This window comes from Hemiscyllium ocellatum, chromosome 35 (genome assembly GCF_020745735.1).
Source record: "Hemiscyllium ocellatum isolate sHemOce1 chromosome 35, sHemOce1.pat.X.cur, whole genome shotgun sequence".
NCBI lineage: Eukaryota > Metazoa > Chordata > Chondrichthyes > Orectolobiformes > Hemiscylliidae > Hemiscyllium > Hemiscyllium ocellatum.
This window is the reverse complement of record NC_083435.1, coordinates 25,382,188-25,454,276: the sequence shown is the minus strand read 5'-3', so window position 1 is coordinate 25,454,276 and position 72,089 is coordinate 25,382,188. Positions and strand designations below refer to the sequence as shown.

Sequence of the window (72,089 nt, the reverse complement as noted above, 5' to 3'; positions counted from 1 at the left end):
TTAACTATTTTCTAAAAAATCTTTTACATGGATTCACAAAGCTGGGGACGCAACAATGGGTTGAGAAAAGATTTACACAGAGCATCCTGAGTACTGTGACACATGAGGGCAATAGAACTATATGGTAATCCCCTCTGATACCCCCAGGTGCGGGAAAATCAAGAGAAATGACAAACGCTCTGCCAATCCAACATTCGGCTTTCTACTGTAACACATGACTCTATAATGTTCTCCTTTTGGGTCAATTCCTTTCTATTTCCAACCACCTTGAAAATTAAAACAAAACCTTCATCATCTTGCTTCCACTCTCGCGTCTTTGTGAATTATCTTGGGGATTTAAATGAAAGAATTACACTTTCCACATTGTGACATTTTCTCATATATCAAAGAAACTCCCTGTTCCCCCTACAAAGGGGAGAGTTGGAGTGCGTTACTTACCGTACTTGGATTGTGACTGAAAAGGAGGCTTTAGTCACCAAATAGTGCCAATGATCTGGGATTATCCTCACATCAAATTTGGGTAACTCTGCAAAAACAAATCAAAATTAAAATTAAGGCAACTGGCTGCCTGGTGAATTACAAAGGTCAGGAAAAGAACGTGAGAACTGGCAATTTGCGAAACTGCTCAATGTCTAATATCATCACAGGAGCAAGATTTATGAACAACTCCAGCAGTTCGAAACCGGGTGCCCTGAGGCCATGGGCATCAGACTGGTATTCAACCCAGACCCTGTAACCTCCACCTGGGCACTGGACCAACCCAGATTCAATGGGGACAGCATACCAGATGGTGGGTATATAAGCGGGTTTCCCACATGGTGAAGTTAGAGCATGTTAAATGGTGGAAATGGCACGTGATTGTCAAAACAAAGTGATCCCACAACCAAAAGTTCAGATCAAACATCGACTGACCTGTCACGTGCGCTCCTGAATGGGAATGGACAATGAATGGACTAACGGAAGGGAAAGGCTCGTTCAGTATCTTTTCCCACAATACAGCTCCGTAAGGGTGGGTTGAGAAGTGGCAGCTCATTCGTCCGAGTGTAGCTCATTCAGAATCCGAATGAAATTCATTCAGAATCCTGGTAACACTCATTCAAAATCCTACTAAAACTTATTCAGATTCCTGCTGCAGTTCATTCAGAATCCCAGTGTAATTCATTCAGAATCCTTGTATAATACATTCCGAATCCTAGTGCAGATCATTGAGAATCTGAGCACAGTTTATTCAGAACCTGGGTGCAGCTCATTTAGAGTCCTACCACAGCTCATTCAGAGTCCTAATGCAGCTCACTGAGACTTCACGTGTAATTCATTCAGAATACTAGTTCAGTTCATTCAGAATCCTAGTGTAACTCGTCCAACAACCGAGTGCAGTTCGTTCAGATTTGATAGGGTTTCCCAAAGTAGGCTCACTCATAAAGTCAGAAAGTGGGGAAACAGGGAGATTTGGCAACCTGGATTCAGAATTGGCTGGCTGACAGAAGGCAGAGAGTGGTTGCAGATGGAAAGTATTCTGCCTGGAGGACAGTGTTGAGTGGGGTGCCGCAGGGATCGGTTCTTGGACCTCTGCACTTCGTAGTTTTTATAAATGACAGGATCCAAGTGTGACCCATACAGAATCCGAATGTGACTTATATGGAATCCGAGTGTGACTCGCACAGAATCCGAGTGTGACCCGTACAGAATCCGAATGTGACTTATACAGAATCCGAATGTGACTTATACAGAATCCGAGTGTGACTCATACAGAATCCGAGTGTGACCCATACAGAATCCGAGTGTGACCCGTACAGAATCTGAGCGTGACTCATACAGAATCCGAATGTGACTCGTACAGAATCCGAGCGTGACCCATACAGAATCCGAGTGTGACCCGTACAGAATCTGAGCGTGACTCATACAGAATCCGAGTGCGACCCATACAGAATCCGAGCGTGACACATACAGATTCCGAGTGTGACCCGTACAGAATCCGAGTGTGACTCATACAGAAGCCGAGTGTGACCAGTACAGAATCCAAGTGTGACTCATACAGAATCCGAGCGTGACCCGTACAGAATCTGAGCGTGACGCATACAGAGTTCAAGTGTGACCCATACAGAATCCGAGTGTGACTCATACAGAATTCAAGTGTGACCCATACAGAACCCGAACGTGATCCATACGGAATCTGAGTGTGACTCATACAGAATCCGAGTGTGACCTGTACAGAATGCGAGTGTGACCCATACAGAGTTCGAGTGTGAATCAAACAGAATCTGAGTGTGACCCATACAAAATCCGAGTGTGACCCACACAGGATCCGAGTGTGACCCATTCAGAATCCGAGTGTGACCCGTACAGAATCCGAGTGTGAGTCATATAGAAGCCGAGTGTGACCCATACAGAATCCGAGTGTGAGTCATACAGAATCCAAGTGTGGCCCACACAGAATCCAAGCGTGACTCATACAGAATCGAGTGTGACCCATACAGAATCCGAGTGTGAGTCATAGAGAATCCGAGTGTGACCCATACAGAATCCAAGCGTGACCCGTACAAAATCTGAGTGTGACTCATACAGAAACCAAGTGTGACCCATACAGAATCCGAGTGTGACTCATACAGACTCCGAGTGTGACTCGTACAGAATCCGAGCGTGACCCGTACAGAATCCGAGCGTGACCCGTACAGAATCTGAGCGTGACCCGTACAGAATCCGAGTGTGACGCATACAGAATCCGAGAGTGACCCATACAGAATCCGAGTGTGACTCATACAGAATCCGAGTGTGACCCACACAGAATCCGAGTGTGACGCATACAGAATCCGAGCGTGACCCATACAGAATCCGAGTGTGACTCAAACAGAATCTGAGTGTGACTCATACAGAATCCGAGTGTGACCCATACAGAATCCGAGTGTGACGCACACAGAATCCGAGTGTGACCCATACAGAATCCGAGTGTGACACACACAGAATCTGAGTGTGACTCATACAGAATCCGAGTGTGACCAATACAGAATCTGAGTGTGATTCCTACAGAATCCGAGTGTGACTCATACAGAATCCGACTGTGACCCGTACCGAATCCGAGCGTGACACATATAGAATCCGAGTGTGACCCATACAGAATCCGAGCGTGACTCATACAGAATCCGAGTGTGACTCATACAGAATCCGAGCATGACCCATATAGAATCCGAGTGTGACCCATACAGAATCCGAGTGTGGCCCGTACAGAACCCGAGTGTGACTCATACAGAATCCGAGTGTGACACGTACAGAATCCGAGCATGACCCATATAGAATCCGAGTGTGACCCATACAGAATCCGAGTGTGACCCGTACAGAATCTGAGTGTGACTTATACAGAGTTCGAGTGTGACCCATACAGAATTTGAGTGTGACACACACAGAATCCGAGTGTGACCCATACAGAATCCGAGTGTGAATCAAACAGAATCCGAGTGTGACTCATACAGAATCCGAGTGTGACCCAACCGAATCCGAGCGTGACTCCTACAGAATCCGAGTGTGACCCGTACAGAATCCGATGGGACTTGTACGGAATCCGAGTGTGACCCATACAGAATCTGAGCGTGACCCATACACAATCCGAGTGTGACCCATACAGAATCCCAGTGTGACTCATACAGAATCCGAGAGTGACTCCTACAGAATCCGAGTGTGACTCATACAGAATCCGAGCGTGACCCGTACAGAATCCGAGCGTGACTCGTACAGAATCCGAGTGTGACTCATACAGAATCCGAGTGTGACCCATACAGAATTCGAGTGTGAATCAAACAGAATCCGAGTGTGACTAATACAGAATCCGAGTGTGACTCATACAGAATCCGAGTGTGACCCGTACAGAATCCGAGCGTGACCCGTACAGAATCCGAATGTGACGCATACAGAATCCGAGTGTGACTCATACAGAATCCGAGAGTGACCCAGACAGTATCCGATTGTGACTCATACAGAATCCGAGAGTGACCCATACAGAATCCGAGTGTGACTCATACAGAATCCGAGTGTGACCCGTACAGAATCCGAGTGTGACTCATACAGAATCCGAGTGTGACCCATACAGAATCCGAGTGTGACGCATACAGAATCCGAGTGTGACCCATACAGAATCCGAGTGTGACACACACAGAATCTGAGTGTGACTCATACAGAATCCGAGTGTGACTCCTACAGAATCCGAGTGTGACTCATACAGAATCCGAGTGTGACCCATACAGAATTCGAGTGTGAATCAACCAGAATCCGAGTGTGACTAATACAGAATCCGAGTGTTGACTCATACAGAATCCGAGTGTGACCCGTACAGAATCCGAGCGTGACCCGTACAGAGTCCGAATGTGACGCATACAGAATCCGAGTGTGACTCATACAGAATCCGAGTGTGACTCATACAGAATCCGAGTGTGACCCATACAGAATCCGAGTGTGACACGTACAGAATCCGAGCATGACACATATAGAATCCGAGTGTGACCCGTACAGAATCCGAGTGTGACTCATACAGAATCCGAGTGTGACTCGTACAGAATCCGAGTGTGACCCATACAGAATCCGAGTGTGACTCATACAGAATCCGAGTGTGACCCATACAGAATCCGTGTGTGACCCGTACAGAATCTGAGCGTGACCCATACAGAATCCGAGTGTGACCCATACAGAGTTCGAGTGTGACCCATACAGAATTCGAGTGTGAATCAAACAGAATCCGAGTGTGACTCATACAGAATCCGAGTGTGACCCATACAGAATTCGAGTGTGAATCAAACAGAATCCGAGTGTGACTCGTACAGAATCCGAGTGTGACCCGTACAGAATCCGAGTGTGACTCATGTAGAATCCGAGTGTGACACGTACAGAATCCGAGTGTGACCCATATAGAATCCGAGTGTGACCCGTACAGAATCCGAGTGTGACCCGTACAGAATATGAGCGTGACCCGTACAGAATCCGAGTGTGACCCATACAGATTCCGAGTGTGACCCATACAGAGTTCGAGTGTGAATCAAACATAATCCGAGCGTGACACATACAAAATCCAAATGTGACCCATACAGAATCCGAGTGTGACCCGTACAGAATCCGAGCGTGACCCGTACAGAGTCCGAATGTGACGCATACAGAATCCGAGTGTGACTCATACAGAATCCGAGTGTGACCCGTACCGAATCCGAGCATGACACATATAGAATCCGAGTGTGACCCGTACAGAATCCGAGTGTGACTCATACAGAATCCGAGTGTGACTCGTACAGAATCCGAGTGTGACCCATACAGAATCCGTGTGTGACCCGTACAGAATCTGAGCGTGACCCATACAGAATCCGAGTGTGACTCATACAGAATCCAAGTGTGACCCATACAGAGTTCGAGTGTGACCCATACAGAATTCGAGTGTGAATCAAACAGAATCCGAGTGTGACTCATACAGAATCCGAGAGTGACCTATACAGAATCCGAGTGTGACTCATACAGAATCCGAGTGTGACCCACACAGAATCCGAGTGTGACGCATACAGAATCCGAGCGTGACCCATACAGAATCCGAGTGTGACTCAAACAGAATCCGAGTGTGACACACACAGAATCCGAGTGTGACCCATACAGAATCCGAGTGTGACACACACAGAATCTGAGTGTGACTCATACAGAATCCGAGTGTGACCAATACAGAATCCGAGTGTGACTCCTACAGAATCCGAGTGTGACTCATACAGAATCCGAGTGTGACCCGTACCGAATCCGAGCGTGACACATATAGAATCCGAGTGTGACCCGTACAGAATCCGAGTGTGACTCATACAGAATCCGAGTGTGACTCGTACAGAATCCGAGTGTGACACATACAGAATCCGAGTGTGACTCATACAGAATCCGAGTGTGACACGTACAGAATCCGAGCGTGACCCATATAGAATCCGAGTGTGACACGTACAGAATCCGAGTGTGACCCATACAGAGTTCGAGTGTGACCCATACAGAATCCGAGCGTGACCCGTACAGAATCCGAGTGTGAATCAAACTGAATCCGAGTGTGACTCATACAGAATCCGAGTGTGACCCGTACAGAATCCGATGGGACTCGTATGGAATCCGAGTGTGACCCATACAGAATCTGAGCGTGACCCGTACACAATCCGAGTGTGACCCATACAGAATCCCAGTGTGACTCATACAGAATCCGAGAGTGACCCATACAGAATCCGAGTGTGACTCATACAGAATCCGAGCGTGACCCGTACAGAATCCGAGCGTGACTCGTACAGAATCCGAGTGTGACTCATACAGAATCCGAGTGTGACCCATACAGAATCCGAGTGTGAATCAAACAGAATCCGAGTGTGACTAATACAGAATCCGAGTGTGACTCCTACAGAATCCGAGTGTGACTCATACAGAATCCGAGCGTGACCCGTACAGAATCCGAGCGTGACTCATACAGAATCCGAGTGTGACTCATACAGAATCCGAGTGTGACCCATACAGAATTCGAGTGTGAATCAAACAGAATCCGAGTGTGACCCATGCAGAATCCGAGCGTGACTCCTACAGAATCCGAGTGTGACCCATACAGAATCCGAGCGTGACTCGTACAGAATCCGAGTGTGACCCGTACAGAATCCGAGTGTGACTCATGTAGAATCCGAGTGTGACACGTACAGAATCCGAGCGTGACTCGTACAGAATCCGAGTGTGACTCATACAGAATCCGAGTGTGACCCATACAGAATTCGAGTGTGAATCAAACAGAATCCGAGTGTGACTAATACAGAATCCGAGTGTGACTCGTACAGAATCCGAGTGTGACCCGTACAGAATCCGAGTGTGACTCATGTAGAATCCGAGTGTGACACGTACAGAATCCGAGTGTGACCCATATAGAATCCGAGTGTGACCCGTACAGAATCCGAGTGTGACCCGTACAGAATATGAGCGTGACCCGTACAGAATCCGAGTGTGACCCATACAGAATCCTAGTGTGACCCATTCAGAATCCGAGTGTGACCTGTACAGTATCCGAGTGTGACTCATACAGAATCCGAGTGTGACCAATACAGAATCCGAGTGTGACTCCTACAGAATCCGAGTGTGACTCATACAGAATCCGAGTGTGACCCGTACCGAATCCGAGCGTGACACATATAGAAACCGAGTGTGACCCATACAGAATCCGAGTGTGACCCGTACAGAATCTGAGCGTGAACCATACAGAATCCGAGTGTGACTCATACAGAATCCGAGTGTGACCCATACAGAGTTCGAGTGTGACCCGTACAGAATCCGAGTGTGACTCATACAGAATCCGAGTGTGACCCATACAGAATTCGAGTGTGAATCAAACATAATCCGAGCGTGACACATACAAAATCCAAATGTGACCCATACAGAATCCGAGTGTGACCCACACAGGATCCTAGTGTGACCCATTCAGAATCCGAGTGTGACCTGTACAGTATCCGAGTGTGACTCATACAGAATCCGAGTGTGACCAATACAGAATCCGAGTGTGACTCCTACAGAATCCGAGTGTGACTCATACAGAATCCGAGTGTGACCCGTACCGAATCCGAGCGTGACACATATAGAAACCGAGTGTGACCCATACAGAATCCGAGTGTGACCCGTACAGAATCTGAGCGTGAACCATACAGAATCCGAGTGTGACTCATACAGAATCCGAGTGTGACCCATACAGAGTTCGAGTGTGACCCGTACAGAATCCGAGTGTGACTCATACAGAATCTGAGTGTGACCCATACAGAATTCGAGTGTGAATCAAACAGAATCCGAGTGTGACTCATACAGAATCCAAGTGTGACCCGTACAGAATCCGATGGGACTCGTACGGAATCCGAGTGTGACCCATACAGAATCCGAGTGTGACTCATACAGAATCCGAGTGTGACCCATACAGAATCCGAGTGTGACCCGTACAGAATCCGAGTGTGACTCATACAGAATCCGAGTGTGACCCACACAGAATCCGAGTGTGACGCATACAGAATCCGAGCGTGACCCATACAGAATCCGTGTGCTACGCATTCAGAAGCCTTGAGAATTTCATTCAGAATCCTCATGATGTTTATTCAAAATTCTAGTGAAACTCATTCAGAATCTTAGTTCAGACATTTCAGAATCCTAGTACAACTCTTTTAGAATCCTAAGGTAGTTCATTCCGAGTTCCAGTACAACCCATTAAGAATCTGAGCAAAACTCACTCAGAATCCTAGTGCAGTTCGTTCAGAATCTCATTACAGCTCATTCAGAATCTCATTACAGCTCATTCAGAATCTCATTACAGCTCATTCAGAATCCCATTACAGCTCATTCAGAATCTCATTACAGCTCATTCAGAATCTCATTACAGCTCATTCAGAATCCCATTGCAGCTCATTCAGAATCCCATTGCAGCTCATTCAGAATCTCATTGCAGCTCATTCAGAATCCCATTACAGCTCATTCAGAATCTCATTACAGCTCATTCAGAATCCTATTACAGCTCATTCAGAATCCTATTACAGCTCATTCAGAATCCCATTACAGCTCATTCAGAATCTCATTACAGCTCATTCAGAATCCTATTACAGCTCATTCAGAATCTCATTGCAGCTCATTCAGAATCCCATTGCAGCTCATTCAGAATCCCATTACAGCTCATTCAGAATCTCATTACAGCTCATTCAGAATCCCATTGCAGCTCATTCAGAATCTCATTACAGCTCATTCAGAATCCCATTACAGCTCATGCAGAATCCCATTGCAGCTCATTCAGAATCTCATTACAGCTCATTCAGAATCTCATTACAGCTCATTCAAAATCCCATTACAGCTCATTCAGAATCCCATTGCAGCTCATTCAGAATCTCATTACAGCTCATTCAGAATCTCATTACAGCTCATTCAAAATCCCATTACAGCTCATTCAGAATCCCATTGCAGCTCATTCAGAATCTCATTACAGCTCATTCAGAATCCCATTACAGCTCATTCAGAATCCCATTACAGCTCATTCAGAATCCCATTGCAGCTCATTCAGAATCCTAATACAGTTCATTCCGAATCCTCATATAACTCATTCACAATCCCTGCATTTCATTCGGAGTCCCTATGCATTTCATTTGGAATCTGCATGCAGCTCAGTCAGAATCCAAGTGCAGGGGATGCAGAATCCCAGTGCTGCCCATACAGAATCCCAGTGCTGCCCATACAGAATCCTAGTTCAGCTCACTCAGAATCCCAGTGCTGCCCATACAGAATCCTCGTGCACCTCAGTCAGAATCCTAGTGCACCTCAGTCAGAATCCTAGTGCAGTTCATTCAGAATCCTAGTGCAACTCATTTATAGCCCCCGTGCAGTTTATTCAGAAATCTCTGAGCAACACATTTCCAAATCCTCGTGTAACTCATTCCGAATCCAAGTGCAGTTCAGTCAGAATCCCAGTACAGCTCAATCAGTGTGCCACATTACTGAACCCAGGTAAGAAATTAACTGCAAACTCACCGTAATTCTGAACTTGAAATGATATCACACCTTCATTTTTAGAGTTCCCGCGAACTGTCGCCTGGATCTGATATCTTCCAGTCCTGTGATAAAGTAAACACATTGCATGATGTTGAAAGTTGGTGAAAATAAGAGTGCACACTGATGAGTTGGGCCACATTCTGGAGATAGTCCTTTTTAAATGTGATATTGCTTGATGTCAAACCATCTCCCGTGAGGCATCTCAAACGTTTTAACAGTTAAAGGCAACTTGTTTCTGTCCTATCTACATGTGGGCCCCTGACTATGTTCCATGCATGTGTTTGGATATCAATGTCAAGGCTGGCCTTTATTGCCCCTAATTGCCCTTCAGAAGGTGACATTCTTGAGATGACCATTCCTCTGAAGAAGGGTCACTTGACGTGCACTGCTTTCTCTCCCCCTAGATCCGCCTGACCTGCTGAGTTTCTCCAGCAATTTCTGTTCTTGTTTCAGATAGAGCCGATGAAGTGGCTTGGAGTGCCAGGTGTAAAAGTCGGCAAGTCATAGTGCAACTCTATAAGACTTTGGTCAGGCCCTGTTTGGAGTATTGTCTGCATGCTAGTTACCGTACTACAGGAAGGAATGATATGGAGACTTTGGAGAGAGTGCAGGACAGGTTTACCAGGGTGTGACCTGGATGGGAGTGTATTAACTATAAGGTAAGGATGGACAAACCTGGATTGTTTTTCCTACAGCTTTGGAGGCTGAGGTATGACCTGGTAGAAGTATATAAAAAGTGGATAGGATGAATAGTTGGAGTTTTTTCCCAGGGCAATAATGTTAAATATTACCGGGGGGAGTGTGGGGAGCCATAGATTTAAAGTAAGAGAGGAAAAGTTTAAAGGAGATGTGTGAGGTATTCAGAAAATAGTAAGGATATGCTGGCAGGGGAGGAGATAGAAGCAGATACGATAGTAAAGATGAAGAGGCATTTAGACAGACACATGAGGGATATGGCTCATGTGCAGGCAGTTGAGATTAATTCAGATGAGTATCATGGAGGACATAGACTTGGTAGGCCGAAGGGCCTGACCCCGTTCTGTGCTCTATATTTCCATTCTGTACATTGGCCTGCACAGATGTCACATTGAGCTCATGGCATTCTCTGACAGGGGCTCACTTTCAAGACATGGACAGAATTGGGCACTGTCTGATGGTAACCTTCCCTCAAAGCAAGCATCCACCCAAGTCCGTGATATCCCCACTTGATCCATTAGGTGATATTTACCTTCGAAATTCCCACTGTGTACCAACTCAAGGCCGTGGGTCTGCTAACTCTTACTCAACTGCGACCACTTACAGGATTTTTTCATGTGGAACCCAGGACTATTCAAATTCAACTTTCTAATTGATCTCATCCTCTCTGCTTGTGCACTGAAGGAGGCCATTTGGCCCATCATGCATCTACTGACTGTGCATATATTGAGTTCTCGATGCACTGAGTGACAAAATATATCCTGAAATCCTCTCTAAACCTCTGGTTCTTACCTGAAAACCATACCCACATCCCCAATCAATCATACCTATGTCTCTCTTGAGCTTGTATACCTTAACCAGGTCTACACTCAGCCTTCTCTGCTCTAGGGAAAACAATTCCATCCTCTTCATAGATGAACCATTCCAACCCAGGCAACATCTTTGTGAATCTCCTCTGTCCCCTCTCCAGTGTAATTACATCCTCCCTATAGTATGGTGACCAGAACTGAACACAATATCCCAGCTGTGGCCCTAAATAACATCTTGTATAGCTCCAACAATTCCATTCCTTACCCCCAGTGCCTTGCTGAGTTTCATCTTCAGACTATGCCCCAAGTCTCCTTTGAATCCCCCATTAATCCTGCCTCCACCCCATTCTTAGGCAGTGCATTCCTGTTCCCTAACCATTCATTGCGTGAGGAATGTATTCCACACACTGCCTTCGCTTTTTTCACCAATCGCTTTCAATTGGACCCTGCTGGTTCCGATTCTTCTGCCAATGCAGAAGATTTTCCCAATTGACTCTGTCTATAGCCCTCATGATTTAAAAACATTTCACAAACAAAAAATTCTCTTCTCAGCCGTTTCTTTTTGGACAGTTTCTGTTTCTCCGATCTACGTCACTGAATTTTCTGATCGCAGGATCTTAACTCATATCTATAAGAAGGGCTTATGCCCGAAACATCGAATCTCCTGTTCCTTGGATGCTGCCTGACCTGCTGCGCTTTTTTAGCAACACATTTTTTGCTCATATCTATACCCTCCCTAATACCTTCTCATTCTTCTTGAGATGTGGTGCCTAAATTTGGGCAAAACATTCTATTTAACTCCCATGCTGTAAGCCTGTGGCAGGTCTCTGACCATTCCATTTTGCTCTTTCCTCAGAAATACTCCGAGCTGAACAGACTGCAGGAGTTTGGTGGCTTACATTGCCTTACATTGAATCCTTCAATAATTCTGGGAGGCAAGATAGGTGAATGCAGCTGTCAAGCAATACCGAAATATACAATGCCTTATAGAGTCATAAAGTCACATAGCGCAGAAACAGACTGGTGGGCAACTAGTCCATTTCGACTATAATCCCAAACTAAACTAGTCCCACCTGCTGCACTTAGTACATAACCTTCTAAACCTTTCCTATTCATGTACTTATCCAAATGCCTTTTAAACATTGTAACTGTACTCACATCTGCCACTTCTTCTGGAAGTCCATTAGGCACATGAACCACTTTCTCTGTAAAACGGTTGGCACTCTTTTTAAATTCTCCGCTCAACAAATGCCCTCTATCTTTGAGATCTCCCATCCTAGGGAAAAGACGCCTACCATTTTCCTATAGCCTTCATTATTTCATAAATTTCTATTAGGTTGTCTCTCAGCCTCCTAGTCTCCAGAGGTCACAGCCTATCCAGCCTGTCTTTATAACGCAAACCTTCCAAACGCACCAACATCCAGGTAAATCTCCTTTGAACCCTCTCCAGCTTCACAAAATCCTTCCCATACGTGGGTGAAAAGATCAGGACACAGTACTCCAGGAGAGGTCTCTCCAAGGTCCTGTATAACCTCAACATGACGTCCCAACATCCTATGCTCAAACGACTGAGCAATGAAGGCTAGAAGCACAATTTAGGCTTACATTTCAGACTGGATGCTGATTTCGCCACTATGCACTGAATCCAAGCCGCCTTGTTCATCCACACTTGCTAAAACATTACCCTGGGAGTCCTGAAGAAAAGACACACGTCAGCCATTCATTGCAGTTAAAACACAATTAAGCAAACATCAAGTATTTTTGAGGGCAAATTCAGCTGCAAAGCTCCATGGTAAAATGATATTAATCATTACTATTAGCTTCATCTGTTTCAATAAATGAAGCTAATTCTAATTCTAAACTGCTCCTCAAATGACAATTCAAGTGCTTATGTCCAATCTCTAGTGTCCAAATTATTCTACTCCCATTCCTAATTTGTATATGCATATCTCGCCATGCTATTTGTCATGGACTTTAATAGAGTGTGGAGGATCTTTACTGGAATAGCACTTGGAAATGAACAGATTCATATGAGAGACCGATGAAGCAAAGAGTAAGATGATCATGTAAATTCCTCCATAGAACCAGCCAGAGTCTCTTTAACATGTCTAAGTGTATGTCACAGTGAGTGCAGGATTACCCCCCGATCTCACAGGGTCCATGGGAACAGCATTCATCATGACCAGGTATTGATACGTTTTAGTCATTTGGACCTGAAATATTGAATCCCTACAGCATGGAAGCAGACCATTCGGTCCATTGAGTTTGCACTGACCCTCTCAAGAGCATCCCACCCAAACCCACCTCTATTCCCTGTCCCTGAAACCCTGAATTTCTCTTAGCTGACCCACCTAGATAGCCTATCCCTGGACACTGGGGTAGTTTAGCAAGGCCAATCCACCCACTGCACATCTTTGGACTGTGGGAGAAAACTGGAGCACCTGAAGGGAACCCACCCAGCCATGGGGAGAATCCACACAGACAGTTGCCTGAGAGTAGAATCAAACCTGGGTCCCTGGTGCTGTGAGGCAGCAGTGCTAAAGACTGAGCCACCGCTATGATAGGGAGGAAGAGCATTTCTTGGCAGATAGGCCATGCTTAGATAAACTTACCCAAATATCTGCAGAGATTAGATTCCCTACAGTGTGGAAACAGGCTCCTTCGACCCAACCAGTCCACACCAACCCTCCGAAGAGTAACCCAGCCTGACCCATTTCCCTCTGACTAATGCATCTAGCATTATGGGTAATTTAATATGGTCAATTCACCTAACCTGCATATCTTTGGACTGTGGGAGGAAACCAGAGCACCCGGAGGAAACCCACGCAGACACGGGGAGAATGTGCAAACTCCACACAGACTGTCACCCGAGGCTGAAATTGAACCTGGGACCCTGGTGCTGTGAGGCAGCAGTGCTGACCACTGAGCCACCATGCCGCATGCAGTAAATTTTGGTGGAATATCGAACTATATCAAGAAAGAAAGTACAAAACCATCACTTACAGATACTTCTATTACAACCGTGGTACTTATGGGATTCAGCTCTTCATCAAGTGTAAAGACTTGGTATCGTACTGAAAAAAAAAGCATGGTTTTCCAAGGTTACTAACTTCAAGTGGAATGGTTACAATCAATGGTGGAACCTTGAAGTCTAATCCAAGAAAGTCCACACAGAAACAGCACAGCTCCCAAAGATGATCTAACACTTATTTCTTATCCTTCTGAAAACGTTGCTGTCATAAAGGTACCAGTCTTACCTCTCTTGGATTACCCAAGAGGCAACTGAAACTGCACTTAGCCCCAGGGATGAAAGAAATGGGAACCAAAATGCATCAGCCCCATCGAAACAATAAGCCCTCCATTATTTCCTCTTGCAAACTGTTGAGACCCCAAGGTCAGGCTGTGGTTGCCTGTTGCCATCAAGTGAAACTAATGTCTCGACTCTATAGAATGACACAGTCCTGATGACGGGCTTTTGCCCGAAACGACGACTTTACTGCTCCTCGGATGCTGCCTGAACTGCTGTGCTTTTCCAGCACCACTCTAATCTAGACACAGTACAGAAGGAGACCACTTGGTCGATCATGCCTGTGCTGGCTCTTTGATAGGGCTATCCAATGGGTCTCATTTGCCTAAATCTTTTCCTATCAAGTATTAGATATAAAAGAAAGTTACTCTTGAATCTGCTTTCATTGGGATTTCCAGCATTTCACCATCAAGGAAACTGCAAAATAAGTGTCCATGGTGTCGGGGCCAAGGTACTTGCATTGACAAAGGATTGGCTGACTGGCAGAAGGCCGAGAGTAGAGACAAAGGGTCTTTTTCAGGGCAGCAACTATTGACTATTGGAGTTCTGTACAGGTCTGTATTAGGATAGGACTAATAACATTATACATTAAAGATCTGGATAATCTAAATATACAGGTGATGCAAGGTTAGGTAGAGGGATGGGTAGTGTTGAGGAGGCAGACAGACAAGAAGGGTTACACCCGAAACATCGACTTCCCCACCTCCTGATGCTGCCTGGCTTGCTGTGTTCTTCCAACCTCCTGCCTGTCCGTGCAGAAGTACTCGGACAGGCTAAGAGAATAGGCAAAGAAGTGTCAGATGGAACGCAATGTGGAAAAGTGTGAGGTTATGCACTTTGGTAGGAAGAATAGAGGCGAAATAGAAAAAGCTTCAGAAGTTCAATGGACTTGGGAGTCTTAAACCAGGATTCTCTTATCATGCAGGTTCGTTTGTCCTCACTGTGTCCAGTATTTCTCCCCAGTCTTCTTGATTACAACTCCCATGTATGACAATGACACGTGACACATTCGGGCACGAATTTTCCTGCACTCTATCAGTGAAAGGTGTTGAGACTAGATCAGTTGCCAATATGCCAACCGACAATGAATTGACACGGAAGACGCCCTATTGCTCACATAACTATTTTGTCCCTGTATGAAGCAAGCAAGCCAGGACGATAGGTCTGGAGCAATTGCTTACCAGTTTCATGAGGTTTGTAGACGGGTTTGTCAGTTATAACATAAATGAAATAGGGTCGTGGTGCCAGTTGAATCCATGTCTTTCGGGTCACACTAAATGGGATTTCAGCCACCAGCATTGCATAATGTGTTCCATGGGCAACGTCCAAATGCCTGGTCTTTTCTGGAAGAACCTGGGAAATAAACGTTTTGTGAGTTACTTTAGGGAATACGCACTCTCAACTGTACAATGCAGCCATTCCCAACAACAAGGTGGTTAAGGATGTTCAAGATTTGGAGATGCCGGTGTTGGACTGAGGAGCAGGAGAGTCAACATTTGGAGCATAAGCCCTCTACCAGGAATGAGACTTGTGGGACAAGGGGGCTGAGAGATAAATTGGGGGGGGGGGGGGGGGGGGCATGGGGGCTGGGGGAATGAGGTAGCTGGGAATGTGATAAGTAGGTGGAGGTGGGGGTGGAAGTGATAGGTGGGAGAGGAGGGTGGAGAGGATTGGTGGGAAGGAAGACAGATAAGTAGGCCAGGTCTTGAGGGCGAGTTGGAAGGTTGGGACTAGGATAAGGTGGGAGATGGGGAAATGGGGTAACTGATGAAATCCACATTGATCCATTTCATCAATTTTAATGACAATTTATTTGATGTGTGTGTGTGTGTGTATAAAAATGGCAGGAGAGTTAATACTGAGTGAGGCATGACTTAGGATGTGTGGATTGGAAAAACAGGCTTCAAGAGAAGAACACTAATGAGATGTGGGGATTGTTCAAGGAGCAGCTACTGCGTGTCCTCGATAGGTATGTACCAGTCAGACATGGTGTAAAGGGCCTTGTGAGGCAGCCGTGGTTTAGTAAGGAATTGGAGTCCCTTGTGAAAGGGAAGAAGGCGGCATACGTAAAGATGAGGCGTGAAGGTTCAGTTGGGGCGATTGAGAGTTATAAGGTAGCCAGGAAGGAGCTAAAGAGGGAGCTAAGAGAAGCGAGAAGGGGACATGAAAAGTCTTTAGCTGGTAGGATTAGGGAAAACCCAAAGGCTTTCTATAGGTATGTCAAGAATAAAAGGATGACTAGGGTAGGTATCGGTCCAGTCAAGGATAGTAGTGGGAAGTTGTGTGTGGAGGCGGAGGAGATTGGAGAGACATTAAATCAGTACTTTTCATCAGTATTCACTCAGGAACAGGACACTGTTGCTGATGTGAATATGGAATCACAAATAATTAGAATGGATGCCCTGGAAATATGCAGGGAGGAGGTTTTGGGAATATTGGAAAGGATGAATATAGATAAGTCTCCTGGGCCTGATGGCATTTACCCCAGGATCCTATGGGAAGCTAGGGAGGAGATAGCAGAGCCATTGGCCTGGATTTTTATGTCGTCATTGTCTACGGGAATAGTACCAGAGGATTGGAGGATAGCGAATGTGGTCCCATTGTTCAAGAAAGGGAGTAGGGATAGCCCTAGTAACTATAGGCCAGTGAGTCTGACTTCAGTGGTGGGCAAAGTCTTAGAGAGAATGGTAAGTGATAAGATTTATGAACATCTGGGTAGGAATAACGTGATCAGGGATAGCCAGCATGGTTTTGTGAAGGGCAGGTCGTGCCTCACAAACCTTATTGAGTTCTTTGAGAAGGTGACTAAGGAAGTGGATGAGGGTAAAGCAGTAGATGTTGTGTATATGGATTTTAGTAAGGCGTTCGATAAGGTTCCCCATGGTAGGCTAATGCTAAAACTTCGGAGGTATGGCATTGAGGATACATTAGAGGTTTGGATTAGGAATTGGCTGGCTGGAAGGAGACAGAGGGTAGTAGTTGATGGATTATGTTCATCTTGGAGCGCAGTTACTAGCGGTGTACCACAAGGATCTGTTTTGGGACCATTGCTTTTTGTTATATTTATAAATGATCTAGAGGAAGGACTTGAAAGCTGGGTAAGCAAGTTTGCGGATGACACAAAAGTCGGTGGAGTTGTGGATAGTGAGGAAGGAAGTGGTAGGTTACAGCGGGATATAGATAAGTTGCAGAGCTGGGCGGAAATGTGGCAAATGGAATTCAATGTAGCTAAGTGCGAAGTCGTTCACTTTGGTAGGAATAACAAGATGATGGATTACTGGGCTAATGGTAGGCTACTTGGTAGTGTGGATGAGCAGAGGGATCTTGGTGTCTATGTACACAGCTATGTCCCTCAAAATAGACAGTGATGGCAACACTGGCGGGAGCCTTGAATACTTGAACAGTGATCGTCTCGATCATGCCGACGTGAACCACTTTGGGAGCAGTGATCAAGTACACAAAGTTGCCACCCAGGTAAATAGTGCTGTGAGGAAGGCATATGGTGTACTGGGCTTTATTGGCAGAGGAATTGAGTTCCGGAGTCCTGAGGTCATGTTGCAGTTGTATAAGACTCTGGTGAGGCCTCATCTGGAGTATTGTGTGCAGTTTTGGTCGCCATACTATAGGAAGGATGTGGAAGCTTTAGAACGAGTGCAGAGGAGGTTTACCAGGATGTTGCCTGGAATGGTAGGAAAATCTTATGAGGAAAGGCTGAGGCACTTGGGGCTGTTCTCATTGGAGAAGAGAAGGTTTAGGGGAGATCTGATAGAAGTGTATAAGATGATTAGGGGTTTAGATAGGGTAGATACTAAGAACCTTTTACCGCTAATGGAGTCAGGTGTTACTAGGGGACATAGCTTTAAATTAAGGGGTGGTAGGTATAGGACAGATGTTAGGGGTAGATTCTTCACACAGCGGGTTGTGAGTTCATGGAATGCCCTGCCCGTATCAGTGGTGATCTCTCCTTCTTTATGGTCATTTAAGCGGGCATTGGATAGGCATTTGGAAGTTATTGGGCTAGTATAGGTTAGGTAGGATTCGGTCGGCGCAACATCGAGGGCCGAAGGGCCTGTACTGCGCTGTATCCTTCTATGTTCTATGTTCTATGAGTTATTAATGAGGCATAGACTTCAAGAACAAGGAGGTTATGTTGAGTTTCTGTAAGGCATGTATGAGACCTCAGGTGAAGTATTCTGTGCAGTTGTCGCTACCACACCTTAGGAACAATGGGAACACATTGCAGAGAGTGCAGAAGAGATTTACAAGCGTGTTTCCAGGGATGAGGAACTTCAGTGATGTGGATACATGAAAGAGGTTGTGATGGTTCTCCGCAGAGGGACGAAGGCTAAGAAGAGATCTGACAGCTTTTCAGCATCATGAGTCATCTGGATGGAGAAGGGAGGAAGATTGTATTCCGGCTTGGAATGGGATTGAGAAGTGCAGCGGAGACTTTGGTCTAATTGGATGTTAGAATGGATTCAAGGGGCTGAATGGCCTCCTTGTTTTCCCACATTAGCGAACCAAAACCCTCAACAACCGAATTACCTGCATGTGAATAACCTTGGTGAAGTTGTTTGCCTGGTTCAGGTCGACCTGATGTCTCCTGGACAGTAGGACATCCTGCAATTCCCCTGATTGTCCCTCAAAGTAGACAGTGATGGCAACACTGGCGGGAGCCTTGAATACTTGAACAGTGATCGTCTCGATCATGCCGACGTGAACCACTTTGGGAGCAGTGATCAAGTATCTAAGGAAGTCAACACAGCACCCTGTTCAGGAAATCAGCACTTTCACATACCTGCCCAATCCCAGCTAGAGCCTGACCTATCTAACAGTGTTTCAATCTTCCTGACCAATCTGTTCACCTCCTTTCAAGTAAGTAAATGGATGAGAAATTAACCACCATCCTTACTTTCCCAATTAGTTGGATGTAACTCTTTCTGGCCCCTTGTTTAGCTTCACCCTCTAGCTCTCCATTACTTTTCCACCATCCTACAAGACACAAGTCAGGAGTGTGATGGAATTCCCGCATGATTGGCACCCCATCCACAAGCATCCACTGCCTCCACCACCAACGCTCAGTCACAGCAATGTGTATCATCTACAAGATGCATTGCAGAAATTCCCCAAAGCTCCTCAGACAGCACCTTCCCAACTGGCAATCAATTCCATCTAGAAGGACAAGGGCAGCAGATACATGACAACACCAGCCCCTGCAAGTTCCCCTCCAAGCCACTCATCATCCTGACTTGGAAAAATAACGCTGCTCATTCACAGTCGCTGGGTCAAAATCCTGGAATCCCCTCCCTGAGAGCAATGTGGTCAACCCACAGTAGGCAGACTGTAACGTTTCAAGAAGGCAGCTCACCCTCACCTTCTCAAGGGGCAACTAGGGACTGGACAATAAATGCTGGGTCCGGCCAGCAACACCCATGTCCCACGAGTAAATAATAACAAAAAAACACCCCACTTGCCTGGATGAACGCAGCTCCAACAACACTCAAGAAGCTTGACGCCATCCAGGGCAAAGCAGCCCACTTGATCAGCCCACCTTCACAAACATCCACACCTTCCATAACTGGGGGGTCAGTAGCAATAATGAGCATTATCTATAACATGCACTGCAGTGACTCACCAAGGCTCCTAGACAGCACCTTCAACTAGAAGGGCAAGGGCAGTAGATACAAGGGGACACCACCCCCAGCAAGTTCCCCTTTGAGCCACTCACCATCCTGATTTGGAAATATATCGCCGTTCCTTCAATCTGTTTAAGCCATGTGGATCTCAAAACTTCGACTCAACCGACTTCAGTCTCAGCGAGGAACTGAGCTCTTTTGTGCAACTCAGCCAATAAAAGACATAGTGATGCTCCATTGTTATTATAAAAGCGTCCCTTTATGTGAGCAGGATAAAATGGTCTCAAAGCAAGAAAATAACCCCTGATTTACCGTCACAGAAAATCCAGCATCACAGCTTTTGTTTAATTAATTCTGTCAAAAGAAGCACATTAATCTCTTGGACGAAGAATTGACAACACGTAACAACTGGGAGTTAAGTTATGAAACTGCCCAGTGTGGGTTGGTACCTAGACCCCAGACTTGAGCAATTCAAGATGTCAGCTCATCGCCACCACCTCCGGGATGGGCTGTTATTAGGGCTGGGGTCTAGATTAGCGTGGTGCTGGAAAAGCACAGCATGTCATGCAGCACCTGAGGAGCAGGAAACAGGCAACAGCCCTTCATCAGGAATAGAGGAGCCTCCAGGGTGGAGAGATAAATGGGGGGTGGGTGGGGCTGGGGAGAAAGTAGCAAAGAGTACAATGGGGGTGGATGGGGGTGGGGATGGAGGTGATAGGTCAGGGAAGAGGGTGGAGCGGATCGGTGGGAAGGGAGATTGGCATGTAGGAAGAGCTTCAAGGCAGAGGAGATGACCTGGGGGTTGCAGTGAGCGAGAGAGAGACCCATTGAGATTCATACTAGGGCTGGGCAATAAATATTGGCCCAGCCAGCAGCCCCACAGTGCGCTGTGAACATGAACGACAATTCACTCTACCATTGGTGCCTATTCAATGCGCGATGTGTAATCCACTCCATCGACACTCACGAGTCTAATTGCTTGGAAAAGGGAAATCAGTCCTGACAAAGGGCTTATGTCTGAAACCTTGATTCTCCTGCTCCTCAGATATTGCCTGACAGGCTGTGCTTTTCCAGCACCACACTCACAAAAGCCAGTTAATGCAGAGCAATCTGTGACAAGGACCATGTAATCTGCTTTTGCGCCTATTTGCAGGGTACATATTGGCCCAGAGTTCATCTTCAGAATGCTATCTTTAATATCCATCTTTAAGGGCAGCAGTTATGATCATGCTGTCCCGTAAAAGCTCTGGAGTTTGCTCATCAATCCCTCGGCACTGCAAACCAACCACATTTCATGTCATTTAAAATGAATGAATGTAGAAGCACTTTGTTTTCTTGAGTTTGTGATCTGAAGCGAGATCCAAACCACAGCGCTATGGGTAGGGCAAGGGGGCCGAACCCAGTTCTGCACAGTCAGAATGGGCACTGAACCTGATACTGTTGGCAATCAGGTGGCACGGTGGCTCAGTGGTTAGCACTGCTGCCTCACAGCGCCAGGGACCCGGGTTTGATTCCCACCTCGGGCGACTGTCTGTGTGGAGTTTGCACATTCTCGCCAGGTCTGCGTGGGTTTCCTCCGGGTGCTCCGGTTTCCTCCCATAATCCAAACGATGTACAGGTCAGGTGAATTGGCCGTGCGAAATTGCCCGTAGTGTCAAGTGCATTCGTCAGGGGCTAATGTAGGGGAATGGGTCTGTGTGGGTTGCTCTTCAGAGGGTTGGTGTGGACTTGTTGGGCTGAAGGGCCTGTTTCCACACTGTAGGGAAACTATAATAAAAATAATAAAGCTGATTTACACTCCTAGGCTAACCAAACCACCATCCCCCCACCCCCACTCCCCACCCCCAGCCCCAGAGTCTGAGTAGCTTTGGCAACATGCAGTTTCATGTGGGTGTTGTAATCTGGAGTAATGGATTATGATGGTAGAGGGTCCATTGCTGTTTAAAATTCTCTCACGGGATGTGGGTCCGTCTGGTGGTGTCAGTGTTTATTGCCCTTGAGAAGGTGGTGGTCAGCTGCCTTCTTAACTCGCTGCTGTAGGTCGACCCACAACACCATTAGGGAGGGAATTCCAGGAATAATGAAGGAACAGCGATATATTTTCACACCAGGAAGGTGAGTGGTGTCTCCATGTATCAGCTCCCCTTGTCATAGAGTCGTAGAGTCATACAGTGCAGAAACAGATTCTTCAGTCCAACATGTCCATGCCACCCAGATATCCTAATCTAATCTAATCCCATTGGACAGCACTTAGCCCGTATCCCTCTAAACCCTTCCTGTTCATATACCCATCCAGATGCCTTGTAAATGTTGCAATTGTACCAGCCTCCACCACTTCCTCTGGCAGCTCATTCCATACACGCACCACTCTCTGTGTGAAAAAGTTGCCCCTTAAGTCCCTTTTATATCTTTCCTCTCTCACTCTAAACCTATACCCTCTAGTTCTGGACTCCCCCGCCCTAGGGAAAAGGCCTTGTCTATTTATCCTATCTATGTCCCTCATAATTTTGTAAACCTCTATAAGGTCACCCCTCAGCCTCTGACACTCCAGGGAAAACAGCACCGGCCTGTTCAGCCTCTCCCTACAGCTCAAACCCTCCAACCCTGGCAACATCCTTGTAAATCTTTTCTGAACCCTTTCAAGCTTCACAACATCTTTCCGATAGAAGGAGACCGGAGGGTAGAGGTGATGCTTTTAGAAGGTGCTGTATGAAGAGCTTTGTGAAGTTCTCCAGTGCATCTGAGTGTCAGTGGTGGAGGGAATGAATGAAAGCAGCCAGCCAGGAATCACTCACATATTCAAGTGCTGCTACTGCTTGATGCTAGAAGGACTTACCTCTTCATGGTCTTTAACCATGTCATGAATGTGATCTCCCTGGCTATCAAATCCCAAGTGGGACGTGAACCCAGAATTTCTGTCTCACAGGTAGTGATGATACCATTCATTGAAAGTCAGAAGCTACCATAAGACACGTATGAAGATGCAAAACATCTTTGCAAGGGCGATACCGAAACTGAGGCTTTACACCTTTGTGTAATATTGAATGGGCTGGAGCATTTTTCTCTCAAAAAGTGAAGGTTGGAGGTAAGAGGAAAAAGATTTTAAGAAAAACACGAGGGATAATTTTTTTACACAGAGAGTGGTTTGTGTGTGGAATGAACTTCCTGAGAAAGTGGTGGATGCGGGTACAATCACAACGTTTAAAAGACATTTGGATAAGTACATGAATAGGAAAGGTTTAGATGGATCTGGGCCAGGAGCAGGCAGGTGGGACTACTTCAGTTTGGGATTATGGTCAGCATGGACTGGTTGGACCGAAGGCTCTGTTTCTATGATGTCTGACTCTATAACTTTAATCAGGGTCTTTAAGGCTTGATGAGGTAAAAAGTGGAGGAAGTGGTTCTAGTTTTGAGGGAGACTGGAGCGAGGGACTGTAAATATAATATAGAGGCAAGTCAATTCAATAAAGGGAATCGGGGAAGCCTCTCTAGTGGCACTAGTTAGGTGGTTGTTTCCGACCAGCACAGAAGTGGTGGGCCGAAGGGCCTATTTCTGTGCTGCAGAGCTCTGTGATTGGCTGTTACACATTGAGATGGAAAGCTGGATAAATAGCGGAGGTGGGAAGGGATGGATGAATACATTGATAGGGTGAAGAGGACAGGAGCAGACACGTGTGGAGCATTAACGTCACACTATGCCAGTTGGGCTGAATGGCCTGTTTATCTCCTGTATGTTCTGTGCATCCCGCTTATGTGTTTTGTTCCCCTAAGACTCAGAGCATCGGTGTTAACAGAAATTTGAACGTCATAATGTTTTTTTTTCCACTAAATCATTCCTCAAGGTCGCATCTTGAATGTTCAATAAAACTCTTGGCCCTTCACCTTGGTGCTACCTAAACTGCTAGGTTGTCAGACATTACTGTACAGCGGCTTTGCTCAGTTCAAGTAGTGAAGTTCGGTACTTACGAGGTTTTTTGTTCAGTGAGAGGCAGGAAGGAGCAGGCAACGAGCAATATCCCCAGCAGCTCCATAACTGCTCAGGTGCCCCAGTCCAATGGGTATCGAAGATCAGAGCAGGCTGTGGGCTTTCAGTGGATCAATATTGACAATGCATTATTCATTAACCGGACACCAGTCTGAAGTCTTGCTGTTCAATGTCTCTTCGACAATACTGCCGCTGAATCTCCGGGAGGCTTGAGATCTCAACAACCTGCAAAATTCTTCGGATTGGAATCGTGTTCCAGTCTTCCATTTATAAAACTGCATTTTGAGTTAATTGGCCAGGCTAGCATTGGGAATCCTGGTCTCAGGATAGTCAGAGGCTTTCCCTCCCCCCAAGGTCGAGAGGTTGACTATAAGAGGGCACAAGTTCAAGCTGAGAGTTTCGAGAAACATGCCTCACACAGAGGGTGCTAGCTAACTGGATGTTACTGTCAGTGGAGCTGGTGGGAGCAGGCAGCTTAACAACGTTTAAGGTGTATCTTGACAGCCACGTGAACAGGAGGAGAACAGACGGATATAAACAGCATATGGGTCGTACAGTCAGAGAGTTGTAAAGAACCGGAAACAGACCCTTCGGCCCAAACCAGTTCATAACCCCACCCGCCTGCTCCTGACCCATATCGCTCCAAACATTCCCTATTCCTGAAATTATCTAAATGTTTTTTGAACATTATAACTGTAACCACATCCTCTGGAAGTTCATTCCACACACGAACTGTGGAAAAATTGTTACCCCTCATGTCTTTATTACATCTCTCACCTTAAAAATATGCTCCCCCCCTTGTTTTGAAACTCCCTCATCGTGGGGGAAAAGCACCTGCCACTTCCCTTATCTATACCCTTCATGATTTCACAAACTTCCAAAAAAAGTCACCCTTCAACCTCCCAACACTCCAGAGACAAAAAGTCAAGAAGTAATGGGTCTGCTCCACTAGAGGGCCCTCTTGTGGGGCAGCAGTAGCGTCCCTACTCCTGGACCAGGGTTCAAGTCCCACCTGCTCCAAAGGCGTGTGGTAAGATCTCTGAATGGGTTGATTCAGAAAATAGTCTAAATAAATAAAAACATGTAAAGAGGTTCAAGGGGGCCTCCTGCGGCGCAATTGCCTTGTAAGTTGAGTCAGTAGTGAGGAAGGCAAATGCAACAATGGCACTTATTGAGTGGCACGGTGGCTCAGTGGTTAGCACTGCTACCTCATGATGCTAGGGACCCAGGTTCGATTCCAACATCGGGTGCCTGACTTTGTGGAGTTTGCACGTTCCCTCTGCGTGGGTTTCCTCCTACAGTCCAAAGGTGTGCAGGTTAGGTGATTTGGCTATGCTAAATTCCCCATAGCGTTCAGGGATGTGTCAGTTAGGTGCACCATTTGGGGGGAACGTAGGGGAATGGGTCTGGGTGAGGTACTGTTTGTAAGGTCGGCATGGACTTGTTGAGCCTAAAGGCTTGTTTCCACAATGTAGAGATTGTATAGGCTCAGGCTTGGTCATGCATTGCTATAGTGTAGCATCTCTAGGAAAGGGAAGCAGCATGAACAACTTGTGTTTATGAAACAGCATTAATGTAGGGAAATGTCCTCAATACATATCACAGGAGCACCATGAGGGAACATTTGATACCATGCAAGATATTGGTGGAGATGGCCAAATCCCTGGTAAATGAGGCAGGTTTTAAGAGGTGTCTTTAAGAGGGAGAGGTGGAGGGAGGGTGAACTCCAGGGGCAAGACAGTGGAACCATGGGTAAGGGGATGAAATCGGGATGTTTCGGGATTCAAAGATAGGCTCACTAATGTCATGTAGGGAATGAAACTGCCGTCCTTACCTGGTCTGGCGTACATCTGACTCCATACATGTGGTTGACTCTCAGCTGTCCTCTGGGATGGGCGATCGATGCTGGCCTAACCAGAGCTGATACCTGGAACGCCGGTTCTCCTGCTGCTCCGATGCTGCCTGACCTTGTCTGCTTTACCAGCACTCTTGTGACTCTGATCGCCAGCATCTGCAATCCTCACTTTCTCCTAACCAGCAATTCCCTGATTCCCTTGAAGGAATGAAAGGAAAGTACGCCCAGGCAGGGATTTGATGATTTGCGGGGCTGTCGGAGTTTGCAGAGACAGGGAGGAAACTTAGCCGCACGGGGATTAGAAAACCAATTATAGGAATTTCGAATTTGGTTGAACAGCTGTAGGAATATCCTGCCCACCTTGTTCTGCGTGGCTGTTAATCTAAAGAAAAGACACCACTGCATGCAGAGCGCTTCAGAGAATGTGTGCTTACCTGGTGGCCTGGCCTACGTGACTGCATGCAAGACTAGAGGTTGCCTCTGAGAGACAATGTGACCAAAACATACAAGATCCAGAGGCAGAACGACAAAGGTGGGGGTGGGGGGGAATGCAGGGTCAGCTCAAGGGGTTTATGGCTCTCTCAGTGAACTCCACCCAACCCCACTCCTTGATATTTAATATCGAGCAAAATGAGATGTCCAGAATAAAATTTTACCCCACCCCACTTCCATCAAAACCTGGTCCACTGCTGAGCTGATGAAGGGCTTATGCCCCAAAACGCCAATTCACCTGCTCCTCGGATGCTGCCTGACCTGCTGTGCTTTTCCAGCACCCCCCCACACTTTTCGACGCACTGCCGCACACTGTCAGGGCAGCCTGGGCCAGATGCGGAAGAGCGTGTTTGCCCTGTGGAAGGAGTTGAGAACAAAGGGACGTGGCTTCAACGTAAGAGGTCTCCCGTTTAGAAACAGGGCAACAGGCGAAGGCCATTCAGTCCGTCATGTCTGTCCGCTGATCCGCAGCCAAACCTGCCTTTGGCCCACAATCCCTCAACCAAATCGATTGAAATTAGTAACTGCTCCAGCAGACACTGAAGGCATGGAATCCCCATCCCCAGAGAGCAATGGGGACCAGATAGTTGAATATTTCCAAAGAAGAGATACACATTTGACTAAGAAGTGTGCCAAAAGGTATCAGGGCACATTTTGAGGCAACAATCAGATGTTGGAGCCCAACAGTGTGGCCATGCAGCCCATCAAGTCCATACTGACCCTCTGAAGGACTTCCCACCCTAGTCCTGAGCCCTGCATTTCCAATGACTAAGCAACCTAACCTGCACATCCCTGGACTTTTCCCCATGGTCAACCGCCTAACCAGCACCTCTTTAGGAGGAAACTGGAGCCAACCCACGCAGACTCGCGGAGAATGTGCAAACGCCACACAGAGACCTGAGGCTAGAACCGAACCCAGGTTCCCTGGTGCTGCAAGGCAGCTACGCTAACCACTGAGCCATCCTTATGGAATGGCCATGCAGGTTCAAAGGGCCATATGTCCTACACCTGCTCCAAAATCCAACAGAGAAGACGTATGTGCACCTGCTAACAGTACTAGAAACATCGCTGTCAAGCATTCCCATTCCAAACTGCCAGCCGCCCCCAAGACACTCTGAAAGCACCTCTCCCTTCTGGTTAATGTGCAACAAAGTCTTGTTGAAGGCAACGTGAATCATCAGACATAGGTTTATATTGGCACAGAGTTTTCAGATAAACTGGAATCGTCGCACAGTTCCTCTCCCAAAGGCTGGCTGGTGGCCAAGTGGGAGAATCACGGGAGGAGTATTCCAGAGGCCCCAGTCCATGCACTCCCTCCCTGACAGAGGTTAGTGAAATGTAATTTCAACTGATAAATCAGAAATCGAAAGTTAGATCCCAGTAAAGAAGACCGTAACAATTAGTACCACTTGCTGGAGAAAAAGCCATCTGCCTCGCTGAAGTATTTTAAGGAAGAAAACCCATAATGCAGAAAGAGGCCATTCGGCCCATCATGAGTCTTCAAAACAGCATCCCACCCGGCTCACCCTGTATGACTAACACACCTCATGACCCTGAACAGTATGGGGTATGTAGCATGGCCAGTCCACCTATTGTGCACATCCATGGGAGGAAGCCCACACAGACAAGGGGAGAATGTGCAAACTCCATACAGACGGTCACCAGAGGCTGGAATGGAACCCGGCACTGTGAGGCAGCAGTACTGAGCCACCATGCCACCCAGAAACCTAGCACCCGTACCTGGTCTATTTTACTTCATGGCCCGTGTGTTATGACAGTTTGAGTGGCAGTGGTGTTTGCCGAGGTTCGTCCCGAGCAGCTCCGTGACACGGGACTCCGCACTCTACGGCCTGTTCCCCAGGACACACACCGAGACGCACATCAACTGCGCCAGGAGGATCATCGACTCGGTGAAGGACGCTCTCTGGGCGCTCCGAAACCTGTTGATCTTCCAGCTGAAGGAGTTGACCCCGACTGAGTGTTGCAGACTGGCACATTCCAAGGTCCAGGACTACGTGTTGAGGGACGCGCTGAAGCTTGGGGCAGCTGCCGCCAAGGTGCGGTGGGGAAAGACCACCGTGTAACGTCTGTCTGTCTAAGAACAGGGGGCCCACGCAGTAATCAGGTGCCACTGATGCCTCAGCTAAATATCTGGATGGTCAATGTACAGACTTGTACAGACGAATGACTAATTCCGATCTCTGCATGTAAAGAAATGGAGTATATACGTATGTATGGCATCATCAATTGTGTAGATATCAAAATAATTTTATGAATAAAATGTATTTTTGAAATAAATTTTAAAAATTTTGAGTGCTCAATCAAGTATGTTTTAAAAAATTGTGAGGACACCTTATTTCAAAAGCCCCTCGCAGAACAAAGTGCCTGGGAGTTTAACATTCAAGGCTCTGGGCCTAGTGCGGGAAAGTGGGAGTAGTGGTGGTAATTGTGTGTGTTTTGGCAGTACAGAACTGATGGGCTGAAGGGACTCTTCAGTACCGTGTGATCCTGGGAGTTTAACATTCAAGGCTCTGGGCCTTGTGCGGGAAAGTGGTAATTGTGTGTGCTTTGGCAGTACAGAACAGATGGGCTGAAGGGACTCTTCAGTACCGTGTGATCCTGGGTGGGCGTCTGTGAAACTTCTTGCAATCTACGCCAGACCAGTTGTGCCGGACCACTGCAGACAATTCACACCAGACGGATGGGCACAGCTCAAGGGCTATTCAGGATGATCAAATGCGGCGATGATACTGAGATCTCCCCATGACTGAATTAATAACCGCTCTCAAGGCTGAACCTTTCCGATGGGATGTCGGAACAGGGCCTCCGTCTCTCCTCTCAAGAGGTTAAAGACGATGCCACATGCTGTTCTGAACCATCGCCATCATCGGCGGTCCCTCACAGACGAGGCTGACTCCTTCCCACTCTCAGGGGGAGGCTGTAGGTGGTTGTACAGACCGATGGGCCTACCACAGGCTCTGTTACACTGGGGGCAGAAGGTGCTCATAGGAAGGGGGTGTGAGTGTGGTAGCACGCTCCTTTCCCTGTTTACTCCCGGCTTCCACTTTTCCCCAATGGCAAGTCTCAAGGTGCTCCGTGCCTTCCCGGGCACTCCTCCCCCACTTTGGGATGGTCTCGGGCCGGTGATCACCAAGTCTCTGCTGCCATTTTAAATAGTAGGGCAGTCGGCCTCCATTGCCCTGAAAAATATGTATCCTTTAATCGACATCTCCCACACAAAAACAAACTGTCAGATATTGGATTCCCCCCAACTCCGGGGAGAAGACCTTGGCTATTCAACCTATCGATGTCCCTCATTATATTATAAACCTCTATAAGGTCACCCCTCAGCCTCTGACGCTCCACAGAAATCAGCCCCAGCCTATTTAGCCTTTCCCTAGAGCTCAAACCCTTTAATCCTGGTGGCGTTCTTGCAAATCTTTTCTGAACCCTTTCAAGTTTTATGACTGGGCTGAGCAGTCTGTATATTGTGTCTGTCATTACAGAACCTAGCATTGATCAACATCTGTTAGCTCGGGGGGGTAGGGAGCAGAGGGGTGGAGAATGATATTATATTTAAATTGATAAGATACACGAACTGTGGAGGATTAGTCTCCATTATATATCTCAGATTGCACTGGTAGAAACGTAAATCAGCTTTCAACCATAGAATCTTGTCCATGTGAATCCTTGGCTCAAACGTTAAATCTAACTAATTGATATTTCCGAATACAGAGTGGACTGCCTTATAGTCTTTGACCTTTCCAATGGGGACAGATCGTGACTCAGTCGGCTAGGAGTTGGTCAAGCAGCAGACTAAGCTATCGGAAATGGCTCAGTGATAGTGTCACTGCCTCAGAGCCGGGGGGTGGGGTGGGGAAGCGACAAGAGGTCAGGTCCCAGCTGATTCAGAAGAGATGTGTTGTAGGTTGGTAAGACGAAAGTAGTGGAGGGGTCACCAGGGGGTGAAAGTGCTAGTGAATATCACTGTGAGGCCGCCCATTCAGAGCAGTGGCAGCAGTTTCTATTGAGGGGTCATGAACAAGGACCAGAGTGAATTAGATCCATCACAGGCCTCAGAGGGCCTTGCGGTGTGGGGGTACTTTACCTGCCTCCGGGCAAGAAGGTCTGGATTCATGTCTCAACTGTCATGGAGGTCAGTTGACCAATCAGTTGACTAAAATAATCAAAATCTTTAGGAGCCTCCACTGGTAAAACATAAGATTGGATTCAAAGCAGATTGGGGTCCAGCCCAACGTGATCCATTTTCCTCTGTGGCATCCTAGAGTCAAAGGTGTGTCAAGGTCAAGTATTTTCTGAAAACTGGGAAGGTTGATGACAGCACAGGGGCTGGCAGGGTAGGGATGTGGGGGGGAGGGTGGGGGGGGTTGGATTGGGTTAGGGGGTGATCGATGAGCAATGGAAGATGAAGGGACTTGGCAAGTCGACTGATCATTTCCCAGAATTGACAACAGCAGCAAAACACTACTCTAGATTGATGTCGGGTGGCACAGTGGTTAGCACTGTTGCCTCACAGTGCCAGAGACCCTGGTTCAATTCCCACCTCAGGCAACTGACTGTGTGGGGTTTGCACATTCTCCCCGTGTCTGCGTGGGTTTCCTCCGGGTGCTCCGGTTTCCTCCCACAATCCAAATATGTGCAGGTCAGGTGAATTGGCCATGCTAAATTGCCCGTAGTGTTAGGTGAAGGGGTAAATGTAGGGGAATGGGTCTGGGTGGGTTACACTTCGGTGGGTCGGTGTGGACTTGTTGGGCCGAAGGGCCTGTTTCCACACTGTAAGAAATCTAATCTAATCTAATATGTGACATTGTGAAAAGGCTGAGAGACCTGACCATAATTATCAGAGAGGGCTTTCCAAGGGAGGGGTGCTGCAGGACCCACCTCAGCCACCAGGTGTCAGTCAGAGACTTTTGGCATTGGCTCTGCGTTGGGCTTGCAGCACCATTGACATGAGGAAACCATCCTAAGATACTTCACAAGGTGATATCGCCCAAGAACAGTACAGGCTCTTGGACCCGATTAGACCGAGCCGAAATGTGATGCCCTTCTAAACCAAAAATCTTTTGTCTCTACGCGGTCCATATCCCTCCATTCCCCACCTGCTCATGTTAGTTGTCAGGTGCCTCTTAAACCTTGCAATTGTATCCACCTCCATCACCCCTTCTGGCAGCACATTCCAGGCACTTACCACCTTCCGTGTTCAAAACCTGCCTCCCACACCTTCTTTAAAATTTACCCCTTTTTACCTTAAACCTATGCACAGGAGCTGGGAGGTCATGTTGCGGCTGTACAGGACATTGCTTAGGCCACTGTCGGAATATTGCATGCAATTCTGGTCTCCTTCCTATCGGAAAGATGTTGTGAAACTTGAAAGGGTTCAGAAAAGATTTACAAGGATGTTGCCAGGGTTGGAGGATCTGAGCTATAGAGAGAGGCTGAACAGGCTGGGGCTGTTTTCCCTGGAGCGTCGGAGGCTGAGGGGTGACCTTATAGTGGTTTACAAAGTTATGAGGGGCATTGATAGGATAAATAGGCAAAGTCTTTTCCCTGGGGTCGGGGAGTCCAGAACTAAAGGGCATAGGTTTAGGGTGAGAGGGGAAAGATATAAAAGAGACCTACGGGGCAACTTTTTCATGCAGAGGGTGGTACGTGTGTGGAATGAACTGCCAAAGGATGTGGTGGAGGCTGGTACAATTGCAGCATTTGGATGGGTATATGAATAGGAAGGGTTTGGAGGGATATGGGCTGGGTGCTGGCAGGTGGGACTAGATTGGGTTGGGATATCTGGTCGGCATGGACAGGTTGGACCGAAGGGTCTGTTTCTGTGCTGTACGTCTCTCTGACTCTATGACTCTATGTCCCCCAGTAATTGCCAATTCTACTGGGTGAGGGGGAGAGGGGTGGGGGGGGGGGGGGGGGGGGGGGGCTGGTGGGTGCAGAGACTCTAACTATCTATTCTGTTCATGCTTGTCGCAGCTTTGTAAACATTTATCAGGTTGCCCCTTGGCGTTTGAAGTTCGAGGGGAAGCAAACCAAGTTTACCCAATCTCTCCTCATACCGTCCAAACTGGGCAACATCCCGGTAAACTGCTTCTATACCCTCTCCTAGGCTTCCACATCCTCTGGTAGTGCGATGACCAGGACTGTACACGATATTCTGAACGTGGCCGAATTAGAGTTCTACACAACTGCGACATGACCGACCAGTTTTTATACTCAACGCCCTGACCGGTGAAGGCAACCATGCCATATGCCTTCTGGACTGCCTTAATGCACTTGTGTGAGCAAGGTTTGACAAGGGGCTGGAATGATGTGAGAGAACAAACTGGAGGCGTGGTCAGCTTTTATGGGGTCACCGTAACGGAGCAAATCATGTGAAAGAGGTGGCAGGGACTTTATTGGAGGGATGTTACGGTGGCCCAGTGGTTAGCACTGCTGCCTCCCGGCGCCAGGGACCCAGGTTCAATCCCAACCTCGGGTGACTGTCTGTGATGAGCTTGTGCTTTCGCCCCCCTGTCTGCTTGGGACGCTCTTCGGAGGGGTGGTGCCGACCCAATGGGCCGAATGGACTCTTTCTGCACCATCGGGATTCCACATTCGTGGTCAGGTACTGCAGAAAGAATGCCGGCAATATTGGGAGAGAGGCTATGAAAGTTGAGGAGAGTGCAGATTTCGGAGCGGGTAGGGGTGAGATTGAGGGGATCGGCAAGCAAGGAACTTATTGCAAAATTGCCGAGTTCATGTCAGCGCAGGTAGCGAGCGCAGGGGCTGAGAGACGAACAGGAGCTGAACTGCAGAGCTTTGTATGGTCTCGGCTTTACAAAGGGATAGAGAACACACACCCAGCTACATCAACAGAGCTGAGGCTGAGTGAGCGGAGAGCGTCAAGTTCCTCGGAGTGACGGTTACTGGCAATCTGTCCTGGACTTCCAACATGGCTGCGATGGCCAAGAAGGCACAACACGCACCTCTCCCCCCTCAGACGGCTCAGGAAATTCAGCACGTCCAGCAGGACCCTCACCAACTTCGATAGACGCACCATTGAGAGCATACTGCCCAGGTGCATAACGGCCTGGGGTGGCAACCACTCTGCCCAGGGACGGTAAGAAACTACAGAAGGTGGGGCGCACAGCCCATCACGGGAGCCAACCTTCCATCCATGGACTCCATTTACACAGCTCCCTGCTGCGGAAGGGCCGTCAACATCAGTAAAAACCCATCGCGCCCCAGTAATGATCTCCTACAACCTCTTCCTTCAGTAGAAGATACAGAAAGCTGAACACACGCACCAACAAGTTCAGGAACAGCTTCTCCCCAGCTGTTATTAGGCGGATGACTGGACTCTCCAGGCCATGCTGATCTGGTTAATGTTGATCTTGCCTCGCGCACGCTCTGTGCAACATAACTGGTGTGTCTCTGCCTAAGTCACCTTATGATCTGTGTGTTCTTGCTTACTTCTGCACCGCTCAGAAACAACGCTTTTCACTGTACTTAGGTACACGTGACAATAAATCGACCAATCAGTGCTAGGGCCATCAGGAGACCTTTACAATGTACAAGTCTAAAGGTGAGGGTTTTCAGTAGTGGGAGGAGCTCAGGCAGAGGTAGGGGCAGCTGATGTCATCGAGGAGGGAGTGGGATGGCACGGTGATGGGCAGATTTCTCAACCAATGAAACTTGTGAATGACGTTCCCACGTGTCCTCGAAATGGAGCCTGGAACAGGGCTTTCATTTCCAACCACTACTGCTCTTCTTTTCAAAAACTGACTTTTTTTATTAAATTTCCCCTACTGCGTCGAGTTGGGTCGTCTGAAGGAGTTCTGAGGAAAGGTCACCGGACCCGAGACGTTCACCCTGATGTTTCTCTCCGCAGATGCTGCCAGACCCGCTGAGATTTTCCAGAAACTTCTGTTTCTATTTCTGTTTCCAACAAAAGGTCGCAGTGTTCAAGGAGAAACTGACCCAGCCAGAGATGGTGACCAAAGCAGAAGATGGAACTGTATCCCCAGCAGGTTTCCTCTGCTTCCCTCCCGCAGTCTAGGTTAGGGTGGATTAGCCCATGCTATATTGTCCCATAATGTCCAGGGATGTGCAGGCTGGGTGGGTTAGTCATGGGGAAATGCAGGGTTACAGGAATAAAACAGGGGGTATGGGATGCTGGTCAGTATGGACTTAATGGGCTGAATGGCCTTCTTCCACATTGTAGGGATTCCATAATTCAATGGTTAACTGGAGGCACGTGTACTGCACTTGGGGCTGGAGGTCAAACCAACAGCAGGGCAGCATCAGGAAAGGTGCACCTCACAGGCCCCTCACAGATGGAAACGCAGAATTGACTCAACCCATTAACACGAAGCAGACTGAGGCAAGAGTCAAGATAACCTCACACTCCCTATTCAAACACTGCGTTCAAGCTGCACCTGCAGAACAGGAAATGGTGATCAAAGACACACACACACACACACACACACACACAAACACACACACACACACAGCCACACACACATACACACAGGCACATGCACCCACACGCACGCACACAGACACACTCACATACACACTCACTCACACACGCACACACACAGACACACTCACATACACACACACCATACAAAGACACACACACACCATACAAAGACACACAATACAGAGACACACCCACCCACACACACACCATACACAGACACACCCACCCACACACACACACACACACCATACAGACACACACACACACACACACACACACAAATACAGAGACACACCCACCCACACACACCATACACAGACACACCCACCCACACACACACACCATACAGACACACACACACACACAAATACAGAGACACACCCACCCACACACACAGATACACACACACACACAGACACATCCACACACACACACATAGCCACACACACATACACACAGGCACACACACCCACACGCACGCACACAGACACACTCACATAAACACTCACTCACACACACAGACACATTCACATACACACACGCAGACACACCCGCCAACACGCGCACACTCACACAGACGCATGCACACATTCACACGCACCACATATACGCACGCACAAACCCCCATACAGAGACACATGCATACCCACACACATAGACACACACACATATACACTCACACACATATGCACTCACACACTCACACAGACTAACACAGACACACAGTCGCACACAGACACACACTTGCACACAAACACCCACACACATACTCACACATACACACAGACTACATTCACACAGACACACACACTCTCTCACCCACAGAGACACACACACAGAACACATTCATATAGACATACACTCTCTCATGCACACAGACACACACACTCACACTCACACAGATACACATTCACACACCAAGAGCCACAAATACATACGAGTAAAAAATGAGGTCTGCAGATGCTGGAGATCACAGCTGCAAATGTGTTGCTGGTCAAAGACGAGCAACACATTTGCAACCACAAATACATACATACACATAGACCATACTCATACAGATACACACACTCACACAGACATGCGTGCACACTCTCACACACACACACACACACACCGACAAACACTCACACAAGAACAAACTCACACAACACAGACATTCTCACACTCACACTCACACAGACACACATACTCACACACCAAGAGTCGCAGACACATTCACACACACACACACACACACACACCAAGAGTCACAGACACATTCACACACACACACACACACAGACACACACAAAACAGAACAAACTGACTGGGTATCAGTCAAATTGTCACCTTTGAGGCACAGTGGTTTTAGAATGGTTGATGTCTTCAGCGAACGTTGAAACTGCTGCATGGTTGCAAGACTCAGTTATAAAAGTCACAAGGAACGCCATCAGGAGGGGACCATTTGACAGCTTTGATAAAAGATCCCAGCTTAGCTGGTTAGGTCCTTAACACCACTTTCCTGACTATAAGCTTGACTCGCCTGCAGATTAACATCCTGTCTAACCAATCTTGAATGTATATAACCACCTGATGAAGGAGCAGCGCTCTGAAAGCTAGTGCTCCCAAATAAACCTGATGGACTATAACCCGGTGTCGTGTGATTTTTAACTTTGCATCCAAGGTTAGCACTCTCACCGCTGGGTCACTGTCATTCTCGGCTGGTCCCCACAGTGCACTGCTGATGAAGGGCTATATTGTTAGAACTGCTAATCCCATCTTGTGATTCGGAATGTAACAATACTATTTGAATGCAAAAGATCGCATGGTGTTTTCTCCACCAAGATGGCTCAGTGGTTAGCATTGCTGCCTGGCAGAGCCAGGGACCCCGGTTCGATTCCAGCCTCAGGCAACTATCTGCGTGGAGTTTGCACATTCTCCCCGTGTCTGCTTGGGTTTCCTCCCACAGTCCAAAGAGCATTTAAGGAGACAGAGATCCTTTCACATCCCTTTTGTGATAATTTGGATTTTCAGATGGAAAGGTTTTTTTTCTCTCTCTCTCTCTCTCTCCAAAACATCATCTTCAAAAACCCCTTGAGGTCACCTCCTCTAATCCATGGAGATTAGCCCTCACCCTCTCCAGGAGTGAATTGTAAACTCCAGCCAAACTGAATCAGTGAGATGCCAGTTAAAAGGGAAGATGGTTCTGGATTCCTGAAGGCAACAGACAGGAGTTTGTAATCAATATTGTCACACATACTTGAGTGAGGACAGTGAAAAGTTTATAGATATTGCATCACAATGTGGGCGACACGGTGGCACAGTGGTTAGCACTGCTGCCTCACAGCGCCAGAGACCCGGGTTCAATTCCCGCCTCAGGCGACTGACTGTGTGGAGTTTGCACATTCTCCCCAAGTCTGTGTGGGTTTCCCACCGGGTGATCTGGTTTCCTCCCACATCATCACAGATTGGCCGCGCTAAATTGCCCAAAGTGTTAGGTGAAGGGGTAAATGTAGAGGAATGGGTCTGAGTCTGGGTGGGTTGCACTTCGGTGGGTTGGTGTGGACTTGTTGGGCTGAAGGGCCTGTTTCCACACTGTAAGGAATCTCAACATAGTGTCAGATACAAACATATCCAGACGCAGATAATTCAGATCAAATCCTGAGGAAATAAAAATAAATTAGAAATAAATAGTGCAGCATTATAGAGCCAAGGAATAAATTAGTAAAAAAATTGTTAAATGCTTCGAATATCAGTCTTTCCATCTCAGTACATGCTGTTAGTGTCGGGACAATGTGTGCAGTTTGAATTTACAAAATGATACGAAGGGAAGTTATCTTAATCTGAGCTGCACAGCCAGGGTCAGATTGGCAACCCTTTGAACCTGAGTTTAACCTTGCACTGATTCAGTTAAAGTGAACTCGGAGCATAACATTTACCAACTCGAAATAAAACCACCATGATTGTACATGGGTGTTAGTTGCAAGGGTTATACCAAAGTGGTGAACTTTAGCCAGAAACCCAGACTTAACAGAAATCAGCCAAAGAGCTGCAGATGCTGGAGATCTGAAACAAACACAGAAAGTGTTATAAACATTATGTTTTTCCCTCACTGACAGTGAAATCAGTGGTGACATCAGCGTCATCTTATTCACAAATCTCCACACTGGGAAGAAATGCTAGCACAAATGTCTTCAACAAGCAGTTCAAGGTTAAAAACTCTCCCAGTTCCGGTATGTAGTCTTCATTCCAAGTGTGTGGAGCAGGGACTGACCTGGTAACCAAACGTCGCAGCCAGCCTTAAAAATCTCTGACTGTGACGCTGTGCGGCATCTTTCGAGGGATGGGATTAGTTATCTCTGCGTGATGCACAGGAATAGAAATTGCTGGAGAGACTCAGGAAGTCTGCCTGGTAGCATCTGTGCAGAGAGAGAGAGAGACAGAGATTAACATTTCAAGTCCCTAGTTCAGAATGTTGTGAAGCAGACCCATATCTGACTGGAAACATTAACTGTTTTACAGAAGCTACCTGACAGAGTTGCTGAGTCTCTCCAACACTTTCAGTCTTTATTTGCTTCAGATCTCCAGCATCAGCACCCCTTTGGCTGATTTCTGTTAAGTCTGGGTTTCTGGCTAAAGTTAACCACTTTGGTACAGTCCTTGTAACTAACGCCGATGTACAATCATGGTGGTTTTATTTCCCACCCTCTTTGGCTCAGTGAGTCCCTCCCCCTGCGTCTTTTTACACCAGTCACATCTCCTTTCAGTAAATTCAAACCCTTGTTTCAGAAGTTGCCAGCTCAGAGGTCAACAGGCGAAATCGAGCGCTACCGTTACTTCGGTGAACCTTAAACCTCATCAGATCTCCTGGTCTGAGTCATCCCTGTACCAAGTCCAGTCATTCCACCAGGGGTAAGATATCCTTACAATATGAGTGTGTTCAGTAGAAGTTTAATCTCAAGCCATTTCTAGTCAAACAGTGCAGTATTGATTTGTGTCTTCGGTGTGTTGCCTGTTTTGGTTTCCTATTTCACTCTCTCTGTGTGCACACCAGTCTATTTTAAGCATGGTTCAGCTCTATTGTACCCACATCTGCATTTCTCAGTCTAACTCAATCTTCCCTGAAGAGTCCCATTTCCCCTGCGACCTCACCCTTTCCCTCCAGCACCCTGCTGAATGTTAGAAACCTCTCCATTTTTTACCGTTCCTCCAATGACATCCAGGCTTTTAAATCAAGCTCAGTATTCAATGGACTTGGTTGTTTTAAACGTTGTCCCCAATTCTCTCCTTGGGCGTGGCATTTTCATCCTGAGGTCTTGGCTAGGAAGGGTGATGTTGGGAGAGCAAGGGACAGGGGAGCTGAGTGTTGGGGGTTGTGTGATCTTTAACTTTGCCCACCCCAGTCCAACACTGGCACCTCCACATCATATATATTTAATGGTAAGGTCCTGAGGTATGTTACTGAGCAAAGAGACTTTGGAGTGCAGGTCCAGAGTTCCTTGAAAGTGGAGTCACAGGTAGCTAGGATAGTGAAGAAGGTGTTTGGAATGCTTTCCTTTATTGGTCAGAATATTGAGTACAGGAGTTGGAAAGTCATGACGCTGCCGTACAGGATGCTGGTTAGGCCACTGTTGGAATATTGCGTGCAATTCTGGTCTCCTTCCTATCAGAAGGATGCTGTGAAACTTGAAAGGGTTCAGAAAAGATTTGCAAGGATGTTGCCAGGGTTGGAAGTTTGAGTTACAAGGAGAGGCTGAACAGGCTGGGGCTGTTTGCCCTGGAGCGTTGGAGACTGAGGGGTGACTTATAGAGGTTTATAAAATCACGAGGGGCATGGATAGGGTAAATAGATACGGTCTTTTTCCTGGGGTCGGGGAGTCCAGAACTAGAGGGCCTAGTTTCAGGATGAGAGGGGAAAGAGTTAAAAGGGACCTAAGGGGCAAACTTTTCACACAGAGGATGGTACGTGTATGGAATGAGCTGCCAGAGGAAGTGGTGGAGGCTGGTACAATTACAGCATTTAAAAGGCATCTGGAGAGGTACATGAATAGGAAGGGCTGAGGGGAATATGGGCGAAGTGCTGGCAAATGGGACTGGATTAGGTTGGGATATCGGGTCAGTATAGATGTGTTGGACTGAAAGGTCTGTTTCTGTGCTGTACATCTCTGTGACGCTATGACACTATAGCAAGTAAATGGAGTTGCGATATAGACCAAATGTGATTGCGCTGACTAAGCGACTGAATAGACTCCTTTTGTACCCATGACCCCCATCCCTCGCCAGTTTTGAATCGTAAAACCAAGATGTCTAATGGAACAGCTGGTGGGCCTTTGAATTATTAACTTAACAATAACTCAATTCACTTACTTTCTCAATTCTATAACCAGCCACCCATTTTGTTTAAGAAACTGGGAAAATTGACATTAATCTTGGACTGTGATGGACATCATTTAAATGATCCAACCGCACGCTCAAAAAGGAATATTGTACGTGATATTTGGGAGGTAACTTTCATTCAATTCGCCCACAGCCATCTCACGAGATTGGTTGGAGAGTCATTATTTTATAGATATGTCATGGTTGTACAGGTGTACAGAACAAGAAAAGGTCCTTTGGCCCATCTGTGGGTCTGTGCCAGTCAAAAACAACCACTTGCCTCGCCAATTCCATTTTTCAAGTGCGAAATGGCCCATACTACGTCATCATCATAGAGTCATAGAGATGTACAGCACCAAACAGACCAACTTGTCCATGCCGACCAGATATCCTAAATTAATCTAATCCCATTTACCAGCACTTGACCCATATCGCTCTAAACCCTTCCTATTCATATACCCATCCAGATGCCTTTTAAATGCTGTAATTGTACCAGCCTCCACCACTTCCTCTGGCAGCTCATTCCATCCAAGCACCATCTTCTGTGTGAAAATGTTACCCTTTAGGTGTCTTTTATATCCTTCCCCATTCACCATAAGCCTACACCCTCTAGTTCTGGACTCCCCCACCTCAAGGAAAAAAAAATCCTTGTCTGTTTATCCTATCCAAGCCCCTCATGATTTTTCAATCTGCCAGGTAACCCCTCAGCCTGTGTTGGACACTCCAACGGAAATTTTCATTGGGGTGGGGATTGAAACACAAAGTGTATATTTTCAACCCCCTCCAAAACAATTGGCTTCTTGATAACTTCAGTTCAAACATGTTGTGAAGAGCTCATCGATTCATGTAGCACTGGCTTCGTGACTGTGAAGAAGAAGGAAGAGGAAGTGCGAGGTCGAGACTAACAGAATGCGAAACAGAGAGAAAAATTAAAGCAGAAAGGGTCGATTATAACGAGAATGAGAGACAGAGGAACGGTGTTCCCGAAGGTAGGGGGCTCCAGAACGAGGGAGTGGGGTCTAAGGATATGGGACAAACCATCTCGGACTGAGACAAGGAGCAATTTCTTCACTCAGAGAGTGGGGAGCCTGTGGGTGTCACTATCATAGAGCGCTGCTAAGACAAAAATACTGTGCAATTTCAAGAAGGAGTTAGAAAGCTGAAAGGGTATAGTATGAGAGGAATTCACTACCACAGAGAGCAGTTAAGACCAAAACATTGTACAAATTCAAGAAAGGGTTGGAAAGCTTAAAGGGTTCAGAGAGTGTGAGAGAAAGCAGGAACGGGTGCCAGAGTTGGTGGTGATGGTATTGAATGGTGGCGAAAGTCCAAAGGGCCAAATGGCCTCACCCTGCTCCTGGTTTCTCTGTTTCTATGAGAGCCTGAAGTCTTTGACGATTGAAAGAGTCGAAAACAAAAACAAGAAGTGCTGGAGAAACTCAGCATGTCTGGCTGCATCTGTGGAGCGAGAAAGCAGATTCATTGTCTCGGGTCCAACGACCCATCTTCAGGACTGATGGTGGCTGGGAAAAGGTTGGTAATTATTCAGAAGATGGGGAGGGTAGGAGGAGTAAATGATAGATGGAGATAGACCCAAAACAGAGAGAGGTGGGCAGACAAAGGAGTGGGTGAAGTCCAGTATGGGGCAATGAATAGGTGCTAATGAGGGTGTTAGTCAGCGGGCAATTAGATTCCCTACAGTATGGAAACAGGCCCTTTGGCCCACCAAGTCCATACCGACCCTCCGAAGAGTAACTCACCCAGACCCATTCCTCTATGTTTACCCCTGACTAACGTACCTAACACTATGGGGCAATTTAGCACGGCCAATCCGCCCTAACCTGCACATCTTTGGACTGTGGGAGGAAACCAGAGCACTCGGATGAAAGCCACTCAGACACGGGGAGAACGTGCAAACTCCACACAGACAGTCGCCCAACATGGGAGAATCGAACCTGGGTCCCTGGCACTGTGAGGCAGCAGTGTTAACCACCGAGCCCCTGAACAGTTGCAGACCACGGGATGACTAGGGCTCGTGTGTGGGGGGTTCGGGTAAGGACATGGGAGGCGTTGCTCAGACCCTTAAACTATTGAAACTTGATATTAATTCCAAAGAGTTGCCAAGTGTAAAGTGAAGAGTCGCTGATTGGCCACGTTCCCTTGGATGTTGGGTGGGAGTGGACGGAGCTCCCTGGCCTGGGTCACGCCATGTCGTCGTGGGTGTTGGCGGAGGGCCTGACCAGCGAGGTGACCTGCCCGATCTGCCTGAACCTGTACCGGGACCCGGTCAGGCTGGAGTGCGAGCACAACTTCTGCCGGGCGTGCATCGCCGACGCCTGGGGGCAGCTGGAGTCCGGCTTCCGGTGCCCCCAGTGCCGGGAGACCTTCCCCCAGCTGCGGCTCAAGAGCAACCGGCTGCTGGCCAACATCGTGGAGAGGGTGCGGCAACTGCGGCTGGACGCCGGGCCCGCTCTCCCGCCTGCCGGAGAGCCCAGCCCCGTCCTCTGCTCCCGCCACGAGGAGAAGCTGAAGCTGTACTGCCAAGACGACCAATTGGCCATTTGCGTGGTGTGCGGCGTCTCCAGGGAACATAAAGGGCACCGAATTGTACCCATCCACGAGACCTTGCAGTATTGTCAGGTAAGAGCCTTGCACCTATCCGCTTGCGCGTGATTCACTTGCCGGGTCTGCATTTAGTGGGCTCCATCTCCAGATGGAGGTGGGGGAATGGGAGCTTATGAGTCAACCACGTTCCTCTGGGACTGGAGTCATGTGTAGGCCACACCAGGGAAGAATTGGCAGGATCCTTCCCTAATGAATAGGTATCCCCCCAACAACAGCACAGGGTGGCTCAGTGCTTGGGGCGGCACCCACATGATGCCAGGGACCCAGTTTCAATTCCAGCCTCAGGTGACTGTCTGGGTGGAGTTTGCACATTTGCCCAGGTTCTCTCAGGGGTTTCCAGCGGGTGCTCAGGTTTCTTCCCGTAGTCCAAAGGTGTGCAGGTTAGGGGATACAGGCCATGCTAAGTTGCTTCATAATGTGCAGCCTTGGTGGATTATAAGGATAGGTGGATTAGCCATGGGAAATGCAGGGTTATAGGGATGGGTGGATTAGCCATGGGAAATGCAGAGTTATAGGGATAGCTGCATTAGCCATGGGAAATGCAGGGTCATAGGGATAGGTGGATTAGTCATGGGAAATGCAGGGTTATAGGGATGGGTGGATTAGCCATGGGAAATGCAGAGTTATAGGGATAGCTGCATTAGCCATGGGAAATGCAGGGTCATAGGGATGGGTGGATAGTCATGGGAAATGCAGGGTTGTAGGGATGGGTGGATTAGCCACGGGAAATGCAGAGTTATAGGGATAGGTGGATTAGCCATGGGAAATGCAGGGTCATAGGGATAGGTGGATTAGCCATGTGAATGCAGGATTATAGAGATAGGTGGATTAGCCATGGGAAATACAGGGTTATAGGGATAGGTGGATTAGCCATGGAATATGCAGGGTTATAGGGATAGGTGGATTTGCCATGGGAAGTGCAGCATGGATCTGGGTGTGATCTCTTGGAAGGGCCAAATGGCTTGGTTCCACATTGTCTGAGTTCTGCGTCCTGCGTTGTTTCATTGCTTGTCCCATTCGTGTGGCTCATTTTTCGGAAAGTTAAGACACAGTTATCATCTTTATGTAATCCAGTATCTTTTATGCTACGAGTTGGATACAGCGACAGGTCCAACTCCCACTTTGTGACTGTCCAAGTCATTCACAGGATCTCACCCCCTCCAGAGCTCTGTCAAGTCCTCTCTGCACTGAAGCAAGGTCCACGCACACTCAAAGCCACACAGTTCCACAAGTATTCACCAATCCGAGGGGAAATCACAATAAGGACAGAGCCCGCCTGGTCCACACCTTCCACCCACCAATCTCTGGATACATTGTGTCATCCTCTGCCATTTCCACCATCTACAAACAGACCCCACCACCAGGGACATATTTCCCTCTCCACCCCTGTACGCGTTCAGCAGGGACCATTCTATCCGCAGCTTCCTTGTTAGGTCCACGGCCCCAGTTGGAATGGTGCCAGAATTGGAAGGGAATTTCCGGATGGTGGCGGTGCTCCCTAGCATCTGCTGCACTTGCGCTTCTGAATGCGAACAGTTAGGAAGGTGCTGTCTAGCAGAGCTTGGGGGAGTTTTTTTTTAATTAATTCGTGGGAAGTCGTCATCTCTGGCTAGGCCAGCATTTATCGCCCAGAGAGCAGTTAAGAATCAATCACAGTGCAGTGGGCGTGCAGTCACCTGTAGGCCAGATCATTGAATAGAATCAGAGAGCCCCTGCAATTGGAAGCAGGCCATTCGTCCCATCGAGTCCACACCAACCCTCCATAAGGGCATCCCACCCAATCCCTGTCAACCCTCCTTTCTGCATGGCTAACCTACACATCCCCAGGTGCTCGAGATAATTTCCCATGGCCAATCCTCCTGTGCATCTTTGAACTGCAGGAGGCAACCCATGCAGGTACAGGGAGAATGTGCGAATTCCAGGCAGACATTCAGCCGAGAGTGGAATCGAAACCAGGTCCCTGGCACTGTGAGGTAGTGGTGCTAACCACTGAGCTACCCTGTGCCACACTCTCCTCGGCATGCTTGTGCCATAGTCGAGAGTGTGGTGCTGGAAAAGCGCAGCCAGTCAGGCAGCATCCGAGGAGCAAGAGAATCGACGTTTCGGGCATAAGAACGTCATCAGCCATGTCTGATGAAGGGCTTATGCCCAAAATTTCCATTCTCCTGCTCTTCGGATGCAGCCTGACCTGCTGTGCTTTTCCAGCACCACATGTTGGCTCTGATCTCCCGTCCTCACTCTCTCTAGTTGATTTCATCCTTGTGCCACACTCAATCAAATATGGCAGATTCGTTCCCATTAGTGAATCAGCAATGTTTTCACAGCCATCATTAAACTCTTAAACCCAGGTTTTTTTATGGGAGTCAAATCCCACTATCTATCAAGGGGAGTTGGATTCGAGCCCAGGTCCCTCGGACATCAGCTAGGCCTCTCTAGGTTAACAGTCCAGTGATAATACCACTAGGCCATTGCCCAGAGCTGTTACCAGGTGCCTTCTATATGGTACATACTGTAGCCACTGTGTGTCAATGATGGAGAAAGTGATGGCTTAAGGTGGTGGGTAGGGTGACAGACAGATTGGCTGTTGTGTTCTGGTTGGTACCGGGACGTTTTGGAGTACTGTTCCAGCTGCGATCATCCCAGCGATGGGTGAAAGGAGATTTCCAGCCAACGATATCGAATAAGACAAATAATAACAACTTTCACAGCTGTACAGGAAAACCTCTAACCACCAATACCTGTGGTAAAGTGGGGGCAGCGCTGAGCTCTCAGTCAAACTCCGAAACAGAGAGCAGAATGACTTGACCTCATTCCGAGTCACTCCGAAAGCCGCATAAGTGAACAAGGCCTACTGTTTTATTTTTGTCCAATCTTTTGCAGGAAAAGCTGAAGGAATCTTCAGGAGAACTGGAGAAGCGAGTGGAAGTGATCAGAGGGATCGAAGCCAGTCAGGAAAAGGCAGTTCTGGAACTCAAGGTAACCATCCAATTGTCTTTGGTGGACCAGTAAGAACACTTGCAAGTGGAAGCAAAAATCCAATGTCACTGAACAGCCAATGAACATCGGCGCTTCAGCCTTTCACCAAAGCTGAACAGGGCGGGGGCTGTTTTCCCTGAAGTGTCGGAGGCTGAGGGGTGACCTTATACAGGTTTATAAAATCACGTGGGGCATGCATAGATAGGATAAATAGATAAGGTCTTTACCCCAGGGTAGGGAATCCATCTGTAGAGGGCATAGGTTGAAGGTGAGAGGGGAAAGATTTAAAAGGGACCTAAGGGGCAACATTTTCAAGCAGACGGTGGCACGTGTATGGAATGAGTTGCCAGAGGAAGTGGTGGAGGCTAGTACAATGACAACATTGAAAAGGCATCTGGATGGGTGTATGAATAGGAAGAGTTTAGAAGGATATGGGCCAACTGGGACTAGATTAGATTAAGATATCTGGTCGGCATGGATGAGTTGGACCAAAGGGTCTGTTTCCGTGCTGTGCATCTCTATGACTGTACGTCCCCTGCCCGTTATGGACGGTGGAGGCATGATGACATCATGCGACAGAAGGTGGTCGTCCAACCCATCAAGATCATGCTAGCCCTCTGACGAGCAATCCAGGCTATTTCATCCCCCTGCTCTGTCCCTGACAGTGCCCAAGAAATTTCGCTTTTTTTTAGATTAGATTAGATTAGACTTACAGTGTGGAAACAGGCCCTTCGGCCCAACAAGTCCACACCGACCCGCCGAAGTGCAACCCACCCATACCCCTACATTTACCCCTTACCTAACACTACGGGCAATTTAGCTTGGCCAATTCACCTAACCCGCACATCTTTGTGACTGTGGGAGGAAACCGGAGCACCCGGAGGAAACCCACGCAGACACGGGGAGAACGTGCAAACTCCACACAGTCAGTCGCCTGAGTCGGGAATTGAACCCGGGTCTACAGGCACTGTGAGGCAGCAGTGCTAACCACTGTGCCACCGTGCTTTGAAATCATTGCCAACCTACAACAGCAGACAAAAGAACAACTCTTTCCCACTTTGCTTCCTGATCCTGCCCTGAATTCCTCTGCCCCAAACCTAATCTCTTCACCCTGAGTACTTGCACACTCCGCGAAAAGGAGCAACATTTCTGTGTCTATCTTATTCAATTCTATCATAAGCCTGGAGACCTCTACCTAACTTCCCCACAATGCACCAGTCCAGGTTTCGCCCACCCAACCTTGTGGTGAAATTCTGACAGTCCTGGTCCCTGGGCCTGGTACCATTGTCTTTGTTATCCCAATGCACTTTATGGAGTGAGAACATGAGGGCTGACTAACACCACTGCAAGCATCCAGTGTCGGGCAGTCATCGAGATCGAGTACAGCATGAGAGAGGTGCAGGGTAGGCTGTCCTGTACATCAGTCAGTGCTCTCCCCGTGCCCAATGCACCAGGGTAACATGTCCCAGTTCCTGAAGCAATGACCTATGACATGTCTGAAGGTATGTGACAATTCAGTGTCAACCTTTAACTTAGCATTAGCACTCTGGCTTCCTCTAGGACAGTGAAAAAAGGTTATCGAGACATCTTGAGCAATTGGGTCAATGGGCTGAGCAGTGACAGATGGAGTTTAATTTGGATAAATATGAAGTATTGCATTTTGGTAAAACAAACAGGGTCAGGACGTATACAATTAAAAGTAGGGCCTTGTAGAACAGAGAGACCCAGGGGTTCAGATACATAATTCATTGAAGTTCGCGTCATGTATAGACAGAGTTGTTAACAAGGCGCTTAGCACGTTTGCCTTCATTGCTCAAACCTTTATATATTGGAGCTGTGGCATCATGTTGGAGTTGTACAGGAGGCCTCTTCTGGAATGCTGTGCGGCGTTCTGGTCTCCATGTTCGAGGAAGGATATTATTAAACTGGAGAGGGTTCAGAACAGATTGACCAGATGTTGCCTGGAATGCAGTTTGAGTTAAAGAGAGAGGCTGAGACTTTGTCACTGGTGTGTAAGAGGCTGAGAGATGACCTGATAGAGGTTTAAATAATCATGAGGGGTATAGATACGATGGCTGATGTCTATTGCCAAGGGTGGGGGATCTCAAAGCTCAGGGCATATTTTTAAGGTGAGAGGAGAAAGATTTGAAGATTTAGGGCGGCATGGTGGCTCAGTGGTTAGCACTGCTGCCCCCCCCCAACGCCAGGGATCCGGGGTCGATTCCAGCCTCGGTCAACTGTCTGTGCGATGTTTGCACATTCCTCCCTGGTGCGAGCGTGAGTTTTCTCCCACAATCCAAAGGTGTGCAAGTTAGAGTGGATTGGCCGTGCTAAATTGCCCATCGTGTTCATGGGATGTGTAGGATAGCTGCATTAATCAGGGGTAAATATCAGGTAGAAGAATGGGTCTGGGGGTTAGTCTTTGGAGGGTCGGTGTGGACTTGTTGGGCTGAAGGGTCTGTTTTCACACTGTAGGGATTCTATCATTTAAAAAAAAACATGAGGGGCAATTCTTTGCAAGAAAGTAGCTTGTGTGTGGAACGAACTTCCAGAGGCAGTGATAGACGCAGGTACAGTTACAACGTTTGGAAGGCACTTGGATAAGCAAATGAATAAGAAATGTTTGGAGGGATATGGGCCAAGTGCAGGCAGGTGGGCCTAGCTTAGTTTGGGATTATGGTCTGGTTGGATTGAAGGGTCTGTTTCCGTGCTGCATGACTCAAAGACCCTACTCCTCTCAGGCCCAGGGTGAGAAACTCCGAGATGCGACTCTAAATTTTGGTTTTTCACCAAGCAGGAGACTTGGTTCCAATGATTATCGGTGACCATTCCCTCCTTGTAACATAGGGAAATCCCAAGCCCTCCTGGGTGCCCCAACCTGCTGCGAAGTAGGCCTGAGTTTTGAGATGGGTACCCATAGCAGCTCGTGAACCTTACCCCCTCGCCACCACTGTGTACTTGCAAGGTGTGAAAACAATCATTGAGGGCTACCACAAAAACAGAAGGTGCCGGACAAACTCAGCAGGTCTGGGCAGGAAGGAGGAGAAAGTGAGGCCCCGCAGACGCTGGAGAGGCAGAGTCGAAAAGTGTGGCGCTGGGAAAGCGCAGCAGGTCAGGCAGTATCCGAGGGGCAGGCGAGTCGATGTTTCGGGCATCAGCCCTTCATCAGAAATGTCAGCCTTTGGGGAGAGAGAAACAGAGTGACCACTTCCAGGCTGAGACGACTCTTCATTGAGGACCATCCAAAGAGGATGCTGAGGGGAAAGATGAAAAACACCAAATGCTGGAGATCACAGCAGGTCAGACAGCATTGATAGAGAGATAGCAAGCTAGCGAGTTTTGAGAAGATTTGTAGCTCAGGTTGAGGTTCTGGATGTAGGTTTGTTCGCTGAGCTGGAAGGTCCATTTCCAGATGTTTCGTCCCCCTACTAGGTAACATCTTCAATGGGCCTCCAGGAGAAGCAATGCTGCTGATTCCTGCTTTCTATTTATATGTTTGGGTTTCTTTGGGTTGGTGATGTCATGTCCTGTGCTGATGTCATTTCCTGTTCGCTTTCTCAGGGGGTGGTAGATGGGGTCTAACTCAGTGTGTTTGTTGATAGAGATCCGGTTGGAATGCCATGCTTCTAGGAATTCTCGCACATGTCCCTGTTTGACTTATCCTAAGATGGATGTGTTGTCCCAGTCAACTCTAAACCGACAGCTATCTGAACTCGAATTGTTACTTTGCTGTCTCTGCATGGATGTTATCCAACTCGCTGTGATCTCCAGCATTTGCTGTGTTCAATACAGATTCCAGCATCTGTAGTAATTTACTCCTCCGTTGTCTCAAATTCTCTCTCTCTCTGTTGTGGTTCTGTTCGCCGAGCTGGGAATTTGTGTTGCAGACGTTTCGTCCCCTGTCTAGGTGACACCCTCAGTATTTGGGAGCCTCTTGTGAAGCGCTTCTGTGATCTTTCCTCCGCCACTTGTAGTGGTTTGAATCTGCCGCTTCCGGTTGTCAGTTCCAGCTGTCCACTGCAGTAACCGGTATATTGGGTCCAGGTCGACTGGGTCAACACTACTATTATAGGACAAGCCAAACAGAGAACAGCCAGGGAATTCCCAGAGGCATGGCACTCATCCACAGATTCAATCAATGAGTACATAGACCTGGATCCAATATACCGGCCACTGCAACGCACAGCTGGAACTGACAACTGGAAGCGGCAGAGACAAACCACTACAAATGCCGGAGGAAACATCTCAGAAGCGTTCACAGGAGGCTCCCAAGCACTGAGGTTATCACCTAGACAGGGGACGAAACGTCTGCAACACAAATTCCCAGCTCGGCGAACAGAACCACAACAACGAGCACCCGAGCTACAAATCTTCTCCCAAACTTTGAATCTCTCTCTCTCTGTCTGCACAGACACAGCCAGACCTGCTGAGTTTCTCCCACGCTCTCTGTTTTTATCTCAGATTTCCAGCAGTCAACTGCTTTTGGGCTTGGGTTGGGGTTGCAGGCTGGATTCCCTTGTAGCTCTTCCAGGGGGCAATGGAGCAAAGGAAAAGTGAAAGTTGAGGAGCGCACGTCTGTTTGGGAGCTGATAAACCATTACATTTTGGATCAGCTGAATCAAGATGGGCTCGTGAGCACTTCCAAATCTGAACATCCCATAACCCCTGCATCCCGGTGACCCAACAGCCCCCCCAGGCATGTGCAGAGAATTTCCTCAGCCCAATTTGGCAATGAGTCACAGGCCTCCTTCCAAACAGGAACAATTCCCGCTATCACTGACCCACACAACCCTCAGATGGTGGAAAATGAGTGAAACACACCTCGCTCTCATATCTGAACACGTCTGAAGAAGGGTTACATTGGAAACGTTGGCTTCTCCACCTCCTGCTGTTGCCTGGCTCACTGTGTTCTCCCAACCTCCTGCTTGTCAGTCTCATCTCATCCAACAATACGTACATAGAGCAACCCCCGTATTCACAGAATCGTTTTCTGTGGTTACCAGCTGATCACTGCGCCCTGAACAGGAAGGTGCCAGGAAGGTGTATTTGCCTTTGAAAAGAATGGGTGAAAGGGCAAAGGTTCAAAGGAGATGTGAGGGGCAAAGTTTTTTTACACAGAGCGCCATGGGAGTGTGGAATGCACTGCCAGGGGTGGTGGTAGAGGGGGATATGATAAGGGCTGCTTAAGGGGCACAGTGGCTCAGGGGTTAGCACTTTTGCCTCACAGTACCAGGGACCTGGGTTCGATACCCACCTAGGACGACTGTGCGGAGTTTCCATATTCTCCCCATGGGTTTCCTCCCACAATCCAAAGGGAAGTGCAGGTCAGGTGAATTGGCCATGCTAAATTGCCCAAAGTGTGAGGTACATTAGTAAGAGGGAAATGGGTCTGGATGGGTTACTCTTCAGAGGATTACTGTAAACTCGTGGGGCCAAAGGGCCTGTTTCCACACTGTCGGGAATCTAATCTAATCTATAAGATAAGGACATGAATATGGAAGGACAGTGACTAAGGGCAGGCTGAAGGGATTAATTTGACTTGGTGTCATGTTCAGCACAACATCGTGGGTTGAAGAATCCGTTCCTGTGTCCTATTGTTCTACTTGCAGTAGGAGTCAGCCACATTGCTGTGGGCCTGGAGACATGCATATGGAAAAGCAAGGACTGATTAGAGATAGTCAACTTGGCTTTGTGCGAGGGAAATCATGTCTCACAAACTTGATTGAGCTTTTTGAAGAAGTAACAAAGAGGATTGATGAGGGCAGAGTGGTAGATGTAATCTATATGGACTTCAGTAAGGCGTTCGACAAGGTTCCCCATGGGACACTGATTAGCAAGGTTAGATCTCATGGAATACAGGGAGAAGTAGCCATTTGGATACAGAACTGGATCAAACATAGAAGTCAGAGGGGTGTGGTGGAGGGGTATTTTTCAGACTGGAGGCCTGTGACCAGTGGACTACCACAAGGATCAGTGCTGGGTCCTCTACTTTTTGCAGATGACACCAAAATTGGAGGTGTAGTAGACAGCGAAGAGGGTTACCTCAGATTACAACAGGATCTGGACCAGATGGGCCAATGGGCTGAGAAGTGGCAGATGGAGTTTAATTCAAATAAATGTGAGGTGCTGCATTTTGGGAAAGCAAAACTTAGCAGAACTTATACACTTAATGGTAAGGTCCTAGGGAGTGTTGCTGAACAAAGAGACCTTGAAGTGCAGGTTCATAGCTCCTTGAAAGTGGAATTGCAGGTAGATAGGATAGTGAGGAAGGCATTTGGTATGCTTTCCTTTATTGGTCAGAGTATTGAGTACAGGAGTTGGGAGGTCATGTTGTGGCTGTACAGGACATTGGTTAGGCCACTTTTGGAATATTGCGTGCAATTCGGATATCCTTCCTATTGGAAAGATATTGTGAAACTTGAAAGGGTTCAGAAAAGATTTACAAGGATGTTGTCAAGGTTAGGGGATTTGAGCTACAGGGAGAGGCTGAACAGGCTAGGGCTGTTTTCCCTGGAGCGTCAGAGGCTGAGGGGTGACCTTATAGTGGTTTAAAAAATTATGAGGGACATGGATAGGATAAATAGACAAAGTCTTTTCCCTGTGGTCGGGGAGTCCAAAGCTAGAGGGCATAGGTTTAGGGTGAGAGGGGAAAGATATAAAACAGACTTAAGAGGCAAGGTTTTCACACAGAGGGTGGTACGTGTATGGAATGAGCTGCTAGAGGAAGTGGGGGAGGCTGGTACAGTTACAGCATTTAAAAGGCATCTGGATGGGTATATGAATAGGAAGGGTTTGGAGGGACATGGGCTGGGTGCTGGCAGGTGGGATTAGATTGGGATGAGATATCTGGTCGGCATGGATGGGTTTGACCGAAGGATCTATTTCCATGCTGTACATCTCTCTGACTCTATGACTCTCTGACTTTATGACATATGTAGGCCCGACCAGGTAAGGTTTGCAGATATCTTTCCATAGATGGCATTAGCGGACCAGACATCTTTTGTTTCAGTGACAATTGACACGTGTTACCATTGGGCTAGCTTCATATTCAATTCCAATTTCACCATCTGCCATAATGGGAGTCAAACCTGCGTTCTCAGAACATTAGCCTGGATTTGATGAGATTACAAGTCTAGTGACAATATGACAACTTTTAAAGCCATAAATTGGACCAGACCCAAGCAATAATGGTGGATTTCCTTCCATTGAGGTAATTAATGAGCCAGATGAGTTTTAGTAACAATTTAGTACATGGATGATCACAATTATCAATACTAATCTCTCCATTCAAGGTTTTATGTAATGAATTGAATTTAAATGGCACTTTGCACCAGGAGGATTTGAGATTGGATCATTCGGCCTAGCTTGCTGGTTATGCTGTTATACTCAGTTATAGTCACAGGGAATATTGCATTATGCCCCTTTTTGTTTCCCAGTGCCTGGTTATACTTCCATCCATGATATTCCAGTCTGTACCGTCTCACCAAAGTGACCAGTCATTGCCTGTGCAATGCCCAGTAGGTGCCCACATGCTCTGGGGCTGTGTGGACACTGCGGGGGAGCCAATCTGCTCTCAAGCAATGGCCACACTGATGTCCATTCCAGTGGAGGCACCACCCAACGAGAGAAGGATCTCTTGCAGATGTTATTCCTCCCTGGAGCAAAAGACATTTTTTACTCTTTCATTGGAAGAGCATTTTGCTGGCTGGGCCAGAGTTTATTGTCCGTCCCCAAGTTGCCCCTTGAGAAGGTGGTGGTGAGCTGTCTTCTTGAACCGCTGCAGTCCATGTGGTGCAGACAGATGCTGTTAAGGAGGGAATTCCAGGATTTTGACCCAGCCACGGTGAAGGAACGGTAATATATTTCCTAATCAGGATGGTGAGTGGTTTGGAGGGGAACTTGAAGGTGGCGGTGTTTCCATATGTCTGCTGCCCATGTCCTTCTAGATGGAAGAGACCACAGGCTTGGAAGGTGCTGTATGAGGAGCCTTGGTGAATTTCTGAAGGGCATCTTAAGGATGGTCCATGTTGAGAATTGCATCCCATCCACTGTTGCTTTTCGGTATACCTGGACCCAACTCAGCAGAGACTGGACTGAGCTCTGGAAGAATCTGCTCAACACTGAATCAATTGAACAAGTTCCACTGGTTGGGGATTCCAGAACTAGGGGTCATAGTCTGAGAATTAGGGCCAGACCGTTCAGGAGACTCCTTCGGAACCACCTCCACACACAACAAGATGGTAGGGGGTTGGAACTCTCTTGCACAAATGGCCGTGGAAGTTGATAGTTTTAAATCTGACCCATCTTCCTTGAGCAAAAGGTATGAGGGGATGTGGGCCAAAGACAAGTATTTGAAGTTAGGCCACAGATCAGCCATGAGCTTTTTGAACAGCAGAACAGGCTCAAGGAGCTGAATGGCCTCCTCTTGTTCTCTTTAGATGAAGTCTTTGTAATTTGAGGCAAGTCCTAAGAGCACATTTGTCACATTGTTTGCAGACACCCCTGTAGCTATAGTGAGACGATGTATTGCTGTCTCTAATAACCCCACCATGATTTAAGTCCAAATATCTCAACAGATGGAGATAAGAAAGAGGATCTGAGACTACAGTTGGTCTCAAGGGACATCAGTCGCCCAACATAGCACAATGCGAGTCCACATTTAACCCTGTCAGTTGGCCTGGTACAAAAGACATCACTCAGTGACTGCTCACCCTCAGAAGGCCCAAGATTCAGTTCTTAGTCTGTGTTCAATTCTCAACCATCAGGTTTATAATTTACCTCATGCTCCTGACACAATCAAAATAACGTCCCTGACGATTCCCGCCCCAGCAATTTTTTCCATCAAATGACTGGTGCCGTGGGACAAGAGTCCAGTCCAGTAACCATGAACAAAATGATGATACAATGTGTGTTGTTTTTTAAAAATCACTGTTCCCTAACGCAATCTGCAAGACCAGTTAGTCATCACTAAGATGGGTAGCGAGTTTATAGGGAGGTTTCGTCATGGTGTTTAACATCATGAGGAGCTTCCATAGAGGAAATGAAGACAAGTGTTCCCAATGGCTGGAGGAACTCGGCAATCAGAGGAGACAGATTAAAAATGACTGACCACAGAGCGGAGAACGGTATAAAACACCAGTTCACACCCAGTTGGACGATTGTGCCCAATTCAAGCAAAATGCTAAAGCCTTGGAGCGATTCATTAGAATCGTTCCAGGGCTGAGCTACTTCAGTTAGACTGATGGGCCGAGATAAGATTAGATTACTTACAGTGTGGAAACAGGCCCTTCGGCCCAACAAGTCCACACTAACCCGCAACCCACCCATACCCCTAACCTAACACTACGGGCAATTTAGCATGGCCAATTCACCTAACCTGCACATCTTTGAACTGTGGGAGGAAATCGGAGCACCCAGAGGAAACCCACGCAGACACGGGGAGAACGTGCAAACTCCGCACAGTCAGTCACCAGAGGTGGGAATTGAACCTGGGTCTCTGGCACTGTGAGGCAGCAGTGTTAACCACTGTGCCACCGTGCCACCCACTAAGTCTGGATTGTTGTCCTTTGGACAGTGGCGATTGAGGGGACATGCAGTAAACATGATAGAGTGAATTAGTGCTTCCACTGACAGAAGGCTGAAAACCAGAAACCACAGATTTAAGATAAGTGGCATCGAAATGAGGATAAAAATTGTTTTGTAGAGAGTTGATTTTCTCATTTCAAAAATATGCTTTATTCTTAAAACTATCTTATATACACACACAGTCACAAATGTGGTTCGGATCCATACAGTGGCATATGGGAACAGACAAACATTGCAGTTTGACTCTATCCAAGCAAACTAAATACATCTCTTCCATAGACAAGATTATATTGGCATGCATTTCGTGGAGAATTGTTACTCAAGAATCTCTACCGAGGTACCTTTGTACCTAAAACAGTGCTATAAGAGGCAACTTGTACACTTTTCACTGTACTCCCCTGAGTAGCTGTGACAGCAGACTCTGAGACTCGTAGAGATGTACAGCACGGAAACAGCCCCTTCGCTCCAACTCGTTCACACTGACCAGATATCCTACATAAATCAAGTCCCATTTGCCAGCACTTGGCCTATGTCCCTTCCTATTCATATATCCATCCAGATGCCTTTTAAATATTGTAATTGTACCAGCCTCCACCACCTCCTCTGGCAGCTCATTCCATATATGCACCACCCTCTGCATGAAAATGTTGCCCCTTGGATCCATTTCAAATCTTTCCCCTCTCACCCTGAACCCATGCCCTCTCCCACCCCAGGGAAAAGACCTTGTCTATTTATCCTATCCAAGCCCCTCATGATTTTATAAACCTCGATAAGGTCACCCCTCAGTCTCTGGTGCTCCAGGGAAAACAGTCCCAGCCTATTCAACCCCTCCCTACAGTTCAAACCCTCCAAGCCTGGCAATATCCTTGCAAATCGTTTCTGAACCCTTTCAATAGGAGGGAGACCAGAGTTGCACACAGTATTCCAAAAGTGACCTCAACGAAGTCCTGTACAGCCGCAACATGATCTCCCAACTCCGATGGCCTGGCCAATAAAGGAAAGCCTTCTTCACTATCCTATCTACCTGCGACTCCACTTTCAAGGAACTAATTCTAATTCTAATACTAATCCAAAATGCTACCTGAATAGACAGTGGAGGTAGATCCAATTGTAATTCTTGAGAAGTACTAAGATGAAAAAAGTGTAACATTGACACAAGCAATAGAGTTTGTGGGATTGGACTATTCTTTGACAAAACCAGTATCGGTCCGATGGGTTGCAAAGCCATCTTCGGCAGTGCAGCACGGGTTGCTATCAGGTGGAAACAGAACCAAGGCCCACCAAAGCAGTTCTCTCAACTTTTCGATAGCAGTGGCTGGGTGGACTTGCCAGAGGACTGAGTGGAGCTACAGCAGGGGTAGAAGTAGGAGGATTGTGCAGTTTTGTGGGATGTGGGTGTCACTGGCTGGGCCCAGCATTCACTTGCCATCCCTAGTTGCCCCCTTGAAAAGGTAGTGCTGAGCTGCCTTCTTGAACCGCTGCAGTCCACCTGTTGTGGGTTGTCCCACAATGCCCTGAGGGAAGGAATTCCAGGATTTAGACCCAGCGACAGTGAAGGAGCAGAGATATATTTCCTAGTCAGGGTGGTGAGTGTCTTGGAGAGGAACTTGCAGGGGGTGGTGTTCCAATGTATCGGCTGCCCTTGTCCTTCTAGATGGAAGTGATCATGGGTTTGGAAGGTGCTGTCAGACAATCTTTGGTGAATTTTTGCAGTACATCTTGTAGATGATACACACTGCTGCTACTGAGCGTTGGAGGTGGAGGGAGTGGATGCTTGTGGATGTGGTGCCAATCATGTGGGCTGCTTTGACCTTGATGGTGCCAAGCCTCTTAATTGTTGTTGGTGCTGCACCCATCCAGGTAAGTGGGGAGTATTCCATCACACTCCTGACTTGTGCCTTGTAGATGGTGAACAGGCTTTGGGGAGACAGGAGGTGAGTTACTCGCTGCAGTATTACTAGCATCTGACCTGCTCTTGTAGCCACTGAGTTTATGTGGTGAGTTCAGATGAGTTTCAGGTCAGTGGTAACTCCCAGGATGTTGATGTGGGGGTTGCGGTGATGGTAACACCATTGAATGGCAAGGGGCGATGGCTAGATTGTGTCTTATTGGAGATGGCCATAGCCTGGCATTAGTGTGGCAGCGAATGTTACTTGCCACTTGCCGGGATGTTGTCCAGATCTTGTTGTGAGCCTGGGGGGATGGGGGAGGTGGCATTGTCAGTGGGTGAGAATCCACTGCGATCTGAGCTTGACGTCTGTATCAAACAGGACAGGACGGAGACTATAAAGGGTCGCATCATCTCAGAGTTCGAGGCTCTCCACACCTTCCTGCAGGAGGAGCAGGACACCGTCCTGGGCAGGCTTCGAGAGGAGGAGGACAAACTCCTGCAAGAGATGCAGGAGAACCTGAAGAAGATGCACGCAGAGAAATCCACCCTGGAAACCATGCTTGTCAGTGTTCAACAAAAACTCAACGAGGAAGACCCTGTCTGCTTACTCCAGGTAAGACTCTTGGGGAATCCCGCACTTCTAGCCTATTCCAGGCAGGAAGAGGAGGTAGGGATTGGGCTAATGGTGGATCTCCACTTTAACTTTGAGTCAGAACTTGTATTAAAGGCCATAAGGGCCATCGCAAGGTGTTCCACAGAAACTGTATTGGACAATGAGACACATAGAGGGAAGGGCACAGGACCTACAACCTCAGCTGAAAAAAGGTCAGTACTGTAGAAAGAGTAGATGGAGAATAGAAACATAGCAACAACGTGCAGGAGTAGGCCATTCAGCCCTTCAAGCCTGCACCACCATTCAATACAATCGGGGCTGATCATGCAATCTCAGTATCCCACTCTCGCTCTCTCTCTGTACCCCTTTGGTTGTAAGGCACATAAATATATCTAAAGAACTGGCTTCCTGTGAGAGAGAATTTCACAGGTTCCCAACTCTCTGAGTGAAGAAATTCTTCCTCATTTCAGTCCTGAATGGTTTACCCCTTATTGTCAAACTGTGAACCTTCGTTCTGGACTCCTCCCACCTCCCCCTAAACATTGAGTCATAGATCCAGAGAGATGTACAGCACAGAAACAGACCTTTTGTTCCAACACATCCATCCGGACCAGATATCCCAACCTAATCTAGTCCCACCTGCCAGCAACTGGCCCCATATCCCTCCAAACCCTTCCTATTCATATACCTATCCAAGTGCCTCTTAAATGTTGCAATTGTACCAGCCTTCACCACTTCCTCTGGCAGCTCATTCCATACATGTACCACCCTCTGTGTGAAAAAGTTGCCCCTTAGGTCTCTTTTGTACCTTTCCCCTCTCACCCTAAACCTATGCCCTCTAGTTCTGGACTCCCCAACCCCAGCGAAAAGACTTTGTCTATTTATCCTATCCATGCCCCTCATAATTTTGTAAACCTCTATAAGGTCATCCCTCAGCCTCCGATGCTCTAGAGAAAACAGCCCCAGCCTTTTCAGCCTCACCTTGTAGCTCAAGTCCTCCAACCCTGGCAACATCCTTGTAAATCTTTTATCAACCCTTTCAAGTTTCATAACTTCTTTCCGTTAGGAAGGAGACCAGAATTGCACGCAATATTCCAACAGTGGCCTAAACAATTACTTGTACAGGCGCAACATGACCTCCCAACTCCTGTACTCAATACTCTGACCAATAAAGGAAAGCATACCAAACACCTTCTTCACTATCCTATCTACCTGAGACCACTTTCAAGGAGCTATAAGCCTGCACTCTAAGGTCTCTTTGTTCAGCAACACTCTTTAGGACCTTACCATTAAGTTTATAAGTCCTGCTAAGATTTGCTTTCCTAAAATGCAGCACCTCACATTTATTTGAAATAAACTCCATCTGCCACTTCTCAGCCCATTGACCCATCTGATTAAGATCCTATTTTAATCTGAGGTAACCCTCTTCGTTGTCCACGACAACTCCAATTTTGGTATCATCTGCAAACTTACTAACTGTACCTCTTATGTTCACATTCAAATCATTTATGTCAATGACAAAAAATAGAGGACCCGGCACCGTTCCTTGTGGCACTCCACTGGTCACAGGCCTCCAGTCTGAAAAACTGCCCTCCACCACCACCCACTGTCTTCTACCATTGAGCCAGTTCTGTAGCCAAATGGCTAGTTCTCCCTGTATTCCATGAGATCTAACCTTGTTAATCAGTCTCCCATGGGGAGCCTTGTCGAACACCTTACTGAAGTCCATATAGATCACATCTACCACTCTGCCCTCATCAATCCTCTTTGTTACCTCTTTTAAAAACTCAATCAAGTTTGTGAGATCTGATTTCCCACACACAAAGCCATGTTGACTATCCCTAATCAATCCTTGCCTTTCCAAATACATGTACATCCTGTCCCTCAGGATTCCCTCCAACAACTTGCCAACCACTGAGGTCAGGCTCACTGGTCTGTAGTTCCCTGGCTTGTCTTTACCGTCCTTCTTAAACAGTGGCACTATGTTAGACAACCTCCAGTCTTCCGGCACCTCACCTGTGACTATTGATGATACAAATATCTCAACAAGAGGCCCAGCAATCACTTCTCTAGCTTCCCACAGAGTTCTCGGGTACACCTGATCAGGTCCTGGGGATTTATCCACCTTATGCGTATCAAGACATAGAACATAGAACATAGAAGAATACAGCGCAGTACAGGCCCTTTGGCCCTTGATGTTGCGCCGATCCAAGCCAACTTAATCTACACTAGCCCACTATCCTCCATATGTCTATCCAATGCCCGTTTAAATGCCCAGAAAGAGGGACAGTCCACCACTGTTACTGGCAGGGCATTCCCTGAACTCATGACTCGCTGAGTAAAGAATCTACCCCTAACATCTGTCCTATACCTACCACCCCTTAATTTAAACCTTTGCCCCTCGTAATAGCTGACTCCATACGTGGAAAAAGGTTCTCATGGTCAACCCTATCTAAACCCCTAATCATCTTGTACACCTCTATCAAGTCACCCCTAAACCTTCTTTTCTCCCATGAGAACAGCCCCAAGTGCCTCAGCCTTTCCTCATACGATCTTCCTACCATACCAGGCAACATCCTGGTAAACCTCCTCTGCACCAGTTCCAGTGCCTCCACATCCTTCCTATAGCATGGCGACCAAAACTGCACACAATACTCCAGATGCGGCCGCACCAGCGTCTTATACAATTGCAATATGACCTCAGGACTCCGGAACTCAATTCCTCTACCAATAAAAGCCAATACGCCATATGCCTTCTTCACAGCATCAGGGACCCAGGTGCAATTCCCAACTCGGGCAACTGTCTGTGTGGAGTTTGCACAGTCTCCCCGTGACTGTGTGGGTTTCCTCCGGGTGCTCCGGTTTCCTCCCACAGTCCAAAGATGTGCAGGTTAGGTGAATTGGCCATGCTAAATTTCCCATAGTGTGAGGTGCATGAGTCAGGAGTGAATGTAGGGGAATGGATCTGGGTGAGTTGCTCTTCGGAGGATTGGTGTGGACTTGTTGGGATGAAGGGCCTGTTTCCACACTGTAGGGAATCTAATCTAATGGCTACAAGAGCAGATCAGGGGCTGGAAATTCGGTCGGTAAGCAAATCACCTTGAGATCACCAGAGCCTGTCCACCATCTACAAGGCTCAAGTGGCAACAATGTTTACCATCTGCAAGATGCACTGCAGTGTCACTTCGAAAGGACTTTCCAAATGGATCAAAATCCTGGAATGCTGGTTCTAGTGTAGAATAGGTGACACTCTATAGACCACAAAAGTTCTGGAAAATGCCTTACTACCATCACCATCTTCTCCTGGTCAGCTGGGGCTGGGGGGAAAATGTCCAGTCAATGAAGTCCTCCTTCCATTAACAAAGCTTATACAGTTGCTGCCATGTGAGAAATCATGTGTGGAGTTTGCATGTTCCCCCCGTGTCTGCGTGGGTAACCTCTAGGTGCTCCAATTTCCTCCCACGTGCAGGTTAGGTGGATTGGCCATGTGAAATTGCACACAGTGTCCAGGGATGTGCAGGTTGGGTGGATCGACCATGTTAAATTGCCCATGGTGTCCAGAGATGTACAGGTTAGGTGGATTGGCTTTGGGATATTGCCCTGTAGTTGCGAGGGATGTGCAGGTTAGGTGGGTTAGTCACGATAAAATTCCCATCCAGGGTTTGGGTATGCGATGCAGGGGGTTAGATCTGGGCGGAATGCTCCTCAGAGGGTCAGTGCCGACTCAATGGGCTGAAAAGCCTCTTTCAGCACTGTAGGGATCCTATGATTCGATCTTCCTCCTCCCTCATGTCTCAGTCTGCTGCCATTCCCCTTCCTCAATTCCTCTGCCACGACTTTCCATTCCTGACACCCACTGAGTCTCACTGGCCTCAGCCACTGATGGTTGTCACTTGTTGCTGGAGTGAAAGAGCTTTTGCGCTGATTTGTCTAAATAATAACAATGTGCTGCTGTCTTCCTGTTCTGAGCACTTCTAAGATGTTGGAATGTGTTACTGTGATCTTTCATCACAATCTTTATTGTATTCCCTTCATTTCACAGGACATCAAAGACCTGTCAGAAAGGTAAGATCAGAATAGTTATTTTGCAATATCCTTAAGCGCACATGCCAACATTCATAGGTTAAAAATCACACAACATCAGGTTGATGTAGATTAGATTATCTACAGTCCTTCAGCCCAACAAGTCCACACCGACCCTCCCACGAGTAATCCACCCAGACCTATCCCCCTAAGTGCCACGGATAATTTAGCATGGCCATTTCACTTGACGTGCATATCTTTGGATTATGGGAGGAAACCAGAGCACCCAGAGGAAACCCACACAGACACAGGGAGAATGTGCAAACTCCACACAGTCACCTGAGGCGGGAATTAAACCCGGGCTCTTGGCACTGTGAGGCAGCAGTGCTAACCACTGAGCCACCGTGCCACCCATTAGTTTTGTCTTCTTGTTGAATTCAAATTCCACCATATGCCGTTGAGGGATTTGAACCCGGTCCCCAGAACATTCCCTGGGTCTCTAGATTAACAGCCCAGCGATAATACCACTATGCCATCCCCTCCCCCCACTAAATCTAATAAAATTACGGCCGCTAGCCCCAAAGTGCTCCCCCACGCACATCTCAGTCACCTGCCCTGCTTAATTTCCCAAGAGTAGGTCAAGTTTTCGCCCAAGGCAGGGATCGAACCTGGATCCCTAGCGTTGTGAGGCAGCTGTGCTAACCACTGAGCCAGAATTCAGAAAATGCTTGCAAGGATGTGGGAGGGTTTGAGCTTTAGGGAGAGGCTGCCATCCTTACCTGGTCAGGCCTACATGTGACTCCAGACCCTCAGCAACATTGCCTTGGGGTAATGAAAGCTCAGCCAATATATGCTGGTGCAGACAAGTGACCCCTACCCCCCTCCCTCCCCCCATCTAATGAATTGAAAAAAGAGGAATAGTACTGGAACGGGGTTGGGAAATGAGTGAGGCACAATCCGCTGTGAAAATAACTCAAGCCTTCGCCATTTTCTCCGTTCGACAGGCTGAAGCAAGGCGTTGCGAGCTGTGAGGTCGTGCCAGCCCGAAGGTTGAACGTTGGCTCTTTTCAGGGCCCCTTGCAGTACACGGTGTGGAAGAAGATGAGAAAACGGATCAGTCCAGGTGAGGCACTGCACAGGTTGAAATGGTAAGCACGCACAATTGCAACAGCCACTACCGTCACATCGGGATACAGGTTAACAACTAAGAAAAAAGGCGTCACAGCCATAGAATCACAAGAGCCATTACAATCATGCAATGAGCCCGTTTGGCGCATCATTTTGACACTAGCTCTCAGAATGAGCATTTCACAAGTTCCTACTCCCCACACTACTCGGGTAGTCCTGCCTGTGCTTTCTTCTGAAACATACAAACCTGACTCCCTTTTGAATGTAAGAGTAAAAAATGAGGTCTGCAGATGCTGGAGATCACAGCTGCAAATGTGTTGCTGGTCAAAGCACAGCAGGCCAGGCAGCATCTCAGGAATAGAGCCTTAATTAAACCTGTCTCCACCATAGTCCCAGGCACTGCACTTCCAGACCCGAACAAGGGGGTGTGTCACTTTTGCTTTGGTTTGACTGGTGCCCTGGTGTTTTTGAATCCCTTGCAAGCTAGGAATGTTTTCCCCACATCAACTTAGTCCAGAGCCCTTCACAATGTCCAATGCATCTGTCAAATTTCCACTCAGCCCTCTTCTCCTGAAGAAAAATAGCCCCAGCGTCTCCAATCTACCCTCTTGACAGAAGGTACAGGTAACCTTCTACATCCTCGTCACATCCCGAAACACTTGACAAATTAAACTTTATCTGCCACTCCTCAGCCCATTGATCCAACTGATGGGCTTTGTAATCTTGGATAATCTTCCTCACTACTAAACTACTAAACCACCAACCTTGGTGTCATCTGCAAACTTATTAACCATGTATTCTATATTCTCATCAAAATCATTTGAATAAATAACAAACAAAAGAGGGCCCAGGACCGATCCCCGTGGAACACCACTGGTCACAGGCCTCCAGTCTGAAAAACAACCCTCCACCATCACACTGTGTCTCCTACCTATAGGTCAACTTTGCATCCAATTGGTAAGCTCAGCCTGAGTCCTATGTGCTTTAACATCACTAATTAGTCGACCATTTGGAACCTTGCCAAAGGCTTTACTGTAGTGCAAGAAAACAGCGTCCACTGCTCTGCCCTCATCGATCTTATTTGGGAACGCACAGAAATGTAATGTCCATGCTTCTGAGCTGGGAGGCCTAAGTTCAAATCTAACTCAGTCCTGAGCTGCATCGTAATGTCGGTGAACGGGTTGATTAGAAAATATCTGCAGAGAAATGTTTTTTTTTCTGTAAAGGAACGCAATGTCCCTTGACCTTCCTCTGTGAGATTGACGTTTGTTTCCAGGGACAATCCTGGAGAGGGTTTGAACACCCCAATGAGTTCCAGCCTGCACCTTTGCTTCCTGTCTGAGAACCAGCTGTCACACTGGCTCTGGGATGGCTGTCTGCAGGTGCGTCTGTTGACTTGGTGAGGCCAGGCTGAGTTGCCACAGATAGAGAGTTGCAAGATGACTGTGCAGCTCTGCTTTCATATGGGGGTTTCACACGCCATCAACTCTCTGAGGCATTGATTCATTGCAGGCAGCAAGGTAACGCGTGGGCTAGCACCGCTCGAAATCCCTTCACCCTCTCCGCACTGTCAACCTGCACCTGAACAAATGGCGGGTCTCGGAGACGGTCGGGGGAAGTTCAGATACAGCACGTGATTTCCTATCGATCACCGCTCCCCCCCCCCTCCAGCCAGACTGCAGTGTTCAGTCGCACACAGCTTTACCCTGTGTATTTACCACATTGGATTCAGTGTGTTTTTCCTGACTGGAATTAAAGATTTATCCAGGATTTTAATCGACTTGGGTCAGGTGGCATTTCAAGTCTGAGCAGGCGCATCTGTTCCACAACAGGCCTGATGTTTATGGAGCTCTTGCCTTTCCAAGGAGCAGACAGCTGATCCTGCGGATAATGCAGCAACTCATTGGTATCCAGTGACATCCCATAAACCCTAGTGCTCTACTTCAGTTGCTGAAGGATAGATAATGGCCACCTGAATTGGTTTCTTCACCATCCATTAAAGACAGGAACTCAGTTTGAAATCTATTTTCAACACTCTCTTATTCAGCGCTCCTTTATGCCAGCTCTCTGACAGTTTTGCACTCACTCAGTACTGACCCTCTGACAGTGTAGCACTCCCTCAGTACTGACCCTCTGACAGTGTAGCACTCCGTCAGTACTGTCCCTCTGACAATGCAGCACTCCCTCAGTACTGACCCTCTGACAGTGTAGCACTCCCTCAGTACTGACCCTCTGATAATGTAGCACTCGCTCAGTACTGATCATCTGACAATGCAGCACTCCCTCAGTACTGACCCTCTGACAGTGCAGCACTCCGTCAGTACTGACCCTCTAACAGTGTAGCACTCCCTCAGTACTGACTCTTTGACAGTGTAGCATTCCCTCAGTACTGACCCTCTGACAGTGTAGCACTCCCTCAGTACTGACTCTTTGGCAGTGCGGCACTCCCTCAGTACTGACCCTCTGACAGTGTGACATTCCCTCAGTACTGACCCTTTTCTGTCTTAAATGGTTATTTCTGAAAGTTTAAACTCTGACCCTGGTTCTCAATTCTCCCATTGGGGAAAGTCTACATGAGAAATGACAGCTTATTTATACAGAACTGTAAAAGATTAAACTTGAGAAGGTTCGGAAAAGATTTACAAGGATACGGCCAGGATTGGAGGGTTTGAGCTGTAGAGAGAGGCTGAACAGGCTGGGGCTGTTTTCCCTGGAGCGTCGGAGGCTGGGGGGTAACCTTATAGAGGTTTATAAAATCATGAGGGGCATGGATAGGGTAAATAGACAAGGTATTTTCCCTGGGGTGGGGGGGGTCCAAAACTGGAGGGGTGAGAGGGGAAAGATTTAAAAGGGACCTAAGGGGCAACATTTTCACACAGAGGGTGGTACGTGTATGGAATGAGCTGCCAGAGGAAGTGGTGGAGGCTGGTACATTTACAACATTTAAAAGGCATCTGGATGGGGACATGAATAGGAAGGGTTTAGAGGGATATGGGGCGGGTGCTGGCAAATGGGATTAATTTAGGATGTCAAGTCGGCATGGACGGGTTGAACCGAATGGTCTGTTTTTGTGCCGTATGTCTCTTTGACTCTATCCAAGTATCCTTAACAGGAGCATACTAAAACATACCAGGCCACTAAGATGAGACATAAGACATCAAAATCAAACATTTTGTGGAAGAGACAGATTCCGAGGAATGCTTTCAATGAGGAAAGGCTTAGGAAGGCCTTCCTGAAGCTTAAGGCTGAAGAAAGTTAAAGAATATTCCACTGACTGAAAGCATTGTCAGCACAAATGCACTCACAACCCTTCGAAAGATCTTCAGAGCAACACTTGAAATGGATGGAATTTGCAGGGCTATGTGGAAGGAGTAGGTGGTGGGTGGGGGTGGTTGAGAAGAATTGGGATGCGCATAGACATCACGAGCTAACAGGCCTTAGGATTCGAGACGCATACTGGAGAGGCTGGGCTTAGAACCGTCCAGCATAGAACAAGGCCATTTGATCCATTCTGCCCCTGCTAGCCCTTTGAGCATGCTCTCCAACTCCTCCTGGCCCTTTCCCCACAGCTCTGTCCATTATACCCTTGACCTGGTCTCGGGACCGTCAGGTATTTTTCCGTCCAGGGTCTCCCTCCAGCGCGGAGGGAGCAGTTGGACAACAAAAAAAACAGACAGAAGAAACAAGGCAGTACAGTTTTACTGTTACAGTCTGTGGTTAACCACATCTCCTGTACCTCGCCTGCCAGCTCTGCTCACGTCTAATTCACTCTCCCTCTCCACGCCACGTTCTCGGGTGCAGTAGCACAAAGGTGCTGCTGTTTGAGGCGGATGTGAACACGATTGAGATCGCGTCAGGCCGGGGGTCAGAAATAACTTCCAGGCCCTCCTGCGGTTAACTCCAGGTGAATCTGGGTCAACATCGTGAAGCACTGGGCCGCGCAAGACAACTCGAGCACCTGCTGTGTCAGCTTTGGCTCAGGCCATAGCACATTCGCCATTCCCCCCTTACCCCTGAGTCTGGGAGGGGTCCCAGTTCAAGTCCCATCACAGGCTGATGATCCATGCTGACCCCCCCATGTGGGGCTGAAGGAGTACTGCATTGTCTTTCGAAGGTGTTGATTCATTGGTGCAAAGCAATGCAGCTATCTTCAATGCGTGGGCTGCTATTTACAGCACCAACAACAAAACTACTATCTCATCGGTTAGGCAGAGGTTGCTGTGTGTAAATTGACCGCAAGCTTTCTCAAGTCGCAACTGTGAATCATTGACTGTAAGCCATAATAGGGTCAGGGAATGGGTCTGGGTGGGTTACTCTTTGTAGTGTCAGTGTGGACTTGGGCCGAATGGCCTGTTTCTGCACTGTAGGGAGTCTTAAAAAATATGTGCTCATGAACATAGAACAAGGAACAGTACAGGCCGTTCAGCCCACGATGCTGTGCCAAGCATTTATCTTAATCTAAGAGCAACCTAACCTCTACAGTCCTCAACTTACTGCTGTCCATGTGCTTGCCAGCAGTGTCCCTAATGTCCCTGACTGCTCCCACTGCTGGCAGTGCATTCCAGGCACTCACCACTCTCTGTGTAAAGAATCTACCCCTGACATCTCCCCTATCACCTCCCTCCAATCACCTTAAAATTATGCCCCCTTGTGACAGCCATTTCTGCCTTGGGGAAAACTCTCTGGCTATCACACCTCTCTCTGCCTCTCACACCTCTATCAAGTCACCTCCCTTCCTTCTAATCTCCAGGGTGAAAAGCCTGAGTTCACACAACCTCTCTTCATAAGGCAAGCCCTCCAAGCCAGGCAGCATACTGGCAAACCTCCTCTGCACTCTCTCCAAAGCATCTACAGCAACATCCTACCCCGGTTGCTACATTAATGCAAACCATTCCTTCATTTGAGCAATTATCTCATAATACTAGCGCGTAAACACCATGAGCTGGAGTAGGCTAACCTGCCCCTCGAGCCTGCTGCATCATTCAGTGACATCACGGCTGATCTGATTGGGGCCTCAATCCCACAATGCAGGAGGAGAATGTCAAGCTGAAGGGTATGCAACCTACAGCTAAAGGCTTTCTTTCCTTGCGAAAAGGGAGCAGTTGTCTCGATAGGAGCAGCCCTGCGTGTTATTGCATGTGGGCGATGTACCTAATAAAGGTCACAAGAAGAAATTTCACCAGCTCGGGATATTCCCAAATCATGGGAGTTATTTGAAAGTCTGGCCATTGTCCTGATTCAGGCAACGCAGCAACTAGTTTATCGACAGCAAGCTCTCAAAGCATAGATCCAATTAAGGGAAAGCTGGGGAGAGAGAGAGAGAGAGAGAGAGAGAGAGAGAGAGAGAAAAGCGAATGGAAGGAAATGTTAATGGGAGTGGAATTAAGAAGGGTGGCACAAGATCCCTGATGAACACTGATGCCACTAGACCAGAAGCCTGGAGTGATTCATGGTCTGGGGGCACTAGTTCAAATCTCACCTTAGCAACTCGAGGAATTTAAATCTAATGAATAAATCTAGAAATATAAAGCTAGACTCATGAATAACTATCATTGGTGCTTGTAAAATCCCGACTGGTATACTCATTTTCCTCAGGGAAGGGACATCTGCCATCCTTACCATCTACACCTGACTCCAGACCCACAGCAGTAGCTGCCCTCATGAAATAAGGCTGGCAAACCACCCAGTTCAAGGGGAATAATGATTGGCCACAAATGCTGGCCTTGCCAGAGATGCCCATGCCCGGTGAAAGGGCACACTATTTAAAAAGTCATTGCGGACCATTGGCCCAAATCACAATAATCCTTCAACCAGTCTGACAAGGTTTCACAATCAAAATACTGCGGATGCTGGAAATCTAAAATGAAATGCAGAGAATGCTGGAGAAACTCAACAGAGTCTGCAGAGAGAGAAAAACAGAGTTGACATTTTGGGTCATTCTGAAGGAGGGTCGTGCTGGACTGGAAACGTTAACTCTGTTTCTCTCTCTACTGACAGACCTGCTGAGATTCGCCTGCATTGGCTTCCTAAAAACATAAAGAATAGGAGCAGGGTAGGCCATTGGGATTTTCAAGCCTGTTCCCCATTCATTCCAACCATGGCCGATCATCCAATTCAATAGTCTGTACTCAGGATTTCTCCCCCCAGCATGCCACCCCCACATATCCTTTGACCCCTTTAGCCCCAGATGTAGTATTTAACTCTTCCTTGAAACCATGCAATGTTTTGACTTTGCTAGCTTTCTGTGATAACGAATTCCATAGGCTCACTTCTCTCCAGGTGAAGAGATTTCCCTTGATCTCAGTCCTCAATGGTTTATCCTGTATCCTTAGACTATGGCCCCTGATTCTGGAATCCCTCGATCATCAGGAACATCGTAACAATTGTACAGTCAGGTCATTCAATTGGCACCTCCTTATACATTTTTTTTAATAAACTTTATTAACCTATTTTTCCATTCAACTTGTTTAGAGATGTTACAACACACCTCTGAGCCGAGTAGGACTTGACCCCAGGCTTCCTGTTTCAAGGATCACGTCACTGCAACTGCACCACAAGAAGCCCCTCGGATTTCCTTATATTTATTTATTTAACCAATTTTCCTAATCAACTGTTCAAAGATGTTATTGTACACTTCTGGAGCAGGTGGGACTTGAACCCAGGTTTCCCGGTTCAAAGATAGAGGCCATAAGACATAGGGGCAAAAATTAGGCCATTCAGCCCATCCAGTCTCCTCCGCCATTCAATCATGGCTGATAAGTTTCTCAGCCTCATTCTCCCACTTTCTCCCTGTAACCTTTGATCCCCTTGATACTCAAGAACCCATCGATCACTGTCTTAAATATACTCAATGACCTGGCCGCCACTGCTTTCCGTGGCAATGAATTCCATAGATTCACCACCCTCTGGCTGAAGAAATTTCTCCATATCTCCATTCCAAAGGATCTTCCCTTTACTCAAAAGCTGCCTCCTCAGTTCCTCGTCTCTTCCACCAATGGAAACATCTTCCCAACATCTACTCTATCAGTATTCAATATGTTTCAGTTAGATTCCCCCCCCCCCCCCAACATCCTTCTAAACTCCATCGAGTAAAGGCACAGAATTCTCAAACATTCCTCACATGTTTAAGTTTTCAATCCTGCCACCATTCTCATGAACCTCCTCTGAAGACTCTCCAGGACCATGACATCCTTCCTGAGGTGTATGAGGCCCAAGGTTGCACACAATATTCCAGATGTGGTCTGACCAGAGCCTGATAGTCTCAGACGTACATCTCTGCTATTTATAGCCAAGTCCTCTCAAAATAAGTGCCACTGTTGCATTTGCCTTCCTAATGACTGACTCAACCTGCAAGACAACTGCCCCTCAAGAGGCCCCCTCAGACCTCCTTTCATTTTTATGTTTTCCCAATCAACTCGTTCAAAGATCTTATCACACACCTTTGGAGCAGATGGGATTTGAACCCTGATCCAGGCGTAGGGGCGCTACCACTGCCCTACAAAAGGCCCCTTTTGTCTTCTATTAAAATCAAAGACCATATATATTCCAGTAATAGACGATCTCATGTAAAGGTCGATCCCCGTATTTTTGGCCAAATAACCTGGAATATTCCATATATCTCGTGTAAAAGTTGACACTAGTTCTTTGCAGATAACAAAGTCGGTGTGCCATCTGTCATGTTCCAGTCCAGCTTTCCAGTCTGCCGGGTGTTCCGCTCTGCTCTCGGCCCACCAGTCTGTTAGCTGTTGTGTTCCACTCCGGGTTTTCAGAATTACCATAATCCGTGGGGTTTTTTTCGAGATCAGTTGGGCTTCTGCTTATGATATATGGTATGGGTTTTGACGGGCAGGAATTTCAGCCCCTCAAAAACAGTATCCGTGTAATAGTCAACCCCATAAATTCAACCTTATAATATAGTCGGGACAGCGCGGTGGCTCAGTGGTTAGCACTGCCGCCTCACGGACCCAGGTTCAATTCCAGCCTCGGGCAGCTGTCTGTGTGGAGTTTGCACGTTCTCCCCATGTCTGTGTGGGTTTGCTCCGGTTTCCTCCCACAGTCCAAAGACGTGCGGGTCAGGTGAATTGGCCGTGCTAGCTATCCCAGACTGTTAGGTGCATTAGTCAGAGGGAAATGGGATTGGGTGAGTTACTCTTCAGAGGGTCGGCGTGGATGTTTTGGGCCGAAGGGCCTGTTTCCACACTGTAGGGAATCTAATCTGTTCAAAAGAATGCGACTAAGGCTCGAGTATGTACGGTAAATAAATCAGTGACGTTCCGTTGGCCAGTAATCAGTCTTATTTTCCCTCGCTCCCTGCAGTGCCGGCCCCGCTGACCCTTGACCCTCACTCCGCCAACCCATACCTGGTGCTTTCGGAGGACCTGACTGCCGTCAAGTACTCGTACACCTCGCAGCAGCTGCCCGGCAACCTGGAACGCTTCGACTTCTGCGCCTGCGTGCTGGCCTCGGAGGGGTTCTCTTCGGGGAAGCATTACTGGGAGGTGGAGGTGGGCGGCCAGCCAGACTGGGACGTGGGCGTGGCGGCGGAGTCCATCGACCGGGAGGGCTGGGTCATCCTCACGCCGGAGAACGGCTTCTGGACCTTCGGCCACGTGGAGCGCTCCCGCATCGGCGTCTACCTGGACCACGAAGAGGGCCAGGTCTCCTTCTACGACGCCGAGGAGATGACCCACCTCCACACCTTCGTGGACACCTTCAACGAGAAGCTCTTCCCGTTCTTCTACCCCAGCGCGGACACCAACACCGACCCTCTCAAAATCTGTCACCTGCTCCTCTGACAGGCCGGGCTGGGCCGGGCTGGGGTCGTCAGAGATGGCAGAAGGGTAAATGGTTTCCATTTCCCTTCTTTAATTGTTTTGGAGATCGCTGGCTCAGGTCAAAATGTGTGGCGCTGGAAAAACACAACACAGCATCCTGAAACGTTAACTCTCCTAGCCCTCGGATGCTGCCTGGCCGGCTGCGCTTTTCCAGCGCCACACGCTTCACCTCCGATCTCCAGCATCTGCAGTCCTCACTTTCTCCCATTGCTCCCCTCAGTTTTCTGCCTCCTGATTGCTCTTGAACGGAGTGG

The 72,089-nt window shown here is 47.7% G+C and overlaps 1 protein-coding gene across 1 annotated transcript; it reads left to right on the top strand.

Moving 5' to 3' along the window:
• Positions 1-42,368: 42,368 nt before the first annotated feature.
• LOC132832575 (zinc-binding protein A33-like) lies at positions 42,369-71,796 on the top strand. Its single transcript, XM_060850668.1, has 6 exons — positions 42,369-42,800; positions 45,666-45,761; positions 57,617-57,850; positions 61,893-61,915; positions 62,878-62,996; positions 71,318-71,796. Exons 1-6 carry the CDS (start codon positions 42,369-42,371, stop codon positions 71,794-71,796), a joined length of 1,383 nt encoding a protein of 460 aa, XP_060706651.1.
• Positions 71,797-72,089: the final 293 nt, after the last annotated feature.

Excerpts from the sequence above, each read along its gene's own strand:
- LOC132832575 (XM_060850668.1), top strand. The coding sequence starts at position 42,369 with ATGTCGTCGTGGGTGTTGGCGGAGGGCCTGACCAGCGAGGTGACCTGC. Across the intron at positions 42,801-45,665 it reads AGACCTTGCAGTATTGTCAG|GAAAAGCTGAAGGAATCTTC; the intron begins GTAAGAGCCTTG and ends AATCTTTTGCAG. Across the intron at positions 62,997-71,317 it reads GAGAAAACGGATCAGTCCAG|TGCCGGCCCCGCTGACCCTT; the intron begins GTGAGGCACTGC and ends CGCTCCCTGCAG.